At 36.4% G+C, this 72,089-nt stretch overlaps 2 protein-coding genes, 1 long non-coding RNA gene and 1 other non-coding gene across 4 annotated transcripts; 2 read left to right on the top strand and 2 right to left on the bottom strand.

Moving 5' to 3' along the window:
- Window positions 1-18,993: 18,993 nt before the first annotated feature.
- On the bottom strand, window positions 18,994-19,443 carry LOC145096123 (uncharacterized). Its single transcript, XM_079033893.1, has one exon. The coding sequence runs from the start codon at window positions 19,441-19,443 to the stop codon at window positions 18,994-18,996; it is 450 nt and encodes a 149-aa protein (XP_078890019.1).
- Window positions 19,444-20,434: 991 nt separating this feature from the next.
- Window positions 20,435-20,541, top strand: LOC145096432 (small nucleolar RNA R71). The gene has a single exon (XR_013703842.1). It is a non-coding gene; the product is annotated as a small nucleolar RNA R71 (small nucleolar RNA).
- A 30,578-nt stretch (window positions 20,542-51,119) lies between these two features.
- LOC145093789 (serine/threonine-protein phosphatase BSL3) lies at window positions 51,120-60,187 on the top strand. The gene is made up of 21 exons (XM_079032030.1): window positions 51,120-52,077; window positions 52,572-52,632; window positions 52,753-52,831; window positions 52,932-53,011; window positions 53,118-53,212; window positions 53,305-53,404; window positions 53,499-53,568; window positions 54,542-54,643; window positions 54,755-54,836; window positions 54,986-55,165; window positions 56,058-56,331; window positions 56,469-56,697; window positions 56,781-56,951; window positions 57,099-57,337; window positions 57,835-57,919; window positions 57,994-58,092; window positions 58,235-58,434; window positions 58,530-58,605; window positions 59,079-59,214; window positions 59,299-59,438; window positions 59,576-60,187. Exons 1-21 carry the CDS (start codon window positions 51,657-51,659, stop codon window positions 59,657-59,659), a joined length of 3,003 nt encoding a protein of 1,000 aa, XP_078888156.1. The 5' UTR covers window positions 51,120-51,656; the 3' UTR covers window positions 59,660-60,187.
- A 9,689-nt stretch (window positions 60,188-69,876) lies between these two features.
- Window positions 69,877-70,804, bottom strand: LOC145094853 (uncharacterized). Its single transcript, XR_013703606.1, has 2 exons — window positions 70,716-70,804; window positions 69,877-70,614 (listed from the first exon to the last, which is right to left on the bottom strand). It is a non-coding gene; the product is annotated as an uncharacterized LOC145094853 (long non-coding RNA).
- Window positions 70,805-72,089: the final 1,285 nt, after the last annotated feature.

A 72,089-nucleotide genomic window follows, 5' to 3' on the forward strand; every position in this document is an offset into this window, starting at 1 on the left:
TTTTAATAACATTTAATAAGATATTTTATTAATAAATATTTTTTTATGAATTTTGTTATGCCTTGTATTTCTTCATCTTCCTTGGCAGATGTTTGAGACCTTGTTCTTCTTCCTGTTAGTTGCATCTCCTTTCCACTTCTTTTTCTTGCTATCTGTTTTCTTTTCTTTGCTTCTTTTGCATGAATGTTTTCATTATTTGCATCTCCTTCTTTTTTGTTTACCACAACCAATTACAAATTCATGTCCTTATCATTGTCTGATTATCCATTTTCCGATTCTGCAATTTATATATATAAATATAAATATATATTTACATATATACATACATACATATGTAAACATACATATGTACATACATATGTACATAGAATTTAAACTGTGAATTTACTTATGGATGTATTTAAGTATGTATGTAGATACATACATTTAAAGTGTGACTATACATATGTATGAATGTATATACATACATAAATATGTATATAAATACATATGTACAAATTTGTGTATAAATAAATATGTACATATATACGTATGTTTATGCATACACATAAGTATATTCACACTTTAACTGTAACTGCATAATTTGTTTTCACAGTTTAATATATATATATATATATATATATATATATATATATATATATGTATATATATATATATATATATTGTTGGATTAGTGTCTAAGTCCATAACTATTTTGGTATGTACTTGACCCGATGGTGCATGGTCCTTTTGGGTTGCCTTCACCAAAGCAACTTGATTGGAGAAATAAATAGAGAGAGAGGTTATTATGATTTATTAATATGTTATAAGAATAATATATTAAAGGAGAAATCATATTTGTTTAATTAATATTGGTCAATAATTAATTAAGAACTAATTTTGTGATCAAATGTAATTAATTAAACTAGAGGGGCTGAATTGTAATTATGTGATAGTTACAAAATAGGGTAAGGATTATCCTAAGGATGGGTTGGACGAATTTGAGGTGATAAGGCCTTAGAATTCGACCATGATAAGGATTCAAGGCTTATCTTATGGGTTGCTTGGTGGGCAAGCAACTAGATAAGGATAAGGACTGAAACCCTATCTCTACACCTATATATAAACACCCCTTTGGCTTATAATTTGTCCAGACCTTCCCAAGGCATCTTAGGGACGAATTCTTATACCTCTCCTCTCTCTTTATACCTTCTCCATTTGCTCTTGGTGTTTGTAAGCCATTAGAGGAGTGACACTTGTGACTCTAAGCCTTCCAAAGTCAATTCAAGGAGGAATTGGGATTGTTATTGCTACATAACAATCAAGGTAATATCCTAAACCTAATTATATGTTAATATCGATTTCCATATGCTAGAATTAGGGTTTATAGCCTTGGATAACTTGCATGTACAATAAAGAAACCTAGATCCAAGCATTAGGGTTTGTATGAGCACATAGGATGTCTTATGACCAAAACCCATCAGTGGTATCAGAGCCTTTGGTTAACTTGTTTTCAATTAGTTTATTTAATTGTATGAACTTGACACATTAGGGTTTATTGCCAATAAACCCTAGGAAGCTAGGGTTTTTCGAGATTAGGGTTTGCAAACCCTAATTTGCAAGAGTTTGAATAAGATCTTCAAATCCTTTCCTTAAACCCTTAAATTTCGAAATCTAGGGTTTGTTTTAATCCCTTGATTTTCGAAATTTGCCTCCTCCCCAAGATAAGATCCTAAATTTTAGGGATTTGGATTATCCCATATCTTGTAATTATCATCTAGTTGTTATATATGGTAATTATAGATTTTGCATTATCCTAACCATTATTTCGAAATCTAGAGAGATAATTAAGGGATTAGGATATCTTAAATGTATAAATGGTAATTATCCTCATGATTTAGATAATCCCTTATGATTTAATAATTAAATTAATAGTCTAATTCAAGATAATTATTAAATCAAGAGTTTTAATATTTAAAATTTTTTAATTTAAATGTCATAAATTCGAAAATTTTAAGAGACATTAAAACTCAATTGTTTTTTGAAAAGTTTCAAAACTTGCCCTCAAGTTTTGGAATTTAAAAGTTGATTAAAAGTTTAATTAGGATGTTAAATTCTAAAACCCTAGTATTGTTTTGAAAAAGTTCAAATTACACCCTTATGGTTTTATTAATTAATTAAGGTGTATAATTAAAAGAAGTTTAATAAATCCATAAAAGTTTTGGTTTACAATTAAAAATATAATTGTTATATTTGACCACCTAGTATTTTAAAGTGTAAAACACACCCTATACTATATATAACATTAAAAGTATAACATTATATATATGTATAAGTAAAAGTCAGTCTTACCGTTAGTAGGCCTCATTCACGAAGCTGGTCTATAAGGGGTGTTTAAGGAAATTGCCTATAAAATGGCGATTGAATGGGTATCCACTCTTACCCACCGCACTCTTGACCAGTGGAGGGTCGTTAGCCGAACGGGTAGGATATGACGAAACCTTCCATTATAAGTATAATAAAGTATAAAAGTAACTAAATGTTTTCACAAATTCCCAATTTTAGTTACTTAGGCAAAAGTGAATTGATGCGATTCCATGAAATTACACTTTGTACCCTTGCAAAGACGTTAGTGGAGCGTGTGTGGTTACCGGCACACTAAATGGTTCTAAGTGAAGGTAGCAAAGGGTGACTCAATGTTTTTCATAGTTCGGTGGAGCGTGTGTGGTTTACCAGCACATCAAATAAATGACTGTAACATGTGAGGGCACCATGTAAGTTTGCATGGTTATTCACACCCGCTTTGTGATCCTCGGCATCCCAGTCACAAACAAGAGGGGCATATCGAGATTTAAACATGCCATTGAAAGTTCAATGAATCTCAAAGGATCTAGGAGTTTTCATAGATTTAAAACTTAAATTCTTTTTCGTTTTTCGTGGTGGAAATTAGTGAATCGTCATTCACTTACCTTCAAATATTCTACAATTAGGGTTACGGCATCCCTCTCCCGAGTTGTAGAATATTGTGTTGGGTCCTAGCCTTAGTATCTCATTTGGTTGATTTTCTAAGGACTCATTCAATCAACTAACTTGAATTCGTTTTCTCCCGTATTGTAGATGTCAAAGTTTGACAACTATGGTCTTCTCAAATCCCGTGGAACAAGCATTCCACATGAAGATGATATTCCACGATTTGATCGAGGAACAAGAGATCATACTTCACTTCCTCCTCCTCCTCCAATCATTCTCCCCAACCCACAAGTTCAAAGGCTTGAAAAGTTCAAGATCACTCCAGCCCTTTTGGCAAGTAAACATAAAGAAGGAAAGTCGGTGTGTGCACACGTCATAGGGATGAAGTCACACATTGATAGGTTAAGAATGTTGGGATTCGTTGTCTGTGAGGAAATAGCTGTTGATTGGGTTCTTCAGTCACTTCCTAACTCATATAGTGAGTTCGTAAGAGAGTACTATATGATGAACCGCGACGTGACCCTTATAGATCTCACCTATATGCTTATTGCTGCTGAATTAGAAATGTTTTGGCACAATGGAAAAGCAAAGTTGATTGGTGAATCTTCCTTCAAGACCTCTATGGATATAGACAATGGCAATGAAAGACATGCTATGATCGAAAGGTTTGATCATAAGAGAAAGGCGATGTCTGAAGTAGTTCCAAAAGAGTCAATTTGCTTTTATTGCCAAGAGAAAAGACATTGGAGACGAAGCTGCCCCATTTACCTAAGAGATCTAAGAGATGGGAGAGTCGAAACGTATGGCTCTAATATAGGTAAAATCCATTAACTAACTCTTTTAAGCTTCTATTCTAGATTCTTAATACATAATGTGATAAGATCACAATTGATGGAAGAAGTGAGCAGAATCTAACCGTGAAGGAATGGATTTCGATCGCATTTCTCAAAAATTAGATTCTTGAGCTACTACTTAGAGTTAGAATTAGATTGCTAAGAAAGATGTATTAGAATAGTTTTTCAATGAATTGCATTGTAAGGACAAATTTTTCCGCAATAAAATAAATTTTGATTTTATATTATTTATTTATCCTTGCAATGGCATATATAAAAAATTGATGTCTGAATATTAGCAATAATGGATTTGGTTCTTATTATGTTATTTATGGAAATTCGAGAATAGGAAGAGTTTCTCATCACCCAAGTTTCAATTGGACAGAAACTTGGAATCATGCAACTTGGTTGCACGATGAATGAGATATTTCATATTTGGAAATTAAACTAATTCATTGACAAAGTGTCAAGTGAAGAACTTGGAGATCGAATACACAAAGTTGCGTGTTGATCAAGTCCACCATAAGAGTAACAAAGAAATTCGTCATGATTTACTAAAGGTTTAGTAAATATGATTATACTTATTAGATTAAGTGTAATTCGGAATTGATTAAAAAGGTTTAAATCAATAGCAAACGAATAAGAAGAATCAAGTAGGCAGAAAGATAAAAGTTTCTCCATTCTAATTAAGAAGAAGGGAGAGTACCTTTTATGCTAGGTCTTAATGATTAAGAACCATATCTCAATTGATCCTCTAAGTAAATCTTAGCACAATTGTATGTTTAAGAAGAGGAATCAAGGATTGAAGAAATGGTTAAATCAAGAAGTCTATCATAATTCGTTCCAATGAGAAGTCTTAAAGTTAAGATTGTGACAATGAGTGAAAAGTATAAAAGGTTTATAACATTCTTCAAATGTGGAAAGTTGTGATGTCTTGGATAAGACAAAGACCAACTAGAACCAATTTATGAAGTGTTTTGATAAAAGCTACACTAACTCTTGAATATTTGTTTGTCAAGAAATGTTTATTGACAAAAGGATCTTATATGTCAAGGAGTCAGTGGGAGTCTTAATGGTCTTGAAAAGTTTCAAGAACAAATCAAATAGACCTTATCGATCATCACTAGCACACGAGTTGAGGTTTACAACCTATCGTGTTGACATTATTTTGTTTCTGTGTTGTTCCAATTGAGTTAATTATGCATGTGAGTTCTATGAGTTCTCATTTTGAACGCATAAAAGGCAAAGCACCTTGATCAATGGAAAGTACATTGATAAGAAAAGGTGAGCTGCTTAACTACTTGGAAGACATGGTGGGCAGCTGTGCTACCATAAAGGCAAGAAATCGAGATCAAGAAAGTTTGATCCATATGAGTTTGAGTTTGTCGTAAACTTTGGTTTTGACAAATTCACATGGATAGGAACAAATACACCGTTAAATCTAAGTGTCATAGGATTTCCTCCTCATGAAAATGATTGTGAGGAAATGTTTTCACTAAGAAAGATTTTGAGAAGATAGTGATTGTAAAATTGCATTCTTGAATTCGATTATGGTTACGGTATCCCTTTCCATAATTTGAATTGTGAGGTTTGGAAATTGTTTACACACACATATGAACTATCTAAGGCAAAGGTGTATAAGTTTAAGAAGCCTTGATAAAAGATTATCAAAGCACTAAGTATTAGAAACATGAACTTAAAAAATTCAATGAGCATTGTTTTTCTGAAAGTTAAGCTATTTCTGAATACATGTCAAAGCTAGTGGGAGCATAAGTGTTATGTTTTATAATAATCATCATGATAGTGGGAGCATAAATGTTATGATTGTATGATTATTAAGGCACGTATTGCAAGTTAGCAATATTAATTATAGAAAACAAGAGTTATATCTTGCAAAGTCGTAAGGGTTGTAAAGATGTTTTGCTATAATTAAGGGAGAGAATATTATGCTTCATTTCAAATCTAATGGATTAGGTTGAGAAATGTTAATAAATTTAGTCAAAGGTACATAGTGTGTTCTTAAAATTTCGATTATGATTACGACATTCCTCTTCACAATTCGAATTTTGAGAACATAGCAAATAAAACATTATGTGTCGTGTCCCATATGCTTCGGGTATAGGATCGATTGCAAATGCTTTAATGTTTGACCATTCTAAAATTTTCCAAATGTCGAGCGCATTTAGAGGGAAAAAGGACTAGAATCGGTTTTGACTAAAATAATTAAACAACTATCAAAGGACAATCCAAATTTCGACGAGGATTGGTCGCTTGTGAGTAGTTGGAAGTATAGTATTGGAAATTATGGAAATGTTTCCATATTGGATGGACCATATCGACATCATTACGAATAGATAAGATTCTATTAAGAATGAGTTGTCATATGGAAAATATGGAAGCGTGTCCATATTGGGAATTGAATATTGAAAATTTATGACTAGATTAGAAACTTTTATGCAAAAGGATGTTCAAAGGAATGTACTTTGAGTGAGAGACATCATATCTAAGGAATTGTCTTGTAACAATCTCCGATAAAAGGACTTTGTAATATCATTGGCAATAGTCTTTGTGACTTTGGTGCAGTGACATTACGAAAGGATCGTTGCATAAAATGTTAGAATCTAGCATATTCTATAAGTAGCAAGAATTTGATATTCTTTCACTTATGAAAAAGGATTTGGAGTTGTGAAATGAGAATGATTGGAAATGTGCTCAATTTGGTCTATTTCACAAAGTAAGAACTATAGGTAAACATTGTGTGCATGCTAAGAGCATGGGACAAGTGTAGTAATTCAAGTAAGAAGTTGATTACCCGAAACGAAAAATAATGAGTAATCAATATGGTGATAAATAAAAGGAGTTTTATTTATACTCAAAGGTTTGAGGCCATATGGGATTAGTATTATTCTTGTGTTTCACATTTGCATGTTTTGACTTCCAGAATAATTGAGTTTATTAAGAATAATCGAATTATTCGAACGGGCCACAGTCGTTCGTATGTTGGAAGTAGGTATGAATGAAGACTGTCATGAATTGGTGTGTGGATTGTCTAAAAGAGTATTAGACATAAGCAAATGTTTGCTGCAACGTTCGTGAGTGCTTATGAATATGATTTGAGCATTGGATTAAACCCACGCTTACTTGGATTACTCCATGAATTGTATCACGAGTGATTGGTGAGACGATAACATCTTATATTCTTGAAACCAAGATGTGTGAGTTGTATCTTGCTAATCGGTTTCACATTGATAATATGTAAACACACTAGTAACTTGGTGTTATAAAACATATTGTTGTGTGTGATTTGGTGAGTGAGTGCAAGCAAGAATTGTATCAAAGTTTATCCGTTCCTTTTATCCAAAGTAGGATAAAAGTGATATCTTTGGGCCCCTCGATGATTTAGTGATGACAAACGTAAATGCTCGGCCGGGCTAGGGCTAATTTGATTTGTTCAATTAGTCAGTTGTCATAAATCAGAAATCGAGAAATAGTACAAATAGAATGATTTGAAATCATATCTCATACGGTATCTAGAATGGAGGAATATATGATCCCTTATCTAAGGACACGCGTATCTGATATGATCATAGTTGACAGCGGCTTTGGAAAGCTACGATTGCAGATCAGGATCTGAAGTCATACGCAGAATAGTTATTAGACTTATCCAAGTGGGAGACTCTTGGATTAGTGTCTAAGTCCATAACTATTTTGGTATGTACTTGACCCGATGGTGCATGGTCCTTTTGGGTTGCCTTCACCAAAACAACTTGATTGGAGAAATAAATAGAGAGAGAGGTTATTATGATTTATTAATATGTTATAAGAATAATATATTAAAGGAGAAATCATATTTGTTTAATTAATATTGATCAATAATTAATTAAGAACTAATTTTGTGATCAAATGTAATTAATTAAACTAGAGGGGATGAATTGTAATTATGTGATAGTTACAAAATAGGGTAAGGATTATCCTAAGGATGGGTTGGACGAATTTGAGGTGATAAGGCCTTAGAATTCGACCATGATAAGGATTCAAGGCTTATCTTATGGGTTGCTTGGTGGGCAAGCAACTAGATAAGGATAAGGACTGAAACCCTATCTCTACACCTATATATAAACACCCCTTTGGCTCATAATTCGTCCAGACCTTCCCAAGGAATCTTAGGGACGAATTCTTATACCTCTCCTCTCTCTTTATACCTTCTCTATTTTCTCTTGGTGTTTGTAATCCATTAGAGGAGTGACACTTGTGACTCTAAGCCTTCCAAAGTCAATTCAAGGAGGAATTGGGATTGTTATTGCTACATAACAATCAAGGTAATATCCTAAACCTAATTATATGTTAATATCGATTTCCATATGCTAGAATTAGGGTTTATAGCCTTGGATAACTTGCATGTACAATAAAGAAACCTAGATCCAAGCATTAGTGTTTGTATGAGCACATAAGATGTCTTATGACCAAAACCCATCATATATATATATATATATATATATATATATATATACCTTCAATTTCATCTTCTGTGGTATCACAATCTTCTTTCGTTTTCTTCTTTCTACCTCTTTTCTTTGTTGCTTTTGCTAATAACATTAAAAATAAATTGTTATCAAAAATCTTTTATACATACATGTGTTTCTTTTCCTTGTAATAAGATTAAAAAGAAATTGTTATTAAAAAATTTAATAACATTTAATAAGATATTTTATCAACAAATATTTTTTTTATGAATTTTGTTATACCTTGTATTTCTTCATCTTTCTTGGCAGATGTTTGAGACCTTGTTCTTCTTCCTGTTAGTTGCATCTCCTTTCCACTTCTCTTTCTTGCTATCTGTTTTCTTTTCTTTGCTTCTTTTTCATGAATGTTTTCATTATTTGCATTTCATTCTTTTTTGTTTACCACAACCAATTGCAAATTCATGTCCTTATCACTGTCTGATGATCCATATTCCGATTCTGCAATTTATATATATATATATATATATATATATATATATATATATATATATGCATATGTATATATGTATATTTACATATATACAAACATACATATGTAAACATACACATGTGTGTACATATTCATACATATGTACATAGACTTTAAACTGTGAATTTACTTATGGATTTATTTAAGTATGTATGTAGATAGATACATTTAAAGTGTGTAAATACATAAATATGTACATATATATACATATATACGTATGTGTATGCATATACATAAGTATATTCACACTTTAAATGTAAATGCATAATGTGTATTCACAGTTTAATATATTATGTATATTTTCATAGTTTAATTTTTATTTTACCTTTTTTTCCATTTCTTCAGTTCTTTGAAGACCAAATAATATGTTTTGAATTTGTTTATTCACATCTATTTCTGTTATTAAATTAAAAATCAAAACCAAAAAGTTTATATAGTAGAATATTATTATAATTCAAATATTTTTTTATAATCATGTTTTACCTTCCACTGTAGAATGTTTCTTTGTTTCTGTCGGATCAATAGATATTCCTTTAAAGTTTCTGATAGTATTCTTTGTCATTACAGGTCTTGTATTCTCTCCTGCAAATGGCATATTTCCATTAAAATTCACAGTTTAATGTTTGATGTATACAGTCAAATACTAGTAGGAGTCATCATTCATATTTATCTTCCTGTAATATATTTAAGTAACATATAATTTTTACATTCACATTCGGAAAAAACATATATATGGATTTTCATTTTCTAAAATATCAAAATAACATTTATGTTTATATTCACAGTTTAACAATTATTTATAGTAAATCTAGCCGTATTAACTTAAAATATATTAGAATCATATATAACATTTACCATCAAACCTGTATTAAAATCATTTATATACATATTTTTTTAATAATTTAACATTTTCATTTGTAATAAATCATATCTGAGTTTGTAATGATATGTTAACTGTTAAACTTATCATATATATAAAAAATAACATGGATTAAGATGACCTTTGATTTAAAAGTTTCTGTAACAGTGTCTTTTATATATATATATATATATATATATATATATATATTTAAACATTATAAGACATTATGCATTTTTCGTTAAACATTGTAATAAATTTCGAAATAAAATACCTTGTGTTACTTCGTTCATTTTGACTCTGATCGTCCATTTAGGTTTTCCTTTTGAAGAAATGCTTTCCGAAACACTTTGTTTTTCCATTTCGACATTGTTGATTGTCTGATGTTCTGACTTTGTTGTCAAAATCTTCGATTTGGGACTTGAAACTTTTTTTGCTTCTACTTGTTTCTCCAGGGTTTTCTTTTTTATTTCTTCTTCGGATGTTGTTTTTTCAGAAGAACCTGTAGTTGATGTAGTTCCTTTAGATTTTGAAGACATTTTCTGCTTGATTTTTGAAGAATCGGTGGATTTTTTAGATTCAGTGTTTGAAATGAAGATTTGTGTATGTCGGTTTTTTTTTTTGGAAAAGGGAAAATCAGGAGTATGATATGAAATAAATGAGCCGAGTCATTTTTTGACGAATTTATATGACGAGAAGTTCTTAATAATTACAAAACTGCCACCGCCTTTCGTTTGTTTTTCTATTATTACATATATAGCCCCTGTCTTATTTAAAGTGCGAATACATCTATGAGAGTTTTTAATGAGAGTTTTTTTGTTACTTTCTTAATTACCTAAATTGTTAAATAATAAAAAATCTGTTTTATTTACAAAAGTGTCACATGTCATTTATTAATATAATAATTTGGATTATTTTTGTTTTAACATAACTTGAATATTGACATTCTATTTTTTAATAATTATTTAGCATAACTTTTATTATTCCTTCATTTTTGTAATTTTATTTTTTTTTTTGCATTTTTTATTTTTCCTAATTATATCTTTTGAATTAATTTTTTTAAGTACTTGTTTCAAATATTTTAAGTATTACAGTAAAAATAATAATATATACATATGTTTTTATATACATATTTATGTATGTACATACATGCATACATATATACAAATGTATAGTAACACTTTAAATATATGTATCTACATACATACATAAGTAAATTCACAATTTAAAATTAATTTATACATTGTTCATAAATACATAAATGTATGTATCTACATACATACATATTTAAATTCACAGTTTTATATTAATATATACATTGCTCATAAGTAAATTCACAGTTGAAAATTAAATATATGTATCTACTTACATATGTAAATACATACATAAACATAATAATATATACATTTTCATTAAATTCTTTAACTTATATCTAAAAAAACGCATTTGTTTATACATGATTTAATTTTTTATATTAAACATTGATATTTCATTATAAATTTTAATATTCATAGTTATATAATGTTGAAATTATCATATATCTAAACAATAGAATTATCAATACCCATAACTAAAAAAAAATTATACAACAAAAAAAAAAAGGACAGAAAATAAAAATCAAAGTCTTCTGAAAATAAAAGGTACATAAATCATTGTAGTCTTCTTTGTGCCTTTTTTATTTTAAATTTCTAAACATGTTCTATGAGCTTAAATCTTTCTTTATACTTCTGCATTGCATTCTTCAACAATGTGTTTTTCTCTTCCTCTGTTTTTTTTTTATCAAATTGTATTCCTTGATCAACTATTTCTTTTCTATTTAAGTTGATGTCATTCAACAACAATTTTGTAAGATACTTTACTCGTAGCTTAGTGAATTTTTCTTTCTGTTGCTTTTGATCCTTCTCAATGTCACAATGTCAACTGCTCTGAGCCTGTCCTTAAAAACATTTCATATGTCTCATTAATGCCACTATATTTTCCTCAAAATTGTTTTTTAACCACCATTTGATTTTAAATACTGAAATTTCTTTAGTAAGCAAATCAAATGCTTTCTTGAATACTCTTTCCATCATAAAATTTGCCATCAATGCTACCTGTATTACAAAGAAAATAAATTCAGTCATTTTTATAATTCACAGTTTAATTTCAAATAAATCTAAAATAGTAATTCTTACCAAAGATTGTGGTAATAGCTCATATTCAACATTAACATTGGCATTCCTTTATGACTATCAATCAAAACTACTGATAGCTTTTTAATATTTATACATAACAAATAGTAATGCATTTTCTTATTCATTGGAAAGAATAACTGCATTGTAAAAAGTAAGAATAAAAAACTGTTAGTGTATATATATATATATATATATATATATATATATATATATATATATATAAAATATAAAAGATTGTTGTAACTTACAAATTCTAGTTTATCAAAAACTTGTGCATATGGATGGAATTTCATTGCTTTTGTTGCTTTTTGATCAAACATTTTACATCTGTCATCCATTGGTATCTCCTCATTTGTCATCTCTTCAGTCTAACTACATATATTATATACTTTTATTCTGTTAGAATTTTCTTAATCTATTCACATATATAAATACATAATATAAATGTTACTTACTATAATTCATGTTGGAAAATAGAATCTTAATGGAGATCCCTTTTGTTTTCGGCTCTCCTCATCATTTAACAGAATAGACCAACAATCAATGACTTTGTGGTGTATGTACACATCCGGGATTAACGTTTCAAAAAATATTCTTTCTACTGCATCCCCATTTCTTGTTCTGAATATGATTTCCCTGTTAATATATATTAAGTTGTGAATATTCTAATAAATTAATTTTTGTGTAATAAATTAATTTTAATTAACTTTTTATTAAAAATATTTACTTACTTGTGGTTCCTTTGCATTGAAAATATTGAGTTTGCAATTGATTTCTCTTCATTAAATAACACATCTTTTGCTTCTACTGTTCGACCACTGTAATGAGTGAAGTAACTTTCTCCTTTTTCTTTTCTGATGCTTTTTTCTCCATGTTTCTGTTCAATAAAAATTTCTTTTCCTTTCCCTTTATTTCCACATTCTTTTTTTGTTTGAATTTGTTCTTCATCTTTTTTTTCTTCTCTGTTTATCTGTTCTTCATCTTTGTTTGATCTTGTAGAAGGTTTTGGAGAGTTTACATAATCTTTGATATTTGGGGTTAGTCCAAGAGAAAAAGATAGTTGAGAAGACAGTTTTTGAATAAGTGGTGTGCAAGTTGAAGCATTTTTCTTTAAGCTTTCTGATGTGTGTAAACTCACTTAGTTTTAAACCTACTTTTAATTATAAAATGACACACAAAGGCAGTGGACCTATCAATTGTGGTACAGTTAAACAAGTAGGGTATCGAACACAGGGAACGGTAAATTAAAACTAAAGACTAATTTTATCTAAATTAATTAATAAGTAGGGGCTTTCTCTAGTTATACAAGACTAGAAACTTACTAACTATCATTTAAACTAAAAACTAGAAAAGCAAAGATTTAACTAAATTCAATAATGGGAAGAACTTCTGTTTAGTTCAACTCAATTGATCATATGGTTGATATTATGATAATAGTGCAATGGATTAATTCTTTTATTGGCTACCGATTCAAGTGATTAGCTTTACATTCGTCGCACTAATCCTTAGAGAACAAACTAACTCAAACAGTGATCAGTTGTCTAATTTAATTTTAATTCCCTAGATTATTTATTTGGGTTAATTTAGACTTGTAATAGCTAACTAATTTGCTCCTTTAGTTAACCTCTTGTTGATGGTCATCAAACAAGCTCACACATGAATTTACCTAATTGTCCATTAATTCTAGTTTCACGTTTGTTAATCCTAGACATATGATAAAGTGGTCACATAAACATATGAGGTTGACAATTAAAAGATGTTCATATAATTAATTATCTTCCAATTAAAAGAAAAATAGTTATCATTCACACACAAGGTTCTTTAACAAGCTAAAATCAACAAAATCACCAATATCGAATTAATCCTATCAATAATCAAACCATAGTCTCAATTTTGTATCCCCAAACAGAAGTTTTAGAGTTTTAGCTCATGATTGAGGTAATTAACAGCAATAAAACGAATTCTAATTGTCTAACCATAGTTGAAAAACAATAGATTAAGTAGAATGATAAGAATTTGCCTCAAATCTTCTTCGGAATTGAATTCTAGGTTGTATCTTCGTTCTTCAAACCTCTCCTGGCTCTGATTTGCAGCTTGCTTCTCCCCAAGGGTTCCAAAATATCGAATGGCGATCTGGACTGCTGTTTTTATAGATTCGAACCGACTCGCCGAGTCCACCCCTTAATTCCCGTACATGGTAAGTCACGGAGTCTTTATCCTCTCGAATCTTCGACGCTACTCGCCGAGTAGTCGACCCTACTCGGCGAGTCCCTTGTATTCTTGGTGTTTTTCTTCTTTGTTCAACTCCCGATCTCCCAACCGCTTCTCTTGCTTCCGAGCTTTGCTTTTGGACTGAAAACACAATTCAAGCATTGTTAAGTACCTTTTGTCCATGATATGCAATAAATTAGCTAATAAATAATAAAAATCTATACTTATTATGAGGCTAAATATGCAAATATCAAAATACCCCACACTTGACTTTTGCTTGCCCCCAAGCAAAACTTAATTTTAGCACATTAGAATCACATAGTACAACTCCAATCCAACCCAGCCATTATGCCAAGACCGCAATGCATGCATTTGTGTCTAAATTTTTTCCTAAGGACCCCCATACTCCAAATACTCACAATCCTCATAAACATTCGCCCACTTATCCCGAACAATGCTCATTTTATGCATCCCTCCGAATCCATCTGCAAAAAACCTCCTATCCTCAAGGTATTTTTAGTTGAGCAACCCAAGCATACATAGTCTAGAATTACAATTTATGATACCACTATGGAGCTCTTTGGAATTCTTCACTTCCTTGATAATTTGATCTTTGATTCTTGTGAATTTACCACCTTGCTCGATTTGATTTTTGGTATCTTCAATTTTTGAACTCTTGGAATTTTGATATTTTGATCTTCACTTTAATTGCTCCAAAATTCTTCAAACTTTTCTTGTAATTCTCTCTCTTTTTTTACATGTACCTCACTTTTTTGTTTGTCACTCAAAACCCTACATGCTTAAGCAGGGGCACTCAATTTCAACCTTTATTGGCTAAGGATAATAATTTTCCTGGATACATTTCTAGTACATGATGCTAAACATATTGCATCCTTCGGGCTAAGCAAGGTCGTGTTTTTGTCCCATGATTTCACTGGAATAAGGAAGCCACAAATGCACTAGAACATATATAAGCTCAACTAAACATTTGGGTTTTCATGCAATCATCCACACAACTCTAACATGGAATCCAAAATTACTTTTTACCAAAATTTTCTAAATTAATTCCTAAGTCACATTTTTGGTATGCAAGAATTTTAAAAATTAACCTAAATTAGGACATTAGGATTCTACATTTACTAAGACGACATTAACCCCCTACCCCACACTTAATTTATGTAATGTCCTCATTGCATGTTATGCATGAAAAATAACAAACATAAAATGTAGAGAGAATTAGAACAAACTTCCCTGGGGTAGCAGTCGCTAGGTCGATATCTCTTTTCTTCAACTCCATCTTCAATTGACTTTAGACATGGAAACAATTCATCCACGTCTTGGGCATCAAATCACATGTGAGCAGCTCCAAATATGCAGGAAAAATAGTGTAAAATCTTCAGGAATTGATCGGTAAGAATAAGTGGTCAAGTGGTATGTACAATAGCATCGAATCAGCAGTCTTCTTGGTATAATAATAAGTGACTCATCGAGTTATATAAATGAATCGTCGAGTGTAGTCGCGGAAATCCTCGAATATGTAAAAATATATCGCGGCTCGTCAAGTCCGTTAATTGCACTCGGCGAGTCATCGCTGGGTGGAAAAACAAACTTTCTTCACTTGTTCCAGCTATTTGATAAATCTCAAGAACTTCCCATAACCTCTAGAATTATTCACTCATTTCCCTTAGGACCGGACTCGACACCTTAACTCTAAACTTCGCCCTTCTCGACCCTTTTTCGACTTTTTTCTTTCTCTCAAACTCTAAACCTTCTATGCAAGCATTCCTAATCCAAAATCTGAATGTCACCAAGGCAAATAAAACATCAAACACATACCTTAAAGTCTTAACTAAAAATTCAAAACACACCAAACAAAACAAAAACAAAAATAAATTGAAAATTGTTCCATTAAACATAAAAAAAATTAATCATCTTCTTCCCCATCATGGCCATGCACAGCCCCGCTTCCACCAGCTCCACTCCACCTTGCATTAATGATCTCATCCCAAGATGGTATGTAGGGGAAGTTACCCCCATCAATGTGTGGAATATGTAAATGGTTAAAAATTCGCACGTGGGATTCATTGCTGAAATTGATACCCCTCGCCATTTGGTCTTGTAGCTGCCTCATCTCGACATTGTACCAATCCATTGGCACTTCATCATTGTCCACCGGAATCACCGACGGTTCCTCCTCCACTTCCCGCTCACGTCTCGATCTAACCCTCCTTCCCGGTGCCTCGGGCATGACCATCGGATCGTCATGCGGGAACATAATGACCACCACCATAATCTTCAATATTTCTTGCCCTCCGAAAAAGAATAGGATTAAAGGGAGGGGCATGAATCATCGTCATCAAGTTCCATGCACCGCGGGTCATCAACCCATATGAGTTGGCTAGCCAGGTCACAAACATGCCACCATTAATTTTGGAGGTTTTGCGATCCTTGACCACGCCCTCCGACAAATGAGAGGCCAAACACCATGGAATGTTGCAGAAGGTGTCGGGCGTTATGATACTCCAAAGATAAAATACGTCAAGGTTGGACACCTTGTCGTCGTCCTTCCTTTGATTGATTGTAGTGGAGATAAGGCGGTGTATGAGACGGTGTGTGGGTGACCTAATGCTCCCTTCTTGGGCCGACTTCGGAATATATAATTTGTTGGCGATTGTGTTCCACCAACCAGTACTTGTAACACCGTCAGGGAACACCTTATGAGATTGTTCCAAGAAGGCGCGAAAGATAGCAGTAGTGACCAATGGTCGGTCGTAAATCCCCAATCGGCATGCAAGATCAATGACAGAACATTGATGGAATTCGCCCCCACGACAAAAACTAAAACTCGCGGGGTGGTAGCAATCATCTCCTCCTCGGAAAGACACCGTGGAGAAAAATTCCCAGCAGAGTTCTCGATACACCGGCTCTTGAATTCTGAAAACCCGGCTCCATCCATCACATATAATTGTATCCCCATCGTAAGTAAATTCCTTCAAAAGGTAAGGCGCTAACTCTTCCTCATACCGGACATTCTTTAACCAATCCCAGTCAACCCTATTAGGTACATAAACCTCCTTCTTCCTGACCTCGGCCAGCTTCTTCTTCCATCGTGTCATTGTTGAAGCAGATTCAATCGGAGGGAAATTTAACCTAGGAAAATCTCCTTGGTGTCCACTTGAGCTCTGCCCTCTTGAAAACATGGTCCCTGCAAAACAAAGAACACACAAACCAGAAAATACAGAAAAACATTAAAAACAGAATCCATCTGGGTCCCCGAATGGACTCGTCGAGTCCGTGAACGACTCGGCGAGTCATATGAACTGCGCGAGTCAGTCGACGGGTCGAACAAAATTCGACCATAAAACTCGAATTTTTTTCAAGGGTTTTGTCCATGTACGTTCCTAAGACGTATTAGAGCAAGAATAACCATCCAAAACAACAAAACTAATACCAAATCAAAACCCTAAAAATTCACTAAACTTCAAAATCGGGTATTCTATGAAATTGACACCTTAGAAAATCTAAAAATCATGACTTTAACAGAATTATGGAAGAAATTAAGTACCTTTGTTGATAGAATTCAAGAATTTTGAAGAAAGAGTGAAGAACTTGATGAATGCTTGAGAGAGAAAACAAGATAGGCGCACGTCGAGTAAGGGGGAAATATGATCTAATGAGGGTTAAAAACCCTAGTTTCACCAGATGTAAAAATTATTTTTTAATTAATTTTTTTTTCTGTAAATAAAAGCGACTCGTTGAGTCAAGGCCAGACTCGGCGAGTCTGGTCGCGAATTTAAACTCATCTGGGATCTGAAGAGACTCGTCGAGTCCGGGTCAGACTCGGCGAGTCAATCGCAAACAATTCAAAAATTATATCTTTTTGTCATAAAAATTCATTCCACCCCACACTTAGTCCATACGCACTCTCAAGCAGTCATGTCTGATGATTTAGAAGATGAAAATAAAGTCCTAAAAACGAAAATCAAACTAAAACGAGAAAGATAAAAGAAAGCAAACTCTAATAACGGGTTGCCTCCCGCCAAGCGCTTCTTTTTAAGGAGTCGTTAGCCGGACTCCTTCCCATCTACGTTTCTTCGTTTTCCTGAATCGGGAATGCACGCCTAATCTTTTGTGGTTTATACTTTGTCTTGTAAGCGTGTATCTTCTTCTTGTAAGCCCGTCTAAATTCTTCTCTCTTTTTCCTTGTAGCATCATCTTCATCTGCATGAATTTCCCTTTTCCTCATCTTCTTCTTCTTTACCCCATTCTCTTGCACCCTATTTTGCACCCCTCCTTCTTTAAACTTCATTACTTCATAGTTGGTGAAAACTCGGGCTCATGGTTTGGTAATACGTGACTCAATGACTGGGTTATCAACATCATCTCTCCTAACCCTCGCATTGTTCTCTTCTCCAAAGCTTGCTTCCTCTTCAAGTGGAATGTCTTCATCGTCTTGCATTATTGTATAGAGGCATGCTACGTGAACGTGTTGAAAATCACAATCCATTCCTCCTTCTGCTGCTTGATCTTCAAGAGAAGTAGGGAAAATCTTCATGTCCAGAACATGCAAGGAACTGGTAACAAGCATATCAAAATCATCCAAGTTGTTGAGATTTTCGAATGGACTCGTCAAGTCCGTGAAAGAGACTCGGCGAGTCGCAGCGTGTTCCTCACATCCCACTGTGTTTTCTGAATCGGTTCCTTTCAGCAGCTTCTCTATTTCCTCCAAGTCTTTGTCAACATCAACTTTTCCTCCAGAAGATAGCAAAAACTTACTTGGATCTTCTTCTTGCAAGAGTGAAAGTTCTTTTTGTAGTATTTCATCATCCAAATCAATGAAGGAAACTTCTTCTTTTCTTCCTTCTTCTTGCTTAATCTCTGGTAGAGCTTTAAACACTGCTGACTCATCTCCTACCCTCAATGTTAGTGTGGACTCGCATACATCTATCAATGCACATGCGGTATTCAAAAATGATCACCCCAAAATAATTGGAATTTCGGGGTCTTCGTCCATATCAAGTACTACAAAGTCCACGGGGAATATAAATTTATCCACCTTAATGAGGAGATCTTCACAAACACCTCTTGGACTAATAATTGTCTTATCCGCCAAATGGATCTTCATATTCACAGGCCTTGGCTCCGGTAAATTCAGCTTCTTGAAGAAAGAAAAAGGCATTAAGTTAATACTTGCACCCGAATCAGTCAACGCTTGAGTAGCAAGTACATTTCCAAAATGGCAAGGAATTATGATGCTTCCCGGATCGCCCTTCTTTTCGGGTAGCTCATTCATTACTATCTCCGCGACTTCAGCCAAATCTTTTCTAGCAGCAAAGAGACCCTTTAGCAAGCTCAAATATTTGGGTGTTTGAAGCATTGTTTCCACAAATGGGACATTGACTTGAAGGGCTCTAACATGCTCCATGAAAGCTCTGTATGCTTTAACCTTCTCACCAGGTATGACTCTGATTGGGAATGGCAGAGGAGGATTGTAAGGCTTTAAGGGAACAGCAGATTTGTCATCAGGGCATGGACTCGTCGAGTCTATTAGAGGGACTCGGCGAGTCTGATCGGGTTTAGCTGGACCCGAGTCTTCTGTCTTTTCTGTATGCACCTTGGAGACCTTCTGTGTAGGGGTCATAGGAGTGAAACTTTCTCCATAGCTGGAGGTTACAGCATTCACATTCTCCATTCTCGGATTATTCTCGGTTTTACTTGGAAGTTCACCCGATCTTCTCTCGTTCACTTGATGTGCAAGTTGTCCTAGTTGTTTCTCAATGTTGAGAATAGATGCTTGCTGATTCCTTAGTATATTTCTGGTCTCTTGTATTGCATCATCATGATCATTGTGTCTTTTTTCGTACGCGGCTATGAATCTTGTGAACATCTCTTCTAAGTCGGCTCTTTTTTCCACAACCAGTTCTTCCTTTTGATAGAATCCTCTCTCTTTCTACTTGTATTTATCCTCCTTTTCCTTTTTGTATTCTTCATACGGGAGCCATTCCTTCTTTGGTTTCCGCCAATTCTCATCGTATCTATCGCCGCTTGAGTAGAACACTTGAGCTTTCTTGTTTCCATTTTCATCCAAGTCACAATCCTACGTGAGATGAGGTCCTCTACAGTTCTCACATCCAACTCGAATAGCATGGATTGTTTGATCCATTTTTGTCATCCTTCTATCTAAACTTTCGAGCTTAGCCATCATCGCCGCCATGCCATCATTGGCCGAGTTCACTACCCCCCGACTTATTTCATTTCTTGGGATGTGGTATTCTCCAGAATGTTTAGAGAATTCTTCAATTAATCCCTTGATTACCGGGGGTGCCTTCTTTGTGAGTGGGCCTTGCGAGTCGAGCAATTCCCTTGTGGTAACATTGACTCCATCATAGAAGATGGAGACTTCTTTTTGGCTATTAAGGTCATGGTGTGGGCAATTTCTGAGAAGGCTTTTGTACCTCTCCCACGCCTCATAAAGGGACTCTCCGGGTTGTTGCTCGAAGTTGGAAATGGCTTTCTTCAACTTGGCTATTTTAGAAGGCGGGCAAAAATGGTCTATGAATTCCTCTTTCATCTTAGCCCATGTGGTGACCGACCCGGGAGGAAGTAACTTGAGCTAATCCTTTGCAGCACCCTTGAATGTGACTGGAAGCATACGAAGTAGTTGGGTCTCGCGTGGCACATTTGGTACATTGAAGTAATCAGCCACATCATTTACTTCATCTAAGTGCTTGTAAGCATCTTCGCGGTCGTTGCCATAGAAGGGAATCTCCTTGAGTTGAGCGAGAATATGACCCTTTAGCTCGAAAGTAGCAGTAGCAGGAATTGTGGGCTGCACAAGTCCCGGACCAGTGTCATCGCGCATCCTCTTCTTCCATTCCCCCATGGGGACTTCATCGATATTAGCCATAGTGATAGCTAAATCGTCCTCAAACTCGGATTCGTGCTCGTATGTAGGTTCTTTTACTTCCTCGGTCTCGTACTCAGTGTCTTCTTTAATTGGTTCTTCGATTGTTAAAGAGGCGCTGGATGCTCCTGATTTGCTGCTCTTCTTCTTGCTGAAAACGGACTTGAGGTTCTTTAGTGGATAATTCTTTGAAGAAACGGATTCTCCAGCGACTTTTCCTTTGTTCCTCCTTAGTGCAGATTCCGGGTCTTCGAGAGGAGGGACCAGAGGTGTATCAGATCCTCGGGTCATAAAACAACTGTAAACAAAACAAGAAAAACGCGTAAAAAGAACAAAAATAAAATAAAAATTAAAACTGTGAACAGCGATGGAGTCGTCGAGTTCTCACGAGTGCACTCGGCGAGTTCAGGGCAAAAACATAAAAACTTTCTAATTACTTATTAAAAATGGATCTTGTTTAAAACTTATGCTAACTACTAAATTACCTAAGAATTAACTTTGTGTAGGAGAAATCTTACACAAAGGATCGATAAAAATAGAAATTAATGCTAATTTAGAACCGTTCCCCGGCAACGGCGCCAAAAACTTGATGTGTGTAAACTCACTTAGTTTTAAACCTAATTTTAATTATAAAATGAACACATAAAGGCAGTGGACCTATCGATTGTGGTACAGTTAAACAAGTAGGGTATCGAACACAGGGAATGGTAAATTAAAACTAAAGACTAATTTTATCTAAATTAATTAATAAGTAGGGGTTTTCTCTAGTTTTACAAGACTAGAAACTTACTAACTATCACTTAAACTAAAAACTAGAAAAAGCAAAGATTTAACTAAATTCAATAATGGGAAGGACTTCTGTTTCGTTCAAATCAATTGATCATATGGTTGATATTATGATAATAGTGCAATGGATTAATTATTCTATTGGCTACCGATTCAAGTGATTAGCTTTACATTCCCTGCACTAATCCTTAGAGAACAAACTAACTCAAACAGTGATCAGTTGTCTAATTTAATTTTAATACCCTAGATTATTTATTCGGGTTAACTTAGACTTGTAATAGCTAACTAATTTGTTCCTTTAGTTAACCTCTTGTTGATGGTTATCAAACAAGCTCACACATGAATTTACCTAATTGTCCATTAATTCTAGTTTCACGTTCGTTAATCCTAGACATATGATAAAGTGGTCACATAAACATATGAGGTTGACAATTAAAAGATGTTCATACTAATTAATTATCTTCCTATTAACAGAAAAATAGTTATCATTCACACACAATGTTCTTTAACAAGCTAAAATCAACAAAATCACCAATATCGAATTAATCCTATCAATAATCAAACCATAGTCTCAATTTTGTATCCCCAAACAGAAGTTTTAGAGTTTTAGCTCATGATTGAGGTAATTAACAGCAATAAAACAAATTCTAATTGTCTAACCATAATTGAAAAACAACAGATTAAGTAGAATGATGAGAATTTGCCTCAAATCTTCTTCGGAATTGAATTCTAGGTTGTATCTTCGTTCTTCAAATCTCTCCTGGATCTGATTCGCAGCTTGCTTCTCCCCAAGGGTTCCAGAATATCGAATGGCGATCTGGACATCTGTTTTTATAGATTCGAACCGACTCGCCGAGTCCACCCCTTAATTCCTGTACATGGTAAGTTACGAAGTCTTTAGCCTCTCGAATCTTCGACGCTACTCGCCGAGTAGTCGACCCTACTCGGCGAGTCCCTTGTATTCTTGGTGTTTTTCTTCTTTGTTCAACTCCCGAGCTCCCAACCGCTTCTCCTGCTTCCTTTTGCTTCCGAGCTTCGCTTTTGGACTGAAAACACAATTCAAGCATTGTTAAGTACCTTTTGTCCATGATATGCAATAAATTAGCTAATAAATAATAAAAATTTATACTTATTATGAGGCTAAATATGCAAATATCACTTTCTTCAACAACTTTGTCAACCATAACATAAATTGTTGGTGACTCTAATGTTGGTGTGAAAGCTGATGATTTTGGAGTAGATTGAGAATTAGTAAGTGATGTTGTTTTTTGAGTTGTATCGACTTTGTCTCCTTCTTCAGTTTGTTCCTGTGTTGCTGTTGTTTGATACAAAACCATTTCTTGATGTTGTTCTGCATCCACTGTGTTTTCAACTTTAGTGTGTTGTACTTGATTATCTTTCGGTATATACAAAACTATTGCCTTTTTAAATGCAACATCGTTTGTCAGATTTTGATCTTCTGATTCTTCTATTTCCTTTTCAACTTGAACTTCATTTTCATTCACTTTTAATGTTTCACCAATATGCTTATTGAATAAATTCTCATATTTCACAATCTATCTTTTGATTTTTATGTTATCCGGATGATTTTTTTTTTGCCTTCACTAATGTCTTTTCCATTCTCTTCTTCAAAGCTAATGCCATTTTGTAATCTTTTTCTATCATGAAGCAAAATCCCTGTAGTGTATGTTTTTTGTTACTTTAATATAAAGATTTCAATTAAACTGTGAAATTCAGATGTAATTCAAACTTTATATAAACATGTGTTAAGTTTTATATTCATATATTAATGATTAATTTTTCTATATTATTATTTTTAAACTTTTTTTATCATCAAGCAAAATCTTTGTGGTGTATGTATTTTGTTATTTCATTATCAAAATAAAGATAGTAATATTTTATTTTATTATATTCACAACTTAACATCAAATTCACAGTTTAATTAATAATGTCTTTTCATGTGTTATGTTTTATATCTAAATGTTAAAATTATATTCGTAGTTTATTAATATTTTATAAGTTGTATTACCTCCAAACCAATATCCTCATTGTCATCTAAATCTGAAAATTCCTTTACATTCTTTTCATTATCTTCCTCATCCAAATCAACATCTTCTTCTTCATCCTCTTGAAGCATCTCCATATTGTCCAAAATTTGTACCATTCCAAAATTTCCATTTGCAATTTCATTTGTTTGTCTTGTTTTCAGTCTCCCATAGTTCCAGAAGTGAACTGGTACTATTCTTCTGTTAATAAACTGTTGTTGAACACATTGAGTTCTATGCACATACAAAAGTTGTAAGATACATGAAAACAACATAAGTTTGATTAACATTAGTATTAAATATTTTATTTTATGAGAAATTAATTTAGTTTAAATTATTCTTACAATTAGAAATGGTAATGGTCCAGTATAGTAGTTGTTTTTACAATTTGGCTTCCAAATTTTTGTACTTTTAACCAATGTGTGATTGATGTACTTGCACCAGTTGATATTTTCTTTGTTCTCAACTTCAATCAACTTCAGCAAAGATCTTGTTTCTATGGCTCCATATGTTGTTTTCTCTATGATTGAGTTGACAAAAAGTACAATGAAGTTCAGCACAAACATCTCATCTGCAGTTTGCGATTGTTCTATTTGATCTACTAGTGCTTGAGTAGACTTTGTAATTTTTGGATGTTGTTCTTTCCATTTAATCAATGTGCTGCTATCTTGTTCACATTCATCAACTGTTTCAAGATCAATGCCTTCAATTTTTAAGCCAAGAATTTCTCGTATTGTTTTTTCTGTTATTGCTATTCTTCCATATCCTAGGTCAATGGAGTTTGTTCTATGGTTGTAGCTAACCACAGAAAAGAAGCCTATTTTTGAAGGAATCACATCCAATGTCATCTTTAAAACAGATCTTAAGCCTAAGTTTTCTACACACGCTCTCTGTTCAGTGCTCAATATCTTTACAGCTTTCCATAAGCTTTGTGTTGCAACCCTTGTTCTTAATGGTTGAAACTTCTCATCATCTTCTCCATGATCTGTTTTAGGTTTTTTGTTTTTCTTTTTTATTGTTTGCTTTGCTTTCCGCTTCTTTCCTTTTTTCTCTGTAAAAACGTAACGATAAGGAACTATTATATGAGAAATTAAATAATTAATGAATTATTTGTATATAGTTTTAAAATGTACTTTGAATTTTTTTTGTTTTTTTTCCTTTTTCTTCATTTTCTGCTTTTTCTTCTTGTTAACAACTTTATCTTCTTCAAACTTCACAAGTTAACAGAAAACTCACAGTTTAATCATGAAAATATAATTAAGAAACTTTTTATATTGTACCTTGATTTTTTGAGCTGAGCAGTACTTTCGAGCAGGTTTTGAGCTGAGCAGTACTTTCATTTGAATTGCACCAGAAATTCTGCCCATGTCAGTTACAGGGGCTTGTTGGGGCTTAAAGTCTTTCCCATGGTATTCCACCAACGTACAGTGCCTCCTCGAAACTGACGCACTGCAAACGTGGTCTGTAGCTTTCCTCTGCAACCGCACGTCATGAAAGCTAACTCCATCTCCGAGATCCAATCCATGACTCCGATCGGATCTTCCTTTCCCGTGAAAGTCGATGGCTTGCAAGTCAGAAAGTCCTTATACTTGCATCCATTTCTCTCGACTCCGTCATCTTGGTTGTTTTGTTGAACTATTGGTGGGTTGACTTGACCAATAGTTCCACTGTAGTCTCCCTCCTCAGTTTGCCCTTCGTTCAACTCGGGCTGTTCGATCTGAATAGTTGCTTCCTCTCGATTTTGTTGGATCAAACGTCTGGTTCCTCCATTTGACGATCTAACATCGCCTGGATCATTGCTTGCACTCCGGCCATCGTTATTGGCTCAGCAGCGGCTTCCACAACCGGTATTTGCTCAATCACTGGGGGTTGGTTTCTGTTTCCATTTGCATTCACGTTTCCGCTACGGGTCCTTGACATCTTGATCTATACACCGAATAAGGTGGATTTAGATCTTTATTTAGGATAGACGGTTAAATCATCCTTATCACTCCGAAACGTTTACATGCTAGTTCTAATATCGTAGTCGTACGTTTAGAATCCTAAACACATAAGGTTTCCAGATCCGGTTGGCAACAGACCATAGATCCGAACAAATAATAACATTTAGCACATAAAGGCATTTTAGGCATAATTCCTAAAATAAGCCAGTGCTCACACCTCACAATCATCGCTTAGCATTCTAAGTTTAAGTCTAGAAATCCTACAAATTCCTAGTTCGCTTAAACTAATGCTCTGATACCATCTGTGACATCCCCAAAATCCCGGCCAGAAAAGACCGGTTTGTTTATGCTTTGTTTGAAAATCAGAGTAACATTTTAAATAAAAGCATTGCGGAATTTGTCCCAAAACAAAATATGATAAAGATTTATCAAAAGCATTTCCATAGAAATGTATTTCATTAAAAGACTCGGGATGTCATGTTCGTACAGATCAAAAGCATAAATAGTACAATATAAACCTTACTACATTATTTCATATCTACAGGCCTATATCCGTAATCCCTCGTTCAAAACATCACATCTATGCTCATGCGCCACTACCTATAATACAAGAAACTAAGTGGGTCAGGCTTGGGAGCCTGGTGAGCACATAGGGTTTTCAACCCACAATAAATAAGTTTATTAACTTCATTAAATTAAACAAACCCGATTACCCGTTCCCGTTATCCTCACATTACGTCCCTAAGCATCTATCATAAGGGACCTATCCTAAGGATTATCATCGGGACGGACACTACTGCTAAGGGGATTCCTCAGCAACAAATGTCCTTAAGGCAACCATGTGGGGGATGGAGTACATCTGGTGAGCACACAGTTCAAATAAACACACAGTTCGAATAAACACCTACAAGTTGCGAGCCTGCTAGTGTTCCACTGCACTGTCTAGAATAGTCTGTGGTCGTCATCTATACTCCGCTAGATGACTGGATCATCAATAACATCTATAACGAGGCCTCTCATTATTTTATTTTGTCACGCAGCAACTATTACATCTACCCATGTTTTACCCAACACATTTTGTAGATATAAAATACATATACAGTTTATATCATTTTAAAAAAAAATTATAAAATCGTTCATCCAACATAGATAGAAAGTATACAGATAATATGCACACACAACACGTAATTTATACAAAATACTTCATATCTATGTGTAAGCTGAAAGTAACTATGCACTCACTTTAACGTTCGATAGACGAATAACGTTCTGGAATGGATGCGAGAAGGTCGAGTAGTTTTCCGTGAATACGAATCTCCGAGAAAATTTAGTTTCCTAAGGAAATATTAATATAATTAATATTTGGAGGGTAGTTTGGTAATTAACCAAGGTATAGTGTCCGTTATGTTAATTAAATAATTTAGCTGGACTAAATTATAAATATAATTTCCAAATGAGGGACCAATATGGAACATATACATCCTAGTTTAGGTGTTTAGGACTAAATTTGTAAATAATTTCCATGGCAGGGGGTTTAAAATTAATTTCGTAATGAAGTTTGAATAGTGGAGGCATGATTTGTAATCCATTTAAAAAAAAGAGGGTTCAATCTCGTAAATTCAAAAAAAGTCATGGGTTTTATTTAAATAAAACAAATCAAAGTTTGCACAGTGCATCTCTTTCATTCATACATCGTGACTTACAGATATTTGAATGAAAGGTAATCACTTCCTCCTGTTTCTTCTTCGATTAAGCACAACAAAGCAAAATAAATAAATAAACTAGTTCTTGGCCATTTGCTAACGAATGTAACATACAAAAATAAATAAATTGTGATGGTGGAGTACTCACAAAGCAGCGACAACAGGGGGTGGTGGAATGGTGGTTTATGGTGATGATCTTCAAGGTGATATAGAGGGAGATAGAGATCAAGATTGAGAGAGAGGGGAAGAAGAGGAAGATGATGGCAGATTTTGTGAGTGAGAAATGAAGGTGTCTAAGCCTCATTTTATAGTAAACACACACACTCACATACAAGTTTGGGCCATGCCTCTAGCCAAGCAATGTACTCACAAATTGAAGTGTGCAAGCAAAAGAGTGGGGATGAGGAGAAGATCACGTGGACAAGACCAAGAGGAGAAGCAATTGGCTAGGGATTTTCTCCCATGCAAGTCATGTGGATCCACATGGGTTATTCCTCCTTTAATTGCCCAAAACACACAAAATCGGGTATCTCGAGATACCAACATCGTATTGCGTATTCGAAAATTTCTTATGAAAGAGGGTAATTCAAGGATTCCAGAAACCCGAACGGATTAATTTTTGGAGTTACGGAACTCCGGGAAATCGCACTTAAAGTTTTGCGTCTAAACGGCACGCGGTGTCCGTTTTTGCAACTTTTGTAAATATCTTCGTTAAAAATATTTCGAGTATGAAATCAAATACTAGACCATATCCTTAGTCCAAAAACGCTCTCGTAAATCCCGTCGACAAAGTATAAGTACCTCAAAGGATCGATTCGGTTTTACGCGATTAAAGAAAAGTAATGTTTTACTGTCTGATTTTCTTAAAACTGTCGTATCTTTTGCATACGAACTCCGTTTTCGACGTTCTTTATATCCACGCGTAGGCGGGAACGTACTCTACAACTTTATGTAAATATATCAGACTTATATCACAATTTAATTTTGACGCTTATTTTTATTCTTTATTAATTATATCTTTATAATTAAATAATAAGCATATAAATTCACATAATTCACAAAATACTCAAATATTTCATCTTTATTACTTCAAAAAGAGTTACAATAGTTGACCTAGACTATTACATTGTTAAAAATGTTTAGCCCTGAAACTCAGGCGTTACAAATGTCGCCAACTTGGGCCACGTACATATGTTGGATTGAATACTGATGGGTGCTAGATACATAATTAACTCCAGAAGGCATGAATTTGTGTATGTGGCTGCAACGTAAAATAAAGTTTAATAACGGGATAATGACTTAAAAGGATAATATATTTTTCGATTTGTACATATTTAGTAACTAAGTCTTTTTTCGTCCACATTTACCCCTTCAACTTGTTAAACTGTACACATTTAATCCTTATGATCGGCTACTCCATGTTAGCCGGTAAAAATCACTTAATAGGGTAATATATTTCTCACTTTGTACACATTTAGTCCTTAATATTTTTGTAAACATTTAGTCCTTAATATTTTTTTTTGTTGCAAAATAAGTCATTTTTGTTTTTGTATTAATTCAGTGCTTATGAATGATTTCTTTAGGTTTTTCTCACAACATTGTAACATCCCAATTTTCAAGGACAAAAATTTCATTTTTAAATAAGTTATCACATAAAACCATCAGTGTAAAAACATTCACAATAATATCTCGTGTCAAACCAAAGTGTCAGTAATCAAAACATATTATCATAAAACCATATTAGAGTGTAATCCCAAAGATCTCATGTGCGGAAAACATAGTGTGATGCGCTGCGATCAAGCCGACTCCTTTCCTTTAAACACAAAGTACCTGAAACCAAAACTGAAAACCGTAAGCACGAAGCTTAGTGAGTTCCCTCATCATACCACATAGTCACATACCATACAATCACAAAGCATACATACTGTCGGGCAATTCTGGGGTGCCCGACCTACCCAGTACGGCCATTCTGGGGTGCCGACCTACCCGTGTTAAGCCATTCTGGGGTGCTGACCTACCCGTCAGTCCTAACAACCGACCATCGGGGACTATCCCACCCCCTACTGCTACTATCACATATATCATAACATAAACATACTATCAGACATATCTGGGGTGTCCGAACTACCCTTCGGTCCTAACAACCGAACTTGGGGACTATTCCCCTCCTACTACCACTATCACATATAACATATCATGCCAGCATATAAACATATCATCACATACTGTCAGACATATCTGGGGTGTCTGACCTACCATTTGGTCCTAACAACCGAACTCTACTACTATCACATATAGCATATCATGCCAGCATATAACATATCAGGTAGTAGCAAACCTAGATGATATCACAAAGACAATCATCTGACATACAACTCCTACTGGTGGGCCGGCATTGTGGCCGTAGACCCACCGCTACTAGAAGGTAACTCACCTCACACTGCCGAAGTCCCGAAGACACAATCCCATACTTGCTAAAGTCGCGCAAACTCGACCCCAGCTGCTGGCTGACAGATTCCCGAACTGTCAACACCAAGATAACACCCAATTAATAATTGGGTCCCAATACATAACCATAAGTACATTCTTTGGGTAATTACTACATTACCCCTAGCTTGGCTTATTCAAGCCCAAGGCCCAAACCATAGGCCCAAAGTCAATTAGGAATCAAAGCCCAACACATGGCCCAATTTTCCAAATTGGGCCTAGGCCTATACATGGTCTCATTCTAAGGCCCAACATCATATAATCATTAAGGCCCAAACTATGGCCGATCTATGGCCCAATTTTCCAAATTGGGCCCAAGCCCCTTACATGGGCCTTACACTCGGCCCATTAAATTACTCTAGACCATTTGCTTGATCTTGGATAGCCCATTTAATAATCCAATCATCAAGGTCCAATAGAAAGGCCCAACAATAAACCCAAGTGAAATTAGGGTTTCACATAAAATGATGATTAGGGTTAAGTTTCCTACTTAACCCATTAAGGACTTAATCCATTAAGTCCAATATTGCTTAGATTAATTTCCGCCAATGATTATTATTTAATATCCCAAGTTATTAATAAGTACCGTGTGTCTCGATTAATTCCCCAAAATTAGGGTTTTGATGGCATTAGGGTTTCCAACCCAAATACTAGCCCATTTATTAATTTGTTGGGCTTTTAGATCAATTAGGGCTTTATTGGGCCTATTAAGCCCACTAAAATATTATTAAGCCCATTAAGGTTTTATTGGGTCCATTAGAGTCCATTAAGCTTAATTGGACCCATTTGAGCTTCTTTGGGCCCATTAGGGTTTCAAGCACCCCAAACGAATCAACACCACGAGGCAAAGCACACCGCCACCCGACACGGCGGCCGGTGGCGGCAGCCACCACCCTAAGGTGGTGGTTTTCAATTTCTTTCATTATACTTTAGCTAATTACAGTTTACAATGCCTTAACCAAGAATAAACACACACACTAACTAAATCAACACGCACCCATGGCGGCTTATGGTGGCAGCCACCACCTCATGGTGGAGGCAGCGACTTTTCCGGCCAACAAGCTACATACAACACATGCTATAGAAAGAACAAACACCCACACTCTTTTCTTGCTTGCAAACAGGTCCAGCTGGCGGTTGGCGACGGCAACACCATAGAGAGGTGGCAGCGACGGTCTTGACGGCGTAACGCAGCATCACACACGAAGGGTGGTCTTCAGGAGCTCGCTCTCGGTGACAACAAAACAATAGACACACGAATCTCGAAGCAACATCACACATCCACCCAAACTCGTAGCCACCACCCATGGCGGCTGGTGGTGACGAGATAAAGCAGCGACAACAGGCGGAGTAAGAAGAAAGAGGCATGGAGGGACTATGGTGTTGGATTAGTGTCTAAGTCCATAACTATTTTGGTATGTACTTGACCCGTTTATGAGCATGGTCCTTTTGGGTTGCCTTCACCATAGCAATATGTAGGATGAATTATGTAACAACGTAAATATTCAAAACATTTTTTCATTTCTTTAAAACATAATTTCATTCAAGACAAACCATAAAATCCAATGTAACATGGTCATAATACAAAACATATCAATCCCAAGATCAAACATATCCAAATCCACTTGTGTGTACGAGCCATGCTGGCGCCTTCCCATGGTCCTCACTAGTACCTGAAACACATTACACATAAACACTGTAAGCAAGAAGCTTAGTGAGTTCCCCAATATACCACTTACACACATACGCCTTTCCAGGCCATACTCCACACGCCCTTCCGGTCCATGTGTCTCAGGGGACTTTCGTCCCAACCCGGTAAACCTTACAGTCCTACCCGTGTCGACCTTCCGGTTAAAAACTCCCAGACCTTCCGGTCCACATCATAATGCCTTCCGGTCCATATCATATTGCCTTCCGGCCCATATCAAGCATAACATACATATCACATACATAGCGCATACGAAACAGGCAACTCATAGCATACAATGCATATATCTCATAGCATACCAGACCTTACGGTCACACATAGGTACCCTTCCAGGTACAATATAGTGAGAAGACTCACCTCGTATGACGTCTAGTATCTCACGTGCTCGATATCTCTGAATCTCGAAACAACGACCTAGCCTCGCCTAATCACAACAAATAATCATTCCAAATCATTAACGGCTCTCAAGGCTATACTACACCCCCTTCTACAATCCCACAGAAGGGTAAAAGACCATTTTACCCCTCCCTGACTCAAAAATCCACATGTTGACCAAAACCCTAAAAGTCAACAACAAGCAGTACACGGGGCGTACCAACTCCTGTACGCGGGGCATACTGGGATTACGCCCGGCGTAAATCCCAGTTTCTTACTTTCTTTATTGTAGTGTCTTAAATAGTTAAGACATAATCTCACATTCCAGATCTGGCCATTCTAATACCTCTTAATCCATAAAGTCGAAACCTTTAAGCCTTTGCATGGCTATAAAGGTTCCCATACCTTCTAACACCTTTCCTTTCTCCTCTAAAAGTATAGATCTCATGCATGGCTCATCATTTACGTCCAAGATTGCATTTTTATGAACATACAACTCATATAGTCCTGAAATATGATAGATCTAGGCCAATGGAGACTATTTGCTCATAAAGTCTCCATCTTGGGACCAAAAACCCTAGAATTTGGTCCAAGAAGCACACAACAGAAATAACAAGGCAAGTTCTGAACTTTATACGTCAGGAAGAAGCTCCAACCTTTGTAGACCTCATATCTACTCTTGTCCACCAACTTCTAGCTCCTACAATGGCCTCCTCTTCTCTTTCACCACCTTGAAATGGCACTTTGAAGCTTAGAACACTCACACACAAGCTAAGGACGAAAGGAATACTCTCTTAGGGTTTCTTTCTGTGAGATGGTGGCTGAGAGACAAGACCATCTCATTCCTTTTATAGCCCTCAAGTCATATTAGGGTTTTGCATCTAGGCTGGTTACGCCCGACGTAACCTTAGGTACGCCCAGCGTACCCGGATGAATCCGCGAACAAAATAAGCGCGCGAGTACGCGCAGCGTACTCATAAGTTTAGCATTTACATAAAGGGACCTAACATGACAACTTGGAAAAGAAGAAGGGTTAAATGGTTGAACCTGAAATTTCAGGATGTTACAATTCTCCCCCACTAGAACCAGACTTCGCCCTTGAAGTCTTATACCGAAAACAACTCCGGATGCTGCTTCTGCATCTCTGACTCTGACTCCCACTTCAACTCGGACCCCTTCCGATGCTGCCACTGAACCTGCACCAACGGTACCTCCTTATTCCTCAGAACCTTGATCTTCCGATCCCGAATCGTAATTGGTCTCTCAACATAATTCAGGACCACATCCACCTGGATATCCTCCAGCGGCACTATCGCCGACTCGTCGGCTATACACTTCCTCAACTGAGACACGTGGAAGGTATCATGAATCTGGCTCAACTCTACAGGTAGCTCCAATCGATATGCTACTCTGTCTACCCTCGCAATCACTCTAAACGGCCCAATATATCGGGGGCCCAGCTTACCCCTCTTCTTGAATTGAATCACTCCTTTCCAAGGAGACACCTTCAGGACTACAAAATCCCCACTCTGAAACTCGAGCTCGGATCGTCGCCTGTCTGCATAACTTTTCTGGCGACTCTGAGCGGTCAACAACCTCTGTTTGACCTGCTGTATCTGCTCTGTCGTCCGAAGCACTATCTTCGTACTACCCATCACACGTTGCCCTACTTCACCCCAGCAAATGGGCGTCTGACATCCCCTCCCATACAACAGCTCAAAGGGTGGCATACCAATGCTCGAGTGATGGCTGTTGTTATAGGAAAACTCAACCAAGGGCAAATACGTGTCCCAACTCCCTTCGAAATCCAATACACAAGCCTGAAGCATGTCCTCGAGCGTCTGAATCATCCGCTCACTCTGTCCGTCCGTCTGTGGGTGGTATGCGGTACTGAAATGCAGCCTCGTACCCAACTCCTCGTGAAACTTCTTCCAAAATCTGGAAGTAAAACGCACATGTCAGTCTGAAACAATCGAGATCGGAACTCCATGCCGCGATACCACCTCCCTCACGTACAACTCTGCCAGCCTCTCAGCAGAATAGCTCTCACTGATAGCAAGAAAGTGAGCGCTCTTCGTTAACCTGTCCACGATCACCCAAATCGCATCGACACCTCTTGCAGTCCCTGGCAATTTGGTGATAAAATCCATGGTAATTTGTTCCCACTTCCACTCGGGAATCTCCAATGGCTGCAGCTTACCATGTGGACGCTGGTGCTTGGCCTTAACCTTGCGACATGTCAAGCACCTCTCTACGAACCATGCGACATCTCTCTTCATACAGGGCCACCAATATTCCCTTTTCAGGTCCAGAAACATCTTAGTGGTCCCGGGATGGATCGAGAACCTCGATCTATGGGCCTCCTCCATCAAGATGGTACGTGTTCCACCCACAAACGGTACCGAAATTCGACCCTGAAAAGTGATAAGTCCTCGACTATCGGTAACGAACTCCGATACCGGCCCGATCACCCGCTCCCTTTTGCGGTTCTCCGGTCTCACGGCCTCCGCCTGGGCCCTTCGAATGGTGTCCAACAACGGAGTCATCACTTTCAGTCTCATACAAACGTCTCGTATCGGGGCGCTCTCCGCCCTACGGCTCAAGGCATCGACTACAACATTAACCTTGCCCGGGTGGTACAGGATCTCACAATCATAATCCTTTACCACATCCAACCATCTCCTCTGGCGCATATTCAGGATGGGCTGATCCATCAAGTACTTCAAACTCTTATGGTATGTATATATGGTACACCGAACCCCATACAGATAGTGACGCCAGATCTTGAGGGCGAACACCACAGCCCCCATCTCCAGGTCGTGGGTGGGATACCTCGACTCATGAGGTATTAGCTGCCTCGATGCATATGCTATCACATGCCCCCTCTGCATAAGCATTGCTCCCAACCCGGATATCAATGCATCACAATACACCACAAAATACTCCATCCCTTCCGGGTCAACTTGGTGAGTGGCACGACGATCTTGGAGAAATCCTTAATAAATCTCCAATAATAGCCATCCAATCCTAGAAAGCTCCTAATCTCAGTGGCGATCTCGGCACCTACCACCTCATGACCGCCTCAATCTTGGCCAGATCGACCAATATCCCATTCTGGTTGACGAGATGTCCCAAAAACTGGACCTCTCGTAACCAGAACTCACACTTGGAGAGTTTGGCATAAAGCCTCTCCGATCTCAGAGCTGCAAGGATCTCCCTCAAATGCTCCTCATGTTGTTCTCTAGATCTCGAATACACCAAAATATCATCAATGAATACGATCACTGACCGATCCATCATCGGTCTGCACACCCTGTTCATGAGATCCATGAACGCGGCTGGTGCATTGGTGAGCCCAAAAGGCATCACCACGAACTCGTAATGCCCATAACGAGTTCTGAACGTTGTCTTCTGGATATCTTCATCCCGAACCCTCATCTGATGATAACCCGACCTCAAGTCTATCTTGGAGAACCAAGACGCCCCCCGCAACTGATCGAACAGATCATCGATCCTCGGCAACAGATAACGGTTCTTGACCGTCAACTTGTTCAACTCCCGGTAATCAATGCGCATCCGGTGTGAACCATCCTTTTTCTTGACAAAAAGGATCGGTGCTCCCCAAGGTGATCTACTCGGTCGAATAAACACCTTCCCCAGCAGCTCCTGAAGCTGCGAGGATAACTCTTGCATCTCTGGCGGTGCGAGGCGATAAGGCGCCTTGGTGATAGGTGCTGCTCTCGGAACCAAATCGATACGGAACTCCACTTGCCTCTCGGGAGGCACACTCGGCAATTCCTCGGGAAAAACATCTGGGAACTCGCACACTATCGGAACCTCATTAATCGAACCTGGCCTACCAGCGGCCACTCGCATGTCCATCACATAGGCTACGAATCCACTGCAGCCCTGCCGCAAACTCTGTCTCGCCCTGGCAGCCGAGCAAAACGTTGACCCACATCGGGTTCCCTCGCCATACACCGTAAGTACTCCCCCACTAGGGTCTCGTATCGCCACCAACTGACGCTCGCAGTCTATAACAGCTCCAAATCGGCTCAACCAATCCATGCCCATAATAACACACACGTCCCCCATCGCAATCGGGACCAAATCTATCGGGAATTCCACACCAAAGATCTCAAGGATACATCCTCAAATCACATCCGTAGCATGCACTGCTCGCTCGTCAGCTATGGAAACTCGCAAAGGTCAACTCAACGCCTCTCAACGGATACTAATGTGCTGACTAAATGCCAAGGAAACAAATGACCGACTCGCACCCGAGTCAAATAACACCAAAGCAGGTACAGAATTCACAAGAAAAGTACCAGCCACAACATCGGGCGCTGCGCGGACCTCCTCCGCAGTCAACTGGAAAGCTCTCCCACGAGCCTTCGGAGCCTCGGCCTTCACTGGTCGAACCTCGGTAACCCTAGCAGCAGGTTCAGATCCCTGTGCTGACCCCTGATGCAACTGTGGACACTCGGCCTTCCGATGGCCAGTCTGGTTGCAATTAAAGCAAACCATAAATCCCTTGGGGCAATCCTTGGCGATATGCCCCTCCTTGGCACATTTGTAGCAAGCCCCCGATCAACAGGCCCCCTCATGACCCTTGCCAAACTTCCCGCAAGTGCGGCCCTTCTGGCCTCCAGTCCTCGAATCAGTGGACTTGGTTCGCTTGGCTGTCGGCTGAGACTGAGCCGACCGCCGATCCATCCTCTGAGACTTGGCCTCCTCCCTGGCCTGAGTCTCCAACTCAATCTCCCTCTTCTGGGCATTTTCCTGGAGCTCAGCAAATGTCCGGTACATCGAGTTCGACACGAACTCCCGAATGTCCCTCCTCAGAATGCCCAAATACCGGCTCATCCGTGCCTTCTCAGTAGACACCTGCTCAGGGCAGAACATCGCCCTCTCATGAAACTTTCGGGTAACCACAGTAACTGAATCATTACCCTACTTGAGGTTCAAGAACTCTTGAACCAACTGTTCCCTCTCTACCGGGGGAACATACTCGTCTCTGAACATAGCTGGTTCAAAGCGAACCGTACCCTCAGATGCTCCGGACATGAACACTTATAGAAGCATCCCTCAATATTAGCAATTCATCTCATCGCAGTGATCGGATCCTGCGTTCCATCAAACTCAGGTGGCTTCGTGTTGCTGAACTCCCGGAACAACAACGAGTCACCTCCCCGAGGCCTGGCAGCAGCCACAACTTCAGTCACCGCGGCGTACCGCTCATCGAAAGTCTCAATCAGTGTGGTCTTGATAGACCCAAACATCTCCGGAATCTCGGCCTTGATCGTCGCAGCCACCTCATCGTGGATCATTTGACGAAGCTCCTCGTCACTCACACCGCTCGCCTCAGGTCTGTGGCGTGTCCCAACCATGATGTCTTTGAAATATAACATAATAATATCAAAGACTCATTCGAGCATGCTCGCATTCGATAGCTCGACCCTACTTGTTCCTTAGTAGCCAAAGGATTCTTACTTAGAGTGCGCACTGCTCCGGTGTCTTTGGTAGTACGAGCCCTTATACTACAGCCTACACCGCATCAGTATTCACCCTAAGTCCTCCTCCTTGGATCCCAGATCACAAGTACTCTATATCTCACTGGCATAGGCTACCCTTCGGTGGACCTCTTATCAGCCCCTCACTGCAACCTACTCGCTCTCAAGCATCACATAGCAGCACAATCCTTCCTAGGCTAAGGCATCACAAAATCAGGTCACTCTAGTCCAAATATGAATACCTAGCCAGCTCTAGCATGCATAATATAACATATCATATCTCATAGCACATAACGTAAGGGCATTTTGGGGATTCACCGTTCGGGCGCTGGCTGACCGTACACACTGTTCCGCTCTGGTTTTCTCAAAATCTCTTGCTTTTAGAAAAATTAGTTTTTATCATTTGAAAATTTTCTCAAATCCTCAGTTTGAGTTTAGTTACGCCCGAAGGTGCATCCGAATCCCTCAAACCAAGGCTCTGATACCAACTTGTAACAACGTAAATTTTCAAAACAATTTTTCATTTCTTTAAAACATAATTTCATTCAAGACAAACAATAAAATCCAATGTAACATGGTCATAATACAAAACATATCAATCCCAAGATCAAACATATCCAAATCCGCTTGTGTGTGTGTACGAGTCATGCCGGCGCCTTCCCACGGTCCTCACTAGTACCTGAAACACATTACACATAAACACTGTAAGCAAGAAGCTTAGTGAGTTCACCAATATACCACTTACACACATATGCCTTTCCAGGCCATACTCCACACAACCTTCCGGGCCATGTGTCTCAGGGGACTTCTGTCCCAACCCGGTAAACCTTACGGTCCTACCCGTGTCGACCTTCCGGTCCATAAATCCCTGACCTTCCGGTCCACATCATAATGCCTTCCGGTCCATATCATATTGCCTTCCGGCCCATATCAAGCATATCATACATATCACATACATAACGCATACGAAACAGGCAACTCATAGCATACAATGCATATATCTCATAGCATACCAAACCTTACGGTCACACATAGGTACCCTTCCAGGTACAATATAATGAGAAGACTCACCTCGTATGATGTCTAGTATCTCATGTGCTCGATATCTCTGAATCTCGAAACAACGACCTAGCCTCGCCTAATCACAACAAATAATTATTCCAAATCATTAACGACTCTCAAGGCTATACTACACCCCCTTCTACAATCCCACAGAAGGGTAAAAGACCATTTTACCCCTCCCTGACTCAAAAGTCCACATGTTGACCAAAACCCTAAAAGTAAACAAAAGTCAACAGCAAGCATTTAGTGTCTTAAACAGTTAAGACATAATCTCACATTCCAAATCTGGCCATTCTAATACCTCTTAATCCATAAAGTCGAAACCTTTAAGCCTTTGCATGGCTATAAAGGTTCCTACACCTTCTAACACCTTTCCTTTCTCCTCCAAAAGTCTAGATCTCATGCATGGCTCTTCATTTACGTCCAAGATTGCATTTTTATGAACATACAACTCATATAGTCCTGAAATATGATAGATCTAGGCCAATGGAGACTATTTGCTCATAAAGTCTCCATCTTGGGACCAAAAACCCTAGAATTTGGTCTAAGAAGCACACAACACAAATAACAAGGCAAGTTATGAACTTTATACCTCAGGAAGAAGCTCCAACCTTTGTAGACCTCAGATCTACTTTTGTCCACCAACTGCTAGCTCCTACAATGACCTCCTCTTCTCTTTCACCACCTTGAAATGACACTTTGAAGCTTAGAACACTCACACACAAGCTAAGGACGAAGGGAATACTCTCTTAGGCTTTCTTTTTGTGAGATGGTGGCTGAGAGACAAGACCATCTCATTCCTTTTATAGCCCTCAAGTCATATTAGGGTTTTGCATCTGGGCCGGTTACGCCCGACGTAACCTTAGGTATGCCCAGCATACCCGGATGAATCCGCGAACAAAATAAGCGCACGAGTACGCGCATCGTACTCCTTAGTACGCCCAGCATACTCACAAGCTTAGCATTTACATAAAGGGACCTAACATGACAACTTGGAAAAGAAGAAGGGTTAAATGGTTGAACCTGAAATTTCGGTATGTTACAAATTAAGGAGAGAAAGGTTTAATTATGATTTATTAATATATTATAAGAATAATATATTAAAGGAGAAATCATAATGTTTAATTAATATTAGTCAAGAATTAATTAAGAATTTATTTTGTGGCTAAAAGAGATTAATTAAACTTAAGGGACTTATTGTGTAATTATAAGATAATTACACAGATGGGCCTATGGACTCCATAGAAGGTGGAGTGTACGAATTCTAGGGGGGAAACCCATTAGAAGTCGTCCAAGGCTTCTAAAGAAGGAGTCCATGGGCTGCTTAGGGCTTAAGCAGTCAAATTAGGGTTTCCTTGTTAGATAACCCTGATTATCTAAGTATATAAGGAGCCCTTTGGCACCAAAAACGTGGTGAACTCTTGGATTAGGGTTTCTAGCCGTTTTTGGTGCCTCCCTTCTCTTCTCTTCTTCATCTTGTTGCTTAGAGGTGTTTGTGACTCCATTAGAGGTGCAACACTTGAGGCACTAAGCTTTCTAAGCTAAGGATTGATTGTTATTGCTATATAACAATCAAAGGTTACGATTAATTGTATGCTAGATGTAGGTTTTATAGCTTTGGATATTCAATTGCATGTTCATTAGACAAACTAGATCCAACAGCTATTAGGGTTTCCATGTACACCATAGGATTGATGTTTTGCTTAAAACCCATCAGTGGTATCAGAGACTAGGGTTGTTTGTTTGATGTATTTGATGCTTTGGTTGATTATTCATGCTTAAAATCGATTTTTTTTTGGTTATGGTGGCTGGACTCGCCGAGTCCATAGTGAACTCGACGAGTCCAAGCTTGACTCGGCGAGTCGGAGTCGCAGATGGAGCAAATTTCGGGATTTTGACCTGTTTTGGATGTAGATAATTACCTAAAACGTTTTATATTAATAAAATCCGATTTTTATCAATATTTGGAGTTTATCCTTGCCAAAATTGAAGATAATTGTCAAATTTAGATAATCTTTTGTTTTATTAGATAAATATTGATTATTTGTAATTTAGATTTGAATTATCTTGTGAAAAAGTTTCAAATTGCACCCTTTAGGTTTTATAGTTTAAATTTGAACTTAAATGTTTTGTTTTTGAAATTTAAATAGTTAAACCTTAATGTTTTGAAAAGTTTCAAAATTTTCCCTCAAGTTTTGGTATTAAATTTTTTTTGATTAAAAGTTTAATTTTGAAATGTTTAAATTCTAAACCCTAATGTTTTGAAATGTTTCAAAACTTGCCCTCAAGTTTCGGAATTTAAAAGTTGATTAAAAGTTTAATTCAGAAATGTTAAATTCTAAAAACCTAGTAATTTGAAAAGTTCAAATCACACTCGTATGTTTTATTAATTAATTAAAATGTATTATTAAAAGAGATTTAATAAACCCATAAAGATTTGGTTTACATTTAATTAAATTAAAATTATAATTTACTAAATTAAACCACCTAGTATTTTAAAAGTGTAAAATACACCCTATATTATATATAACATTAAAAGTCTAATATTATATATATGTATGAGTAAACAGTCAGTCTTACCGTTAGTAGTCTCATTCACGAAGCTGGTCTATAAGGGTGTTTAAGGAAATTGCCTATAAAATGGCGATTGAATGGGTATCCACTCTTACCCACCGCACTCTTGACTAGTGGAGGGTCGTTAGCCAAACGGGTAGGATAGGACGAAACCTTCCATTACAAGTATAACGAAGTATACAAAGTAACTAAATACTTTCATAAATTCTCAAATCTAGTTACTTTCGGCAAAATGTGAAATTGTATGATAATCCATGGAATTACACTTTGTACCCTTGTCAAACGTTAGTGGAGCGTGTGTGGTTAACCGACACACTAATTTGGGGATGACATTGGTGGCGAAGGGTTGCTCAATGCTTATCATAGATCAATGGAGCGTGTGTGGCTAACTGACACATTGATTAGGTGATAGTAGCATTGAGTCCACCACGTGATTCATATGGTTATTCACACCTTATTTGTGATCCTTGGCATCCCAGTCACAGATTGTAGGGCATAATCGAGATTAAACATGCCATTGAAAAGTTCAATGAATCTCAAAATATCTAGGAGTTTCAATTCATTTAAAACTTAAACTTCCTTTTTGTTTTTCATGGTGGAAATTGGTAAATCGTCATCTACCTACCTTCAAATATTCCACGACTAGATTACGGCATGCCTCTTCTAGGTTGTAGAGTATTGTGTTGGATCCTAGCTTGATGTTTCATTTGGGTGTTACATCAAGAATTCTAATCAACTTAACTTGAATTTTCTCCCGTTTTTGTAGATGTCTAGTTCTGACAATCATGGTCTTCCCAAATCCCATGGAACAAGCTTTCCAAATGAAGATGATGTTCCACGATATGATTGAGGAACAAGAGATCATGTTTCACTTCCTCCACCTCCTCCAATTGTTTTCCCTACCCCACAAGTTCGAAGGCTTGAAAAGTTCAAGCTCACTCAAGCCCTATTGACAATTAAACATGAAGATGGAAAGTCAGTGTGTGCACACGTCTTAGAGATGAAATCACACATTGATAGGTTAAACATGTTGGGTGTCGAGATTTCAAGTGAGTTGGCTGTTGACTGGGTTCTTTAGTCACTTCCTGAATCATATAGTGAGTTCGTTAGAGAGTACTATATGATGGATCACGACGTGACCCTCATTGATCTCACCCATTTGCTTATAGCTGCTGAATTAGCAATGATTTGGCGTGTTGGTCAAGCAAATTTGTCTGGTGAATCAAACTCCCAAACTTCAATGGACACTGACAACATTGGAAGTCCAGAAAGAACTAAGTCTGTGATTGTCCGATGTGTTGTGCCAAAGGAGTCCATTTGCTTTTATTGCCAAGAGAAGGGGCATTGGAGATGAAGCTGCCCAAACTATCTAAGAGATCTAAGAGATGGGAGAGTCAAGACTTATGGCTCTACTATAAGTAAAATCCATTAACTAACACTTTTAAGTTCCTATTCTAGATTGTTAATACATGATGTGATGAGATTACATTTTGATGTTTTGTAGGATTGAAGAAAAGAGAGGAAGCTTAAGGGAAGAAGTAAGCTGAATCTAATCGTGAAGAAATGGATTTCGATCGCATTACTTGAAGATTAGATTCTTGAGCTACTACTTGGAGTTATAATAGATTGCTAAGAAATATGTAATAACATAGTTTTTCAATTGAATTGCATTGTAAGGACAAATTTTTCCGCAATAAAATAAATTTTGTTTATCTTATCTTATTTATCCTTGCAATGGCGTGTATGAAAAATTGATGTTTGAAGGTTTCTATTATCAGCAATAATGGATTTGATTCTTAATTATGTTATTTGTGGAAATGTCGAGAATTTACCAAATAGGGAGAGTTTCTCATCGCCCAAGTTTCAATTGGACAGAAACTTGGAATCATACAACTTGGTTGCGTGATGAATGAGAAATTTCATATTCGGAAATTAGACTAATTCTTTGACAAAGTGTCAAGTGAAGGACTAGGAAATCAAGTACACTAGGTTGAGTGTTGATTTAGTCCACCACAAGAGTGATAAAGATATTCTTCATGATTTACTAAAGTTTAGTAAATATGATTATACTTATAAGAATAAGTGTAATTATGAGTTAATTGAAAGAGTTTCAATTAATTGCAAAACGAATAAGAAGAATCTAGAAGGCAGAAAGATACAAGTTTCTCTATTCTAAGAAGAAGGGAGCGTACCTTTTATTGTGTTTTATGATAGGTCTTAATGATTAAGAAGCATGTCTCAATTGATCCTCTAAGTGAGTCTTAGTGCAATTGCATGTCTAAGAAGAGGAATCAAGAATTATAGAAATGGTTAAAATCAAGAAGTCAATCATATTTCATTCCAATATCAAGTCTTAGAGTCAAGATTGTGACTTGAATGAAAAGTCTTAAGTAGGTTTGTAACACTTATCAAATGTAGAATAAGAAAAGTTATTATTCTTGTACATTTGAAATTGGTAAGTTGTGATGTCTTGGATAAGACAAAGACCAACTAGGACCAATTTGTGAAGTGTTTTTACCTTGATAATAACTACACTAACTCTTGAATATTTGATTGTCAAGAAATGTTTCTTGACAAAGAGAATCATATATGTCAAGAGGTCAGTGGGAGTTTTAATGTTTTTGAAAAAGTTTCAAGAACAAATCAAGAATAAACCTTATCGATCATCACTAGCACACGACTTGAGATTTACAACCTATTGTGTTGACATTATTTTGTTTCTGTGCCATTCCAATTGAGTTAATTATGCATGTGAGTTCTATGAGTTCTCATTTGAATGCATAAAGACAAAGCACCTTGATCGATGGAAAATACATTGATATGTAAGGATAAGTTGCTAAACCACTTGGAAGACATGGTGGGCACTCGTGTCACCATAAGGCAAGAAATCAAGATTAAGAAAGTTCAGTCCATATGAGTTTGGATTTGTCGCAAACTTTGGTTTTGGCAAATTCACATGGATAGGAACTCATACACCATAAAATCTAAGTGTCATAAGATTCCCTCCTTCATGAAAATGGCTGTGAGGAAATGCTTTCACTAAGAGAGATTTTAAGAAGATATAAATTGTGAAAATTGTATTCTCAAATTCGATTATGGTTACGGCATCCCTTTCCATAGTTCGAATTGTGAGATTTAGCAGTTAGTTTGAACATTTGGAACTTAGTAAAATAAGTTTTGAATTATTTAGACACACATATGAGCTATCTAAGGAAAAGGTGTATAAGTTTGAGAAGCTTAGATAAAGGATTATCGAAGCCTCTGGTATTAGAAATATGAATTTTGTGGAATTTAATTAGCATGGTTTTCTAGAAGTTCAACTGTTTTCATAATACATGTCAAAGCTAGTGGGAGCATAAGTGTTATGCTTATATGATAATAATCATCATGATAGTGGGAGCATAAGTGTTACGCTTATATGATTATTATGACAAGTATTGCAAGTTAGAAATATTAATTATAGAAAAACAAAGATTCAATTTGCAAAGTTGCATGGTTTGAAAAGTTGTTTTGCTATAATTAAGGGAGAGAATATTATACTTCGTTTCAAAATCTAAAGCTTAGATTGAGAAATTTTAATAAATTTAGTCAAAGGATACATAGTGTGTTCTCAAATTTCGATTATGATTACAACATCCCTCTTCATAGTTCGAATTGTGAGAACGTGACACATAGAATATTATGGCAAAAGATTGGTAAAGTATCATATCTTTATGTAAGACATTATGCATCGTGTCCCATACGCTTCGGGTATAGGATCGATTGTAAATGCTATAATATTTGACCATTCTTAAATTTTCCAAATGTCTAGCGCATTAAGAGGGAAAAAGGACTAAAATTGGTTTTGACTAAAATAATTAAACAACTATCAAAGGACGATCCAAAGATCGCTGAGGATTGGTCGCTTGTGAGTAGTTGGAAGTATGGTATTGGATGGATCATATCGACATTATTATGAATAACTAAGATTCTATTAAGAATGAGTTGTCATATGACAAATATGGAAATGTCTCCATATTGGGAGTTGGATAATTAGAGTCTATGTCTAGATTAGAAAATTTTATGAAAGAATGATGTTCAAAGGAATGTACTTTGAATGTGAGACTTCACGTTTATGGAATTGTCTTGTAACAATTTCCAATAAGTACTTTATAATTTCATTGGCCAAGTCTTGGTGACTTTTGTGCTATGACTTTGCGAAAGGATTGTTGCATAAAATGTTAGAATCTAGCATATTCTAGTAGTGGCAAGAACCTTTTGTTCTAACACTAATGATAAGGATTGGGAATTGTGAAATGAGTATCGTTGGAAAAAAATTTCAATTGATCTATTTCACAAAGTAAGGACCATAGGAAACATAGTGTGCATGCTTTGTGCATGGGACAACTATTGTTGTAATTTGAGTAATAAGTTGATTTTTCTGAAACAGTAAATGATAAATAATGAGTAATTAATATGGTGGTTAAATAGAAGTGTTTTATTTACTCTAAAAAGTTTGGGGCCATATAGGATTAAGTATTATTGTTGTGTTTCAGTTTGCATGTTTTGACTTCCAGAATAACTAGGTTATTCGAACCTCCACAGTCGGTCATACGTTGGAAGTAAGTATGAAGGAAGACTGTCATGAAGAGTCTGTAGATTGTCTGAAGAGTTTAGACATAGCACAAGTTTGTTGCAGGGTTCATGAGCGCTTTGATAAGATTAGAGTATTGGATTAAACCCACGCTCACTTAGATCACTTCATGGATTTATCATGGGTGATTAGTGAGACGATAATATTGTATATTCTTGAAACCGAGACGTGTGAGTTGTTATTTGTTGGTCGGTTGCACATTGATAATAAGTAAACTCGCCAGTAACTTGGTGTTATAAAACTTATTGTTGTGTGTGATTCGATCAGTGAATGCAAGCAAGCATTTGAGTCGAAGTTTATCCATTCCTTTTACCCAAAGTGGGATAAAAGCGATATCAGTGGGCCCCTCGATGATTTAGTGATGACACCCTAAGTGTTTGGCCAAGCTGGGACTAAGTTGATGTGTTCAATTGTAGTCTGTTGTCAGTCGTCATAAATCGGAAGTCGGGAAACAGTATAGAGAGAATGATTAAAATTCATATCTTATGTTTATACGATATCTTGAGAATGGAGGAATATATGATCCATTATCTAAAGGACACGCGTATCTGATAAGATCAGAGTTGACAACGGCTTTTGAAAACTACAATTGTTGATCAGGTTCTGAAGTCATACGGAAAATAGTTATTAGACTTATCCAAGTGGGAGACTGTTGGATTAGTGTCTAAGTCTATAACTATTTTGGTATGTACTTGACCCGATTATGAGCATGGTCCTTTTGGGTTGCCTTCACCATAGCAATATGTAGGATGAATTAAGGAGAGAAAGGTTTAATTATGAGCATGGTCCTTTTGGTGTAGCTTGATGTCTTCAAGCTTTAAGAGCTTAGCCCCAATAGTGTGGAAGCCTCAAGTGGAATCACAAATCACCAAAAAACCTTGGAAGACTTTGAGAATAAGAATACTTTGGTTCTCTCTAATGAAATCTGGTAGCCCTCTTAGTGTACCCACACTAGTGCCAATTTCACCAACCAAGGACATCTTTATATAATGTGTAGACTAGGGTTAAACCCATGACCTTTCATTTCATATGATCCATGGGTTAAACATTCCATGGACTATCCATGAAAGCTTAGCCCAACCTAAATGAACTTGGCCCATCACACACATATATCTAAGAGTCCATATTTAATTAGTTCATTTTGATCATTGAATTAATTCTAAAATAGTTCTTGATCAATACTAATTAAATAATATGATTTTATATTAATATATTAGAACTTATAATATATTAATATAATCATAAATATACTATTCTCAAAAGATTATCCATATAAATTGTGTCGGTGAAGTGAAACCCAAATGGACCATGTCGGGTCGGGTCAAGTATGTACCAAATATAGTTATGGACTTAGACATTAATCCAACAGTCTCCCGCTTGGATAAGTCTAAAACTATTATTGAGTATGACTTCAAAACCTAACTGGCAATCGTAGCTCTTAAAGCCGCTGTCGAACTCTGATCTTGTCAACGAACTCTAACCTTTGTTAATGACTTGTCCATTAGATAAGGGATCATATATTCCTCCATTCTAGATATCATATGGACTGAGACATGGATTATAATCATTCTCTCTGTCCATTTGTTGTTTCCTGATTTCCGATTCATGACGACTGACTGATTGAACAAATCAAATAAGTCCTGGCTTGGCCAAGCACTCACATGTGTCATCATTAAATTATCGAGGGGCCCACAGATATCGCTTTTATCCCGAAGGTAAAAGGAATGGATAAAATTCAACTCATATGGCTTGTTCTACTACTAGTTAAATCATACACAAAGGCACGTTTTATAACATCGAGTTACCAATGCGTTTTCGTGCAATCAATGTAAATAAAACCTTTGAAGTAATGTTAATCCTGTAAACTAATGTTTTAGTTATACTGTTGTGAGTTTCATATAACCATGCTTGATATGACCTAGTGACGTCTACGACGTTCTTCAGGCGTCTGAAAGTTATAACATTTGTCACCCCAGGCCTGCCGGCCTAACTGTAGCTAGCAGTTTAGGTGTGAGATTGTCAGTCAAGTATAAATCTATACACAAATCTCACGCTCTCCCTCTAGGAGACTCTGATTATATTGTATATGATTTAGTGACGTACCCTGTTGGATACAATTGAAGTAGTGTCTCACAACCAACTATTAACTAGTAGTGTTGTAGTGTTCTCTTATACTGGAAACTGTATGTATTGTATTGTATATACGTACTTTGTAGTGTAAAATAATTATTTTAGTAGTGTATACTTGTATCAATGTATTAGAGTAGTGTTTCCCAAACTATACCTATTATAGTTTGAATAAATATTCTCGTTATGTGTATTGTACTTAGCAAAATAGTCTAGTGATTCTCAAACTATACCAATTATAGTTTGAATAAATGTTCTCGTTCTGTAATGTACTGAAACATTTGCAATCTAATTGAATGAAAGTAAATTACCTTTATGCTCAATATGTTACAAAAGGGTTAAAAATATAGGAATATTTTTAGGAAATGTAGCGAATACTCGGTTTGAATAATTTGCAGATGTTTTTAAAATGTTTAAAATGTTTGTATAAAATACAAAAGTCATTGTGTTTTACTTGTACATCCCTAAAAACATTAAAAACGTTGAAAATGCAGGGGTATGAACTCACATTGAATGTGCGTTCGTGTTTGAATTAGCGAGCTGTAGAACGATCCTCGGCTAAACAACTCTTTAACCATGTAGAAAGACTTACAATAATTATTTGGAACTGTTTGGAATGTTAAAATGGGTTCTCGATGGGAAAATGGAGTTTTCGGTTGACGGGAGAAGATTTTGGTTGGATCTTGCTAATGGCTTGAAGATTTGGAGATCTGAATAAATGTTCTTGGTGTTTTAGGTGTAAATATGAAGATCTGGGCAAAATCTATGAAGGTTTGAAGGTTTATGGATGATAGTTGAGAGCAAAAAGAGGGAGTGTTTTCGGATGGAAATGTGAGAAATGGGGTTGTTTTCGGAAGCAAACATATATATATATATATATATATATATATATATATATATATATATATATATGATTGGGTTTATGGTCAAGATGCGCCAAGGCATTTGGGTTTACGGTTCTCCCCTTTGGGTTTTCGCCCCTAATGGGCTTTAGATTGTGTTTTTGGATTAAAAGCAAACCGTAAACACTTTTTGGGATAAAACCCCAAACCGTAAACACCCTTTTGGAACAAACCCCAAAATGTAAACACCTTTCATTAACTGATTTAAATCCGTAAAAACCATCTTGAATTAATGTCCAAACCGTAAACCATGTTGGAATTGATTACATTGGGCGAAAACTCATTTATGAGGGTTATTTATGTTTTAAACCCTTAGTCTTCTAACTTATGTTCGATTATACTATTCTAATTTAGCTTAGGTTTCAATACATACATAGTTACTAGTTTATAAACAAACCCTAAAGGCTATAGAGGATATGCATACACAAGAATTGAAATGTAGTTTGTGACCCTTATTAATTTGAGCATGACGAGTTGTTACACGTATAGTATAATGAGAAAACTCACATGAGCCGAGCAACAAAATCTTAATAATAGCCCTTCAAATGAAGCAGCTAACACAACCCACCTAATACCAATCCGATACCAAATCCTCAATTAATCACTCAAACCCAACAAAGTTTAACCAAAAGTCAAACTGGTAAAAAAGTTAAGGGTTAACGATCAATTTGTTAAAGACAATGGTCTACCGACAAGCTCGCCGCAAACTAACTCTTGGTCGCGTCGCAAACACTAGGCGACAAAACAATCACGAATATAGATCCAAACTCGCGTCATGACCATTCCATGGTCGCGTCACAGTTTTCATGACATAGTCAATTTCTTATTGCGCACTTAATCTCTTAAGACCAAGGCTCATCGTTTCTAGAATACCTCAAAATATGGACTTAATGGATAAACTTTACAACTTCATCTATTTGCATACCTCAAATCCCATTAACTCTAAACCTATGCAAAAAATGCCTTTAAAGATGCTCAAAATCTTACATGGTCCAAAATAAAAGGCAACATTCACATCTTTTCACCACCAAGGGTCTACAAAGTAACACAAATTAACCTTTGAACTTGGAGCTTTCTAAACTCCATAGAAATCATGACAAAAAGGGTCTAACTATGCTCAAAATCTTAGCTCTAGAAAAGAACAAGTATAAAGAACTTGAATACTTACAGAGCACAAATGTGAGGTCAAGAAAGCTTGTATTATTTGGATCTAGCCTTTGGTGTACCAAAAATTCATTGCTTCTACTTCAAGCTTCACCAACATAAACCAAGAACACTAATTGAGATGAGAGAGGTTAGGGTTTCGAGGTTTGGGTTTTCTGGGGATGGAGGCTGAAAAAAAACGACTATCCCTAGAAGTTAGTGTCATTATATAGGGCTCAAGGCTCATGATTAAGGTTTGGGATCTTTGTGGCTACTTACTACGTGGAACACGTCTTGCTTATCCATTAAACACGTCACGGGCAAGGTTTTTTCCCAAAACCCCCATACTCATTTCCTCAAGATCCCTAATTGAGCACATACGAAAAACATGCGTTACACCCTGACCGCCAACATGAAACCCTTTCGCTGTTTAGTAATTGCCTTTAAAATGGCAACCAACTACGGTTGTCGAATCTCAAGAACACCAACCGTACCTTTTTTTAAAACTATTATTGAACACTTGATGTGTGTACATGGAAGCTCCACCTCCAAAGGCTCTAACACAAAATATTTGTAGATGGACCTGAAAAAACGAATCACAAACTCAAAACGAAGATAATTTAATGAATCCAAATAGAACTAAGCCTACCTACAAATATGAGAAGTTAAACAAATAATTAGCAAAGAATTGTCGAGAAGGATTAAAAAAGAATTCTTAGAACTTATTTACGTTGTGTATCCGTACAAAGAGAAATAAAACAAGAAACATGGAACTAAAAACTAACTCCCTTACGTCCCTCTCTTTAATATGCAAAAGTCAAAATACAAGTTGACTAAACTTTTACCTATTTATATATAAGACCCTAGACGTTCGTAATCATATATTAACCTAAACATAGAACAACTTGAATTCATTTTCTCCTTTTAATCTTATTATCAATGTCAAGTATCAATGCCTACTGTAAAACTTTGTATAAAATTTGTTGAAGTTATGTGATATAGTTTACAATATAGATTCCATTTACGAGTTACATTACAGTGTTAATAAAATATACGGTTTTTTTTGGACAATTCAAAAATCAAAATAATCAATATTTCCTTTATGGATGCAGTATATTTTATTATCTTATGATACGCGCATTTTAAGCGCGTTTATTTCACTCTCCCTACTCTTTTAACCTTTTGATTTTAAAAAAAATCCTCTCTTCCTCGTCATCCAATCAGCCGAACCCAAAGAATCCTAAGCCGGCGATCATTCAACCCTCGTTCCGGCGCTCACCACTGTCACCCGCCGTCTCACGCTCCGTACGTGTAGGTCAAGCGACAAGAAGAAGAGGTCAAATTAGAGTTGGTTTTACTTATTTAAGTTTCTAGAGAGTAAGAAAACCTAAATCGAAATTTCTTAAAGGGAAATAAAGGTGAGGAGTTTTAGGGTTCTAGACTGAGGAAGAATCTTTGAGAGATTTGCGTAGAGAGAGAAAGAGTAGAAGCTATTCTCCTTTTTCCGAAAGGTAGAGAAAGAGAGGGAGAAATAAAGAGCGGTTTCCTTCTCTTTCTCGGATTTTTGTCGGGATAATCGGATTGAATCTGTGAGGATCTAAGTTAGGGGTTTCATAATTCAAGTTAATTGGAGGAGGTGTTGTGGGAATTGAAGTTATGGTGTTGATCAGGAATGCAAATCAGTGAGAATTCAAGCTCCGATCTAGGGAATAAAGGTTTCGAGTTGTTGAGTGATGGATGTGGATTCGTCAATGGCGTCGTCGTTGGAGGTTGATCATAATAGCAGCGATAACCTTGATACTAATGGACCTGCATCGGAGGAGCAGCTAGATGAGTCTCCGGCTGCGGCCGGGGAGGAGTCTCCGGCTTCCTCAGCTCAGCCGCTGCAGTCTCAAGTTCAGCCGACAAGTGGTAGTCCGGTGGGTGGGCCTAGACATGCGCCTAATTATTCTGTTGTGAATGCTATTTTAGAGAAGAAGGAAGATGGTCCAGGTCCGAGATGTGGACACACCTTGACTGCTGTCGCTGCAGTTGGGGAAGAAGGAACACCTAACTATATGGGACCGAGGCTTATACTCTTTGGTGGTGCAACAGCTCTCGAAGGAAACTCCGCCAACGCTGGGACTCCAACCTCTGCAGGAGGTGCCGGAATCCGTATGTTTCTGCCTCCGTTTTCTCCAACCAGAACTCTTCGTTATTGAGTACTTTTTCCTGAAAAAGTAAAAATACACAATAACGAAAAGTTTTTATTGTATGTTGATTTCAGTCTTCTTTTGATTCTGTTGACACACTAGATTGTAGAAGATTGTATATTCAGTCACACTAGACCCAGAATTCAATTTTTCTTTTTCTGGATAGAGATTGAATTAATTAACTCAGGCCATTGATTACATCAAGGTTAATTGATTGAAGTGAATCTGAAGCTTTTTCTTTATGAGACCTTCAAATTGCACTTCCTGCTACTATATAGCAATGAAGTACCAAAATGCAAATTATATATAGTATCTAATTTCTAGTGTTAAAAACGTAAATATTGTAACTACATTCACTCTGTAGGATAAGATTCCATTTTTAATTCATTATAAAACATTCATGCTGACATTTGATTACACTCCTCAAAGCTTGTTTCCATATGTCTCATACCACAGGTCTATCAGGCGCAACTGCTGATGTGCACTGTTATGATGTATTGACAAATAAATGGTCTAGGTTTGTGTCTTTTCACTCCAATTTTAATTCCTCTTCATTTTCCATTTAATGATTGCACCCAAGTGGATCTCAATTACTTTTACAATTCAATGAGATACCATTTTTTTTTTCTTTTTGCAGAATAACTCCCTTTGGAGAACCACCTACACCAAGGGCAGCTCATGTGGCAACTGCTGTGGGTACAATGGTGGTTATTCAGGTGTGATAATTCACATTTCAATAGCTCATCTTTACAGTTTGTGTATTTTCTGTTAGTTTATCAACATTTCAACTAAATGTTTTTGTTTAATCCAACACAGGGTGGAATTGGTCCAGCTGGTCTGTCTGCTGAGGATCTCCATGTTCTTGACCTAACTCAACAACGGCCTAGGTGGCATAGGTATAAATTTGAAATCTTTAATTCTTTACTTGTACATATCTGCATATGTTGGAAGTTTACAATTTTGCAAATTTGGTAAAAAAATGTTTTTCTTTTTTTCTTGTAGAGTGGTGGTTCAAGGCCCTGGCCCTGGCCCACGATATGGGCATGTCATGGCTTTGGTGGGGCAAAGATATCTTATGGCAATTGGTGGAAATGATGGTGAGTCTTTTTCAGTGTATTGCTTCATTTATAGCGAATATTTTTGGGTTCTTTTTTCATATACTAAATGCATACCCTGTTGTTATAAACAGGAAAGCGGCCTCTTGCTGATGTATGGGCTTTAGACACAGCTGCAAAACCATATGAATGGCGGAAATTAGAACCAGAGGGAGAGGGTCCACCACCATGCATGTATGCCCACTAGTTATCTTTTCACACACATTGTGAAACTTTCGATTATTCTTCTTCATGTATGCCTACTAATTTTCCTCCCACTTTGATGTAGGTATGCTACTGCAAGTGCACGTTCTGATGGTCTTCTTTTGCTTTGTGGAGGCCGGGATGCAAATAGTGTGGTGAGCAACATGTTATTGCTTTAACTATTTCATGAAAATGTTTACTTTTTGTTCAAAATATCTGATTATTGTTAATGCTTTAATTGTTCCATGGAAGTCTATGATTCTTAATTATATAGCTATTAAATATTTTAGCTGCAAGCCTGCAACTATCTTCATTATCTTTTAAAAATTGCAGAACCTCAATGTGTTTAACATAAACAATTTATAACATAGTTTTTTTTATTATTGGGGTAAAGGAACACTTAAATGTTTGAATACTCACAGAAAACACATCAATACCAAAGAAAAGATGCACAATCAGTTCATAGTTTCATTGTGCTATACCAAGGGTAGTAAAGGAAGTTCCCAGTTTGATTATTTGAAAAAGCAAAAAAAAAAAGCACAAATGGACATCTGTTGAGCTTGGTGTCTTGTAATGAACCCCCCCCCCCCCCCCCCCCCCCTCCCCCCCCTCTCAAAATGATTAATATTAGTGCATTACGGGAATAGCAACATACTTTCTCTTTTGTATCGATATAGGCTATATATCTTTTATAATTATTACTTCTAATAGGTAACCTATAACCTAGTACAACAAGTTTTAACCTGGAGAACCAGTAACTGGTTACTTTAGAATATTTTTCAGTTTTTTGCTTATGTGCAGTGAACCAGTGATGAAGTGGCAATATAATTGCCAAATCATCATTAAAACATTTTGCCATATCGTTGCCACATGAACAAAAAAATAGAAAAACAAATCAAAAGGCAACCTGTTACCAATTCATCATGTTAAAAGTTGCTATAATCAGTAGAAAATCAGAAGAACGTTGCTATTGTGGGTAAAAATGAAAGCATATTGGTAAAAAGGCATAGTATGTAGCTATTTCCTGCAATTTTCTCTTGATATCATTCAGGGTCATAGGAATGCTATCTTTCACTATAAAGTCTTTAATATAAATATCTGATTTGCTTTATATCATGATATTTGCAGCCTCTGGCTAGTGCTTATGGACTTGCAAAACACAGAGATGGTCGATGGGAATGGGCAATTGCTCCTGGGGTTTCACCATCTCCTAGATATCAACATGCAGCGGTGTGTTCCTATCAAATACTAGTTTTAAGTTATAACTTTCCATGTATTAAGTGCACATATGCACACAGACAAACATATGGAGTGCTTAAAAGTGTACATATGTTGTTCTAGGTCTTTGTTAATGCTAGGCTCCATGTATCTGGAGGGGCACTTGGAGGTGGACGCATGGTGGAGGACTCATCAAGTGTGGCAGGTATGATTTTGACCCTGCATTCTTGTCCAAAAGCAAATTGGAATTAACAGTTTATTATATGGATTATGGCATGACATTAACCTATTTCTATATATGCTTCTATGATCTTTTCAAATGTTTCTCACTACTTTTTTTTTTCCTTGGTGTAGTTCTTGATACTGCAGCAGGAGTGTGGTGTGATACAAAATCTGTGGTGACTTCTCCACGAACAGGCAGATACAGTGCTGATGCAGCTGGTGGAGATGCTGCTGTTGAATTGACAAGGCGTTGTAGGCATGCAGCTGCTGCTGTAGGTGATTTAATATTCATCTATGGTGGTCTACGTGGAGGTAAGAACTAAGAAGAGTGTTTTTATGCATAAATTCTAATATCAGTAGTTCAGTATATACTTATATTTGAATATTATAACATTATACAACTACATAAGTCAACATTCATGAAGAACCGTATAAGCTTCTAAAAGTACGTTTACAAAGAATTATATTAACTTCTCTTTATATTCTCTCAAGTTTGTTACTTCTACTTCGCATGTAGTGGCACATTTAACTTGATTACTGAACACAGCTTAACCAAAATATAATCTACACATAAAATTTTGTGTTCATGCTTCAATAGTAAATGAAACTTCATTTTGCTATAAAACATGCTTCGTATAATTTCTATAACACAAGGATTCCGCAGATAATTTGTAGAAATATTTATTCTAAAAATTAAAATACACCTGGTGATTGTATCCGTAGAAACCTTCTTGTCTCTCTTTAGCAAATCTGACCTCAACACATGCTGTTGCTTCCTCTCTCTCGTAAATTCTTTAGGGTTTCTGATCACTATTTAAATATCCCTTTTTATTGCTCAATCAATCTCACTGTTTCCGAAAGAATCGGATCATTCGATTCTTTCCATTTTCCAAACACATTTTTTTATTTCAACTTTCTAATTTTGTATATGAAAACAGGCACTTATTTATTTCTTTGTTTAACTTATTATGTAAGGGTTGTTACTTGTTACAGAGCTTGTTTTATACTCTAACTTGCAAATAAGTATTAGAGTATCTTGATAAGAAAAATATATTCAAAAGTAGGATGCTGTAATACAGTAGTAGAAAGAAGTAAAAGTAATAAGATGATATAATGCATAAACAAATGAAAGTACATAGCTATTTGTTATGTTTATTTTTATCCCTTAGTAATAAGGTGAGTCATAATACTTGTTTCATTGCAGGGGTATTGTTAGATGATCTGTTAGTTGCTGAAGATCTGGCTGCTGCTGAAATGACATCTGCAGCATCACATGCAGCTGCTGCAGCTGCATCATCCAATGCACAGTCAGGAAGGTTACCTGGAAGGTATGGATTTGTTGATGACAGATCCAGGCAGCCCGTTTCTGAAACCGATTCTGATGGTTCAGTCGTTTTGGGGAGCCCCGTTGCTCCACCTGTCAATGGTGACATGTATACAGATATCAGCACCGAGAATGCTATGCTCCCCGGATCAAGGTATTTTTACCAATTAAACTAACAATATGAATGAGGGTAAATAAGTTTATCTTAAATTCAAGAATTAGAAAAAAGTAAATGAAAGTGCTATGCTATTTATTATTGCATATAACCATATCATGGTGGTAATTTTGCAGGAGACTAAGCAAAGGAGTGGAATACTTGGTTGAGGCATCAGCAGCAGAAGCAGAAGCCATTGCTAAAACCCTTGCTGCTGCGAAAGCTCGTCAGTCTAATGGAGAAGTTGAACTTCCAGATAGGGATTGTGGATCCGAGGCTACTCCAAGTGGGAAACAAATGATAAAACCAGAATCTGATGTTGGAATCACTCCTCCCCCAACTGGAATTCGATTGCATCACCGAGCTGTCAGTATAAAATTATCGGTGGCTTAATGTCTTTTATCTGTTTGTTTAATTGTATGTTGACGATTGAGTGGGTAATTTTGCAGGTGGTGGTGGCGGCAGAGACTGGCGGAGCATTAGGTGGAATGGTGAGGCAGCTGTCGATTGATCAGTTTGAAAATGAAGGGAGGAGGGTTAGCTATGGGACCCCTGAAAATGCAACCGCAGCTAGGAAGCTTCTAGATCGCCAGATGTCAATTAACAGTGTCCCCAAAAAGGTACAGATAATATGATTACTTCTTACTTCTAATTCTTTCTATTTTGTGTTTCGGCTAAATGCAAGAAATAACAACGTGCTTTCATTTACTTTAGTTTTTACTGCTTCAATGTTTTATAAAAGCTGATTCTGTTTGGATCTTATATAGGTGATAGCTCACCTGTTGAAGCCTCGTGGGTGGAAGCCTCCTGTTCGCAGACAATTTTTTCTGGATTGCAATGAGATAGCTGATCTTTGTGATAGTTCTGAGAGAATATTTTCAAGTGAACCCAGTGTTCTTCAACTAAGGGCTCCTATCAAGATTTTTGGTGATTTACATGGCCAGTTTGGTGACCTCATGCGACTTTTTGATGAATATGGATCTCCATCCACTGCTGGAGACATTGCGTAAGACATCCTTATTACTCTGAAAATCATAATTTCATGAAAGGCATTTTTGGTTTTCGCTGATTCCGGTGGAATTGGAATTTGAGATTCCATTCTGTCATGTGTTTGGTTGAACCCGGTTCTGTCAGAATCCTTCAAATTCCATGTTTGATGGATTTCACCATTTCTAGGAGAGGGTGGAAGGATTTGAACTCAATTCTTTTTTATTAAAAAACCAAAATTTCCTCATTATACATTGAAATAGATAAAAAGTTTAATTATATATTTACAGTAAACAAAATTGTTTAAATACAATTAAAAGTTATTATTATTATTATTATTATTATTATTATTATTATTATTCCTGCCAACCAAATGCGTGACAGATTATGATCCCCTTTCATACTCCAATTCTTTTGACGGGTTCCATTATTTCCCTAAACAACCTACGAACGAAAATGCCCCCTAATTTGTTTGACATTATTTGACTAACAATAATTTTTATGGTTAATTTTCAGATATATCGATTATCTCTTCTTAGGAGATTATGTTGATCGAGGTCAACACAGCTTGGAAACCATTAGTCTTCTGTTAGCTCTAAAGGTACTATTCGCGCTTGTCTCCCATTTCTCACAGGGAAACTTGATTCTACTTTTGTAACTGGTTGAATTTTGTAGGTTGAGTATCCACAAAACGTTCATTTAATTCGTGGGAATCATGAAGCTGCTGATATAAACGCGCTTTTCGGCTTTCGAATCGAGTGCATTGAGCGAATGGTAACATCATATGTTTTTAGTTTCATTGATGCAATTTTACTTGGTATTTGGTATTATGGAATGGTTCATTCCATTCCTTTGTCATTCCATTCCATTCCATCCAACCAAACTGACGGTGATGGCAACTATTTATCCTGAACAGGGTGAGAGAGATGGAATATGGGTATGGCACCGTATAAACAGATTATTCAATTGGTTGCCACTAGCAGCTTTAATTGAGAAAAAGATCATTTGTATGCATGGTGGTATTGGGAGGTCAATTAACCATATTGAACAAATCGAAAACCTTCAACGACCCATTACCATGGAGGCTGGCTCAATTGTACTCATGGACTTGTTATGGTTGGTTTTCTAATTTTCCATTTATTCTTCAACATAAATTTTAATTTGATTTGTCAGAATAAGCTCTGACCCCCACCCCATCTTTCTCTCAATAGGTCTGACCCAACAGAAAATGACAGTGTGGAAGGACTCCGACCAAATGCCAGAGGTCCTGGATTAGTTACTTTTGGGGTAAGTCTTGGTTTCAGAATAGCAAACGTACTTTACTATTTTTACTAATATAACCAATCTACTTAAATTTTGTTGACATTTTTTTTACTGTGACTAGAATTATCTAATCTGAAAATTGAAGTACATTAATAATACCAATATATGTGAAATTTGTAAAGTGCTTACAAGTTTCATGTTACGTATTTGTTTGGTATCATAAGTAATAAAATTGATTGCAAGTACATTGCTAGTATAGGTAGGGCATTGTAAGCATGTTGCTATTCTACACAAAAGTTAACTTCTTTCAGATTACATAATTCTAGTCTAGGCGAAAAATTGTAAATAAGTCTTTAACATTGGTAAAGAAATACAATGTAAAATAAAAAGCCATTGGAAAAAATCGTAAAGTACATTGCTATTTCCAGAATTTACTCTTTTTATCTTGGAATCTCTATGAACCACTTGCATATTTATTATCCTCATTATTATCGCAGCCTGATCGTGTGATGGAGTTCTGCAACAATAATGATCTCCAATTAATTGTACGTGCACATGAATGTGTAATGGATGGTTTTGAGCGTTTTGCACAGGGACACCTGATTACCCTTTTCTCAGCCACTAATTATTGTGGTAACTAACTCTTCTGTCTGTATAACGAACTTAAAAGCACAATTAAATTATTAATATTTTGATTTTTTTTTAATTTCCGTGTAGGGACCGCAAATAATGCAGGTGCGATATTAGTGTTGGGTAGAGATCTTGTGGTGGTCCCAAAACTCATTCATCCACTTCCACCTGCCATCTCATCACCCGAAACTTCACCAGAACGCCACATAGAAGACACATGGATGCAGGTACAGTTATTATTCAATTAAATGACCATTTTACCCCTACCATTCCAAAAACCATTTTCATACCAGCTAGTCTGCAAAACACAGTTGTAAGTAAAAAAAGAAACAAGCCCTAACTTTGATTTATATATATTTGTTAGGAGCTTAATGCAAACAGACCACCAACACCAACGAGGGGGCGCCCCCAAGTTGCAAATGATCGTGGCTCTCTTGCATGGATTTAGCTGGCTTTCGCATCAAATATCATATCATGGGAAAAACTTATTATGGGCTCTCATGCTTTACCACTCAAGAGATTTTCAAGGGTCCCACACCACATAGTTAGTGGAAACATTCTGGAAAAATAATCAAGATTTGTGTTGAAGAAAGAGAGCGAAGGCCCTTTGTACATTGACAAACGGGTATTTGGTTGGTGATAGTTTTTTTTATATGATTTTTGTTGTGGTTGGTTTAGGTGTATGATTGGCTTTGTTTTGGGTTTTTCTTTATTAAAGATGAGGAGGTTGTTGGTTGGTTATATATGTTTGTGTAATATATAGAGGAGGAGGTGGTGGTGTTGTGTTATGTTTTTTTTTTTTTTTTTTTTTTTTTTTTTTTTTTTTTTTTTTATGTACAATGTAACATCTGGTGTGAAGATAACAAACAACCCTTTTTCTTCCGTTAAAAAACTTACATTTATGAGACTTTTCGTTTCTAAACTCCATTGTAGTATGTGGTGATCAATGTGCAAATTTCGATACTGCCCTTGTTTATGTGGCTTGTTTTCTTTGTACTTGGTGATTGTCAAATGCTTGTTACTTAATCTTGTACATTGTAGTGTTTTTATGGGTGTCAGTAATTGAATAAAAATGCATCAAATGTAATGGTTGCTAAAGCATATCTTGACATGATATTGCATAACATAGTCTTAAAACGAAATGAAATCAAAGCTGAATTATTAAGAATATCTTGGAAATATTTAACGAGTATCTAAAACAAATGTGATTTTAGATTTGAGACAACTTTTGATGAATGTTTTCTGTCTAGCATAAGTATTTTTTTAACGACAGACCACCTCAAGGTGGAAAGTTGAAGCATGTGAGCAACACCGACCATCATATGAAAGAACCACATTGTTAGGCTATCAAACATCCTCGTACCGTCATACCTTTGTTTTGTTTTTTTGTTTTTTGTTTTTTTTATTATTTTTAAATCACATAAGGTTGATGTTATGTATATAATACTAGTAATTAGGAGATATTTTTTTAGTTATATAAAATTATAATTGTTGATTATCATCTTATAATATATTAATTTTATTATATTTTTTATTCTAATGTTACTAATTTAATGTAACTAAAATGTGAAATTTAAAATTTGAAAATTGAAATAAAGAATCAATTATTAATTTAATGTTATTAGAGTAATAAATTTAAAATTTAAAATTTAAAATGGAGAATTAATAGGTTGACATGTGGCATGATAGGTGATATATAATATTAATGAGGATTTCTAATATTATGACACTTGTCAATAGGAGAATAAACTTATTCATTTACTAGTTTATAACCGTGGGAACCACAGTTACAAAATTAATTTAACTTTTATAGTAAAAGTTTAAAGTTATTAATCAATTATTTTAAATAAATTATTAATTATGAGATTTTATTTAATTATATAAAATTATAATAATTGATTTAAATAAATATGTGAAATTATATCACTTTATAATTTGTATTAATTTTATTTTAATTTTTATTTTAATGCTATTAATTTAATGTAAGATAGAATGAAAAATTTAAAATTTAAAATTTGAAATGAATAATCAATAGGTTGACAAGTGACAAATATTAATTATGAGACATAATATGGTGACACATGACAAAAGAATAATAAAATATGCATTAATTAAAAGTTCTAATAAGGTGACACATGTCAAAAGAAGAATAAAACTATTCTTTTATTAGGATAGTGAGATGAGATTAGAATAGGGATTTATGAGGGAGCTCTCTTCATCTATGTTATAATGTATAATCAAATCCTATTTGTAAACAGGGAAATGACCTAACTTTGTAGGACCGGGAATGATTAATCTAATTGCTTATCTGTTAGTATGTATATACATTAACTAAATCAAGAGGTCTGTATAGGTATAGGTTCTGTCCAAAACAAGTGTTTAGTAAAAACTATAGTTTTGTAAGCTTCTTAAATAAGTGTATGCACAAATTTTAACATCACTTCACAATGCTCAGTTTTAATGATCCGGTAAATTTTAGAAACATAATCGACACCAACAATTAATGTAACGCCCGTAGATCCGGGCTAGTCAATTTAGAGACGATAAGCATCAAAAATGACTTTTTGATGGAATATTATTTAGAAGGATTAATCTTAACCAAGTTTTAGTATACGTCACAAGGTTTTCGTGCATATAAAGAACGCCAAAATCCGAGTTATAACGAAGAAGTTATGACCTGTCGAGGTTTCGCGACAGAACCGACATGACCCAGCGCGACCCAGCGTGACGTAAATAGTGAATTTAAGGTAGATAGATATATATCCTTAGTGATCTAAACGAGAGTCGAAGATGTCTTCGATAGTAGTCGAACAATAAAAAGACAGACGAAAACGGAGTTCAGATGAAGGAGTTATGAATTTCGAACGGAGTTTCCCTATCCCGGCCTACTTAAGATAATATATAAGTAATATATTTATAATATATTAAAAATAAAGTCAAAATTAGCCAATGGATTCTAAACGAGAGTTGTAGAGCATAATCTCACCTACACGTCGATATAAAGAACGTCGAAAACGGAGTTCATATGCGAAAGTTATGAATTTCTGAAGTTCGGGGCGCGAAACCCCAAAACTGTCAGATACCACGACGTGGCAAGCAGTGCCACGACGTGGCAAGTCTTCTGGCACCTCCGGGAGTCCCCCAGATGCAAATTGCGATGACGCATGCAGTGACGACCAAGCCTACGACGTGGCAAGGGCAAATTTTGCCCTATAAATAGATTTGAAGGGCCAGCCGAGTTTGGTTGCTCATTCTCTCATCTCTCACCCATATTACATCGTTTTACGTGCTATTTTAACCCTCTGAAGCCCCGGTATCAACCCCGAGACCCGAAGCAAGTCCCGAAGCCCGAAGATCCCGAGAAGAAAAGAGTTTCCGAGCTGAAGGTCTGCCCGCGAGAAGTCTGGTGTGTGAAGAGATCACAGTTTCACCGAAGGATACTACTTCTACAAGCCATAGTGCTGCCCGATCATCTTTTGATCAAGTGAGTGTGTAGTCACTTTCTTCTAACACATAAATATTAAGTATTTGCTATGAAATACGTGCTATGTGTATAATATATTGTGGTTTATTTGAGATGATTGTGGAATGGATGAATTATATAAGTTTTAATGAGTTAAGATATATATGTATTTTGTATCAAAAAAAATATGTTGGGTAGAACATGGGTAGATGAGGTTGTTGGTAGGTGATAAAATATGGGTTGGACCATGAGATAAAAGGATAAAGAGATAAACTTGTTTTAGATCTAGATGTATGGATCAGATCAGGACGTTAGTTTTAGATCCGAGAGTATGGTCCAGATCAGGAGGTTAGTTTTAGATCCAAGAGTATGGATCAGATCAAAAGGTTAGTTTTAGATCCGAGAGTATGGATCAGATCAAGAGGTTAGTTTTAGATCCGAGAGTAGGGATCAGATCAAGAGGTTGATTTTAGATCCGGGAGTACGGATTATGTATTTTTGAATTACGTGTTCATTCGATAAGGTATCATGTGTATAGTCCCTTTTAGGAACGTGATTTTAATATGAGAACTGATTAAAGTATGAACTATACATATGTATGTGAAGTATTTGTTATTGTCCGAAATACGTGTTAAATATATTTGATGATATACAACGTACGAATCAGATATGGTTCAATATGTGTTAAGATGTATATATATATGATATTATTACTTAAAACTTTGTGTTAAGTATACACTAGTTAGCTTTTTCCTAAACAGAGATAGTATCGGAAATTGATTATAAGTATCTTAGGTTTGCCTAGTGATGGGTTAAGACTTAAATGGGATGTTTAGTTCAATTAAGTTTGGACATTGGGTAGTCTCTTATTAAGAGTACGTGTGTTGCGAGATTGATGATTGGTGGAGTACGTTCTACGTATAGAAGCGCATTTTATGTACGAAGTCCTTTTCAAAGCTCTGTGTCTTGGGTGCTGCTTGTGCCAGTGTACTATTATGTTCTCGGGTACGAGTCTTTCGCATACCAGAGTACTATAATGTGCCAGAAGTACTATCATGTACAAAGTCTTTTTGACAATTTTGTGTGTCGGTTACGGGAGCGTACGGGAGTACTCTAGTAGTATTTCCCCATACTTTTATTTTGAGAGAGCTTTGGAGTCAGCGTTTCTTTTATGAAGTGATCGACCGAGCTTCATATGTCAGCGTTTTCTTTCACGAAGTAATTAAGGGAACTTCGTAGACTGCCTAATAAAGTGTGTCGGTAATAGACCACTGTTGGGTATGTCTGGTGTTATATTGCTGGATAGGGTGCGTCTGGGGGTGAAGTACCTCATGTATTCAGGCCACTGCTAGGCAAAGTTCGATGCTGGGATAGGTAGAGTCTGGAGGTATAATACCTCATGATAGTCGGACCACACCTAGGCATTGTTATCTAAATAACTACCCCTGACTTAATTGTCTTGTGGTTCTTTCTTTTACGGACGAAGGTTCGTGGTGAAACTTATTCCATTCCCCTCATTTGATGTCTTTGTTTATCCTCGTTTTCTGCCAGGGAATTTCCGAAGCAGCTTCGTCGGTTGTTGTTCATATCGATTCCTTAGGCTAGAACTCGTAAGATCATTGTATAGGGTCAGTATGTGGGGATCGACGAGATGGGATAGATTGTTTTAGAAATATGATTTATATGTGTTAATAATATTAGTGGTTTTGCAGGATCGAGATATACATTATTATCACGTGGTTTGAACTAAGAGCTTTCGTACTCTGTGTTCCTTAGGTGATGGAGTTCACCAGGGATATTTGAACTAAGTGTTCACTAGATGTTTTGAACTATGTGTTCGTCAGGGATAATTGAACTAAGTGTTCATTAGGTGTTTTTGAACTAAGTGTTCATTAGGTGTTTTTGAACTAAGTGTTCATTAGGTGTTTTGAACTAGGTGTTCATTAGGTATTATTGAACGGAGTGTGTTCAATGGGTGTTCTTGAACTAGGTGTTTATTAATTATTTTGAACTGCGTGTTCACCAAAGGTAATCTAAGAACCATGGCAGCACTAGACTTTGTGTCAATTCCTTAGGGCAATTCTTAGGAATGAATGAGAGACGGGTATTCGGTTCTTAGGGTAAATCTTTACTAAATAAAGGAAGATAATGGGGGTTGGTAATTGGAATGATTGGTTGATAATTAAAAATAATAATTATATTATTGTGGGTTGAAAGCCCTATATGCTCACCAGGCTCCCAAGCTTGACCCTCTCAGTTTTCTTTGTATTACAGGTTATGGCACGAGAGCATAAGTTGGCTGACATAACGAGAGATTTTGGATTATAGGCCAGTAGTTATGAATAACTGTTTTAAGGTCTATTTTATACTGTTTATGCTTTTGGTCTGTATCGGAACATGACATCCCGAGATTTTTTTTATTTAATGAAAATACATTTCTTTAAAGAAATGATTTGATAAATTCTTATCACATTTTGTTTTGGGAACAAATTCCGAAACTGTTTTCTTTAAACGATTATTTTGATTTTTAAACAAAGCATAAAGAAATCGGTCTTTTCTGGCCGTGAAATTGGGGATGTCACAATTAACCACGAGGTAATAAGTACCTAGAACCTATACCACTCCACTATCCTAATCTTACACCTTTATCTCCTTAAGAGAACGACTCCTTCATGTATAACCTCACACTATTATCCCACTTATGTAAGGGCGACCTCTCCTCGTCGCACCATCAAGTATCACATTCTCTACCCTCCTTCTTATAGCAGTCAATTGCCTCCTTTAGCAATGTCCAAACTACCACAATCTTCATTCCCTCATTTTTTTTGGTGATCGAAGCAACTCCCAACTTATTTTTGATTCTATGATTTGGTATCATGACCAACATTGTTTTACTATAAGTCTATTGCAACATCTTCATTTCTGCAACTTCCGTTTGTCTCTCATGTGCTTTCTTTGTCTGCCAACAATCTAAACCATACATCATAGTACCTAACTATCACACTGTAAAAAATTTCCTTTAGTTTAAAGAGGTCCTTCTTGTTGCACAAACCACTTATGGTCACTCTCCACTTTAACCATCCCACCCTATGCGGTGGGTAAAGTTGTCATCAACATCTCAACTCTTATGGAAAGGGCCGGTCCAAACGTATGTGAGGCCCGGGGCGAAAAGAAAAAAAAGGCACCTCAAAGACAAATAAAATAAAGATTAAAAAATATTATTTATTCTTTGGTATAGACATGTTCAATTAGCAATAACAAGCAAGCCAAATTGTTTTTCTTTTGAACTAATTTGAGTTTGAACCAACTTTATGCCTTAAAAATCATTTAGGTAATAATTTTCTTTTAATAATATACATTACATAGCCCATAAATTTTGGGCCCCCTGGAGACGTGGGCCCTGGGCGGTCGCCCGGGTTGCCCACCATCTGGATCGACTCTGCTTATGGATCATAGATCCCAATTGTAACGCCCAAGTTTTCATAGATTGTGATTGGAATGCTATGAACGAGTACAAGACACATATGATGTTGTAAATGAAGGCATGTTGAAGAAATAGACAATTTGCTTTGGGATAAGTATATTGTCTTAAAGAGTAAGGTGGGCCATACATGGTATTTAAAGATGAAAAGGTTATTCGCTTCTAATCATGCATAACCAAGAGTGGGAACAAGTTATGGGATGCTCTATAACAATTATAAGTTGGTATACTTCAATATTTGGATGTGTAGTATTTTTTTTAAAATTTTTTATTTTTATATAATAAAAAACTTTATTCATTAGAAATTAATTGTCATCGTACGATGCGTGAGATGGCAAACGGGCAACAAGCTGTGCCGCTAAACCTTTTTGAATGGTAAAGCTACTTCTTTTAAAAACTACATCCGAAGATCTAGTGTCACACCCGAAATCTGAAAGGTCAAGAAAGGAAAGGAGAAACCCTAAGTTAAAGAGGGTTGACTCGGCGAGTCTAGGAAGGAACTCGGCGAGTCGGAGCGGGATCCGGGTGTAAAGTAAGTGACCGACTCGGCGAGTCGGCAAGTGGACTCGGCGAGTCTGGTCTGGGTTGGGAAACTCTAATTTCGGGACTTGGTACCCTATTTAAGCAGCTTATTCTCTTCCCTAGGGCTCATTTGCGGCCCCTATAGTCCAGAACCAGAAACCCTAAGCCTCCATTGTTGCTCATTCAAGCTTTCTTGCCATTTTGGGTGATTTGAAGGAAGAAGGAAGAAGGCACCCATTGGGGATTCAAGGATTGGCAGTAGATCCAGAGTTTGTGAGGTCTTCCAGAACATTTGAAGGTAATGAGTCGCTACCTTCCCTCTTTTGCGTATAGATCAACCTTTATCATGAGATTTGGGGCTTTTAGGACAAGTTTATGAACCATTTCGAGTTAGAAGCCCAGATCTGAAGTTGCTACTTCAGATCTATGTGTATCTTGGCCTAGAGAATCATAAAGCATCAGTCTATGGGTTGATTGTTAAGCCCCTTTGTCTCAAACCCTAGTTTATAGTGTTTTGAGCCTAGATCTCCTTAGCTACACGTAAAGTTTGCCATTTTACGTAAGGAATAGGCTTTAGAAGAGTGGATCTACAGTTTGGAGTCCATGCATGACTCAAAAGCCTCTGAATATATGAAGGACTGTATAGACTCGGCGAGTCCTTCGAGTGGACTCGACGAGTAGTATGAAGATGGAGATGAACTCAACGAGTTGGACGAACAACTCGGCGAGTCTGTTGAAGATTGCCTCGAACTCGGCGAGTTTGTTCTTGGACTCGGCGAGTCAAGTCGTGAAACCCCAACCCCTTCGAGTTAAGACTCGGATCAGTGAGTTGAGTGGGGACTCAGTGAGTTAGTCAGGTCAGGACTTGGAAATCGGTAGACTCGGCGAGTCGAGTCGCGAATGAAGGGGTTTCTGAGCTTATGAACTCGGCGAGTCAGTAGGCTGACTCGACGAGTAGGGTCAACCCGGAAGGTTGACTGTGACCAGGACTTTGACTTTGACCAGAGTTGACTTAATTGACTTTTAGAGGACTGTGAGACTAAGTGTCATATTGATATTGGTAGCTCGGAGAGCTGGAGGAGCAACGGCTCAGAGGATTGTCGATTAGCAGCCAGAGGATTATCGGCAGAGCTCAGCAGTTCAGGTGAGTTTCCTTCCAATAGGAACGGGTCTACGGCCACAATGCCGGCCCGATTAGCTAGCAATAGTTTCCGAACTTCGGTTCGATGCAGTAGTTAGTATGTTTGATGCCTTCGTGGCTCAGACATGATTTATGTGTTATGTGTTCCGGGCTACGACGCGATGCAGTATGCAGTATATGTGTGTTCATGCTAGTTGATACGTTTATGTTATGCTTTGTTCAGTGACTCCGGACTTCGGTTCGATGCAGGGGACAAGGTCCCACTCAGTTTTCCGGACTTCGGTCCGATGCAGGGGGCAAGGCCCCAGTTAGTCCGGACTTAGGTCCAATGCAGGGGACAAGGTCGCAGTCAGTTAGTCCGGACTTCGGTGCGATGTAGGGGACAAGGTCCCAGTCAGTTTCCGGACTTCGGTCTGATGCAGGGGGCAAGACCCCAGTTAGTCCGGACCTCGGTCCGATGCAGTGGGCAAGGCCCAGTATGTGCTTTATATGTTATTGTATGGTATGTGGTAGATTGGGGGAGCTCACTAAGCTTCGTGCTTACGGTTTTCAGTTTTGGTTTCAGGTACTCAGTTTTCAAAAGAGGAGCTCGGGAAGATTACAGTGCACACACCATAGTCAGTTAGCCTGGGAATGTTTGACTCTGATAATGAGATTATGTTTTGAATTAATACTCGAAAAATTATGTTATGACTTATGATACAGTTTTTATAAATATGATTTTAGTAATGTTTTTAAAGAAATTTTTAGTCGTGATTTTTGGGTCGTTACATCTAGGGGATATAACATTACTATGCATGATTCGTTGTACTCTTTTAAGAAGCTCTACCGCATCCGGTGCGAGGAAACCAAACGTATCAAATGCAAATGGTATGAACACATGTTGATTTTCCAGGCACGATCTCTCATGTTTGGTGACTTTGCCTGTGGCTGCTTTTAAAGTAGCATGTCCCACTGTGAAACCCCCAACCCTCATGCCCACAAGAGGGGATACCCCTGTAAGATCCACACATGTGTGTTTCCCTCCGATCCATCCAAAAATCAAAATGTCAGCCGGTCTGAGGGTTGATCTTCCTTCTGTCTGGTCAGTTAAGAAATTAACATGTGCCTCTTTCTTAGCGGAAACCCTGACACGCTTAAATGTGTCAAACAAAACATCCCTAACCATATCGTGCCTGTATTTGAACCCCGGGAGTTCTTTACAGTGAACTGCATGCTCTCCAAAAGAGTCCAAACATGCCTTGCGACACACAGGACATATCTCGTCAGCTGGGAAAATGGGAATCATGAGTCGATATTTGAGAATAGTACGATACTCCACGGGAGACATGTGTTGGCCAAGCCCATCTATAGGGATAGCCAGAAGAAAATCTTGAGCATGTGGTGCACGTAAGCACTGAAAAACCGCTTTCTGCTGAGCTGTCATGTCGAAATACACTTCCATATCTTGGACAATTTTACGAAAAAAAGCACTCGCCAGTGTATTCAGTGATCCATTTTTCCGCTCCATTCAATCCACCCTTATGTCCTCTATAATAGAGTTGTAATCTATTTTAATTTTTCACATCTTTTGATCATTTTCAAGACAAAAGTTTGTTGCAATTTATCAAAATAATTATTTAAAATGAATATATATATATATATATATATATATATATATATATATATATATATATATATATATATATATATATCCAAATGTCTATTTTTTTCTTTTTCTATTCACTATGTCAACTTTGATGGTTTTTGTTTGCAACTTAACGGGTTAAATTAAAAAAAAGAAAAGAAATCATTATCTCCATATTACTTCCATGTCAACATTTTATATTTTTGTTAGCCATCTCAAATGAACAAAAAAGAATTTATCTTTCAAACCAAATGACCTTCCCAGTAGAGATCGAGAGTGGGTCCCCATCCTTTTTAGCTTTGTTCCATTGTCATCAATACATGGTAGTTTGTAACAAACAGGGCCTAAAACCTGAATGGCAAATCTTTAAAATCCCATATGGAATTTAATGCAATATTCAGACATTCCAAATCAAGAGACCAAAACGACCAAGAAAATTTTGCTTTGCGCAATTTAAAAAAAGTCAAAACGATTATAAACGTACTCTGTTTTAGATCAAAATTCAAACAAACATACTAACCATTCACAAATCCTATGCCCAAAAACTCAGTTTTACAAATATTTAGAAGAAAAACATGTAGTTGCAGACATTCTCCTGCAGTTTCAGCAACTAAGGAACTGACACCACTCCATCTGATGTATGCATAGACCCTTTAAAACTATCGTGTAAGTGTATTCATTTGGAATCACATTGTGTGTTCGCATCTCATTAAAGAGCTCATATGCAGCTTTACAACCTCCAACTAGAAACAATCTGGTTTCATACCTTTCTGAATCATTTCATTAAACAGATGCATTGCCTCTTCCATCTTCAATTTTTTACAATACCCGTTCAACAAACTACTATTGTAGCCATAGCCTAGGACTGCAAATCCTTCACTGGTGCTGTACATTTGGCAACAGCACTTGATCACAATACTAATAGTGTACACATTCACAGGAACGCAAATGGCATTCATTTGTTTGAAAACCTCAATCGAACAAGAATAGTGTTTCATTTTGGTAACAGCTTGCAACAACTGAGTGAATTCAACAACTGTTGGCAGAGGTTGCTGCTGTGTCATTTCATCGAACAGTTTGAGGGCATCCTTAAGTTTAGTAATCTTGTCGAACACAGATCGAGGGTAAGTACGCAATGTTTGACGATTAAAAGAAGGAGACGAATGAAGCTGAGAAAAAATCGTTTTGGGGTAACATATTTCCATAACTAATCCTAAACTTGATGAAGGATTTCCGAGAGAAATAAAGGAAGAAAGAGTAGTAAAGATACCTTTAAGTTTGAGTTTGTTGAGGGGATGAGCGGCGATGAAAGAAGCAATGTTTCTTGGAATCGCCATGACCATCACCATCATAATAATCTGCAACTCTGGAAGAGGGCTTTAACTACAGTTAGCATCACAAATAAAGACACACCGTGCAGATTTTTTAAAAAGTGTTTTTTTTTTTTTTTTTTTTTTTTTTTTTTTTTTTTTTTTTTAATTTTAAATTTATTATTTAATTTATTGTTATTATTATTATCTTAAAAGTGATTTTTTAAGAAAAATGCTTTATCAGGTTATGACTTTTAAAAAAAATGATTTTAAAAAGTATTCAGATAAGACAAACTGATTTTTCAGGAGTAAAATTGCTAAAAGCCAGGATTTTTCAATTTTTTGAAAACTTTATTTTTTTCTATCTAAAAAGTTTTTTTTTTAAAAAAAAAAACGCTTATTAAATACACAAACATTTTTTTAACTTATTAGCTTTTTGAAAAACTAAAAAGCTAATAAGTTTTTTTTTTTTTTGAAAAGCTATCCTAAACATCCACTCCATACAAAGTAAATTACAAACAAGTGTGTTGTGAAAAAAAAACGATTTTATATTCAAAAATTAATTGGGATGGTTTCTTAATTGGTTTAAAATTGTATCTAATCTTTCCAAACATAAAATAACCATATTGTCCTAATTATTATTTTTTTTTAAATTTATTTATATAATTAATTTAAGAAGATATTAAATATTTGTGGGTTCTCTCTCTCTCTCTCTCTCTCTCTCTCTCTCTCTCTTTCTCTTTTCGTATGCATTCCAACACTAACCACCGGCACCTCCTACATCGGTGACTGGCACCCTACAACCACTAAATATAATACTAGAATTAGAATCTGAAACTTGATATAAAACCATAATCTAAAGCTCAAATCCAAATGAAATCAACACCATTTTCTTTTTTGAAATTTAAAACCAAAACAAACCAAAATCTGAAACTGTAATCATAATCAAATCATATTCTAAAATCTATAATCATCATCGATTTTCGAGATGAAATCTCCAAAGGAATCAACATCAATCATGAAATCCCTCTGGTGACTGAGAGGTAGAATCATACCCTCAGTTCATGCCCTAGATTGTTGAACTTCAACATACATCACAACTTCGAAGCAAACGAAAACCATATTCTTCAATTTTCTTCATCGTTAAAACACTATAATCCTTTGAAAAGAATGATTAGTTGTTCGATAGACAGTTTTCGGAGGTCTTGTGAGTCCAAATTTATGACTCAATCATTTATTCACATATGATAGGATGATGATTTGTGTGTCTAAATTTATGACTCGGGCACCAAATTGTGGTGTTGCGGCGATGTGATGGTATTCTAGAAATTCTT

The sequence above is a fragment of the Lactuca serriola genome, chromosome 3 (assembly GCF_051521515.1).
Source record: "Lactuca serriola cultivar US96UC23 chromosome 3, Lser_US96UC23_V15, whole genome shotgun sequence".
NCBI lineage: Eukaryota > Viridiplantae > Streptophyta > Magnoliopsida > Asterales > Asteraceae > Lactuca > Lactuca serriola.

Excerpts from the sequence above, each read along its gene's own strand:
- LOC145096123 (XM_079033893.1), bottom strand. The coding sequence starts at position 19,443 with ATGGAGCATGTTAGAGCCCTTCAAGTCAATGTCCCATTTGTGGAAACA.
- LOC145093789 (XM_079032030.1), top strand. The coding sequence starts at position 51,657 with ATGGATGTGGATTCGTCAATGGCGTCGTCGTTGGAGGTTGATCATAAT. Across the intron at positions 52,078-52,571 it reads TGCAGGAGGTGCCGGAATCC|GTCTATCAGGCGCAACTGCT; the intron begins GTATGTTTCTGC and ends CTCATACCACAG. Across the intron at positions 58,435-58,529 it reads GTACTCATGGACTTGTTATG|GTCTGACCCAACAGAAAATG; the intron begins GTTGGTTTTCTA and ends TTCTCTCAATAG.